The sequence below is a fragment of the Humulus lupulus genome, chromosome 6 (genome assembly GCF_963169125.1).
Source record: "Humulus lupulus chromosome 6, drHumLupu1.1, whole genome shotgun sequence".
In the NCBI taxonomy this organism is placed as follows: domain Eukaryota; kingdom Viridiplantae; phylum Streptophyta; class Magnoliopsida; order Rosales; family Cannabaceae; genus Humulus; species Humulus lupulus.
In genome coordinates this window covers 207,270,911-207,342,999 of record NC_084798.1, presented here as the reverse complement: position 1 = coordinate 207,342,999, position 72,089 = coordinate 207,270,911, and the positions used below count along the sequence as shown (strand labels likewise).

The window sequence follows — 72,089 nt, the reverse complement described above, 5'->3', positions numbered from 1 at the left end:
GAATGGTTCGAGCTCCTCATCAGAATCCTTATCCCGACTTCGACCCCGCTCATTCTGCAGGACCCTAAATGCCTTTTCCAACTGATCAATTCTTTCTTAAATCGGGTCCGCTGGGGGTCTTGCCTCAAATTGGCTATCATTGATCACAATTCCAGGCTCGCATCTCCGCAGGGGATCTTTACGCCCATTTAGTCGATCTCTCAGATCTGGGTTCGATGGATTACCACTACCCCAATTCTAATTCAGGTGCTCCCGTAGGTCTGAGTGATTCCTATGGTTTCTAGTGTTTCTCCGTCCTTGATCATACATGCTGACTGATCTGGTGTCCCCTAAGTCGTCGCTAGCGAGGCTCATCGTATGATTGTTCAAAGATGGATTTCTATCATGCTGCCTCGTCTCTACAGTGCGAGACCGAGACAGTTGGCTTCTCGTAGGCTGGGCGCCTCTCCGCTCCCTGATAGCTTCTCTATTTCCTTGTTTCTGTCCTACTCGCCTTTCCTCATCACCTCGAGCTGGTTGAGTGTTCCTGCGAGGTGGTGAGGGGTATCTTATAGGCGACAGAGGGAATCGTATGGGTGGCGGTGGCTGCCACCCATTTCTGGGTCTGGACGGTCCTGAGTTCGCTCGTGCTGACTCGGTAACATTCTGAGTATAACCAGGAATCTGAGTCCGAGCCTCTGCAGGGGCTCAGCTATTCCCAATTTCTGCTGGTAACTCTGCAGTTGAGTCAACCAGAGCCCTAGCCCGAGTACTTCTTCGAAATTTCGAGGGAGCAGGTTGTTTTGCCGGTGGCAGAGGTCGTTCCGTTCTCGTGGTAGCATTTTTCCGAGGCCATCCACGAGGTCTGCGGGGAGGAACATGAACACCCCGCGGAGGTGGATCTTGGTTCTCCTGTGGAGGTTGAGGCTGAGCCGCCTGTGCCTCCGCAGTTATCCTAGACAACTCTTTGTTTCGCTTCTTGGCCTCAGCCAACTGTTTCCTTAACTATCGGTTTTCAAGTTCTACAATGGGGACGTACCGCTCGAGATTATAGTACATATCCTCATCGTCCCTGGGCGCTGGAGGTCCTCAAGAATCGGAGGATTCACTTCTCTCTTCGAGTTCAGGATTTGTCCTTGGCTCCTTCCTAGGGCGCCGTGGATAGTTTTCTTCATAAATTTTCTGATCACTCGCGGCCATAGCTAATCGGGGATGGTATTGCTTGAGTTCAGCTCTCAATGAAATCACCAAACTGTTGACGCCGTTTTTCGTCAACTTAAAATGTAGAGCGAATAAACAATAGGAACTATGGCACAGATGAATAATATAGTCAAACAACAAGAATTTTACGTGGTTCAGCAGTTAACTCTGCCTAGTCCACGAGTCAATTTTATTTAGACTTGGGAGCTTTCTGATTACTTGTCAAAGAATAATTACTCAAACATTATTTCCAGAAAAAAAATCTTTCAATCCTCTACAAATGATGCTTTCTTCTCTATTTATAGAGGAGATCTCAGAACCCAGTCCCACACGTTTCGAAAATTTATTCTATAAATTAATAAATTTAATTACATTAAATTTTGTAACTCCTATGTACAAGGAAACCCCCTGAAGGTCAGGAAACGGATAACGGCATCCCTTTAATGTGGAGGAGTAAGTAACAACAATAAATATCTTTAATTGCAGGAGACACGTTACTTCAGATGACTCATCAAGCCTTCGAGGTCATCAACCAGCATTCTATCAACCCAGGTCTACAGGCAAGTTGTGAAGTGGCCTTCTTACTCCGAGACTTGTTTGGAGCAAACAAATTCCATCGAGGCTGTAACATTTCGAGCTCATAACCCTTTAAGCTCGGGTCGCCCAGTCTGAAGGCACTCGACAACAGATGTATCCCGATGCTATGTTCCTTCGAACTTAAAAACAATTTCGAACTTACGTGTCTTCGAGCTTGCTGTCTTACCTCGAGGGTTTTACAATCGGACCTTGAATACACTTTTATATGCCGAGCTCACACTTGACGAGATCAGATTTCGAGGTCATAATCTCACATCTCAAAATTTGGGAGTAACAGTCTTAATTTTGTAATTTAAAAAATTAATATGGGATTATAAAGTGGTAGAACCATAACTTGTCTCCTTATAAAAATCTATGAATTTTTTTATATATATATATATATATGTTAATTATAGAGTATTTGATCTTCTTGAAATAAAATTATATGGAAATTAGTGACTAAAGTCTTCGTTCCTTCAAAATTGAAGCATTTAAGTCCCTGCTATTTTATTTTTTAGCGGCAATAGTTATAACATTCATGTTTAGTTTCCATTTTAACGGAGGGATAACGTCTGGGGAAAATTAATGTGCAACAATTATGTAACGTTGAGGACTTTTGTCAACAGAAAAAAAAAAGATAAGAGACTTAAATGATATACTTGTAAAAGAACAGGACTTTAGCCGCTAATTAATAACCTCATATGTATATATATATATATACTAGGTAGAGGTAACGTGCAATGCACATTTACTTAGTTTTAAAGTTGTAAACATTGTCTATAATTTTAATAAAAACTGATTCACTATTTTTAATATATATATATAATAGAAAGAATTATAGTTCTGTAATATATATATATATATATATATTTATATCAATAATCTCTACATATATGACATCTAAACACAACATTAGCATAAATATATATTTACATGGCTACATGATATATATATAAAATACAATAATATTTAAAAAGAAATTAATAATTGAAATAAAATAAGAAAGTCATAGTTAGACAATAGTATATATGCATCAATTATTTTTAGTTTGTAATATATCTCGCAATGTCCTTTGGTGATTTTGATGAAAAAAAAGAGCTTCAATCACTTGATAAAAAACAAACTATCACACAAATTTATAAGATAAAAAATGATATGTATGCATTTATTATTTTTAAATAAATATGATTTAATTATTTAAATTATCATAAAATATCTTAAGAATATCTTATTTTAATTAATTTATTTATTTATTTTTGTTTAAGTTTATGTTTGTTCTAGTTTTAGAATTGTACAGTGACAACAAAAGATTATATATTAAAGGATAAATACTATTTTGAATTATGTATTTTGCAAAAGTTACCAATCAGATCCCGTGTTTTGTTAAATGATAATTTGGACCCTGCATTTTGCTAAATGGAACAAAAGAGTACTCTAGACCAGATTTTAGTAAATTTTTTTAAATATGACCAAAATGCTCTCATATTTTATTAATTAATGATTTAAATAAATAAGAAAAAATATTTTAAAATAAAATAGTTTAATTATTATTATTTAAAATAAATTATTTAATTATATTTTATTTAAAAACAATTTAATTTAATTTAATTTTTTATTTTAATATATAATTTTCATTATTTATTTAATTCATTAATTAATAAAATATATGGGCATTTTTTTCATATTTAAAATAAGTTTTATAAAAATATGTTCGAGGGTATTCTTTTGTTCCATTTTGTAAAGCATAGGATCCAAATTATCATTTAACAAAACAAATGGTCCGATCGGTAACTTTTGTAAAACACAGGGTCCAAAATGATATTTATCATATATATTATATGTTTAATTTAATATTAAGTTTAATTAAATTTTATTTAAGATATAAATTGTATGGTTTTATTATTTTTAAATAATTATCATTATAAAACATGTCAAAAATATTTTATTTTAATTTGTTTAATTATTTATTCATTTAATTTTATTTAAGTTTAAGTCATGTTTAAAATCTACTGTTAAATATAAGAATATTATGTTAAATAAAATACCATTAAAACTAAGAATTTCGGTTATCTACACAAATTTTATATAGAAGAGATATAGCATAATTTTTCAACTATAATTTATTATTATACATAATGTTAACAATATCGCCCTAAACTTATTTATCTCGACCTCATTTACACTCAAAATAAAATTACATAGGTTATTTTCTAAAATTATTGAGGGATAATGATTATTAGACTAAAACATAACCAAATTAACAACTAAAATGACAAACTAATTAGCAAGAACACAATCGAATGCAAGATTAAAAAATTGAGAATTAAACAATGCAGAAAACAATAAACAACACCAAGGATTATACTGGTTCAAGACCAATAGATCGATGTGATCTATGGCTCTAATCCAGTTCTGGAACACCACCAACTTCCTCTTTTTTGATAAGAACAACTTCTTGGTATAATACAGTCAAGTAGATTCAACTCTCTTGGATCCTCTCAAAGTCTTTATCTTTCTCTCTTAACACTCGGTCCCGAGCTTGCATATTCATCAACATATGCAGCTCCATATAAAACCCAAAACCCCCAATCTTACTCTTTACTCTGTACCCTCTTTCTCTCTCTATTTCTCTCAATCTGTGATCTGTAAATGAGGTGATTGAATCAATATTTATAGGCAGCTGGGATGACAACACGAGTGGCCTTGATTGAATATTCAGCTGAGTAGTTAAGTTAATTACAAACTAGAAACTAACTGTCATAACTTATTTTCTAGTGCTTACAATTTATAGGAACTATTCCACAAATTCCAGCTAGTTCCTTTAAATCATAAGTTGTAGAGAAGATGAATAATGGCAGCCATCATAGGTGGTTTTCCAAGGATCACAGATACTTAGTTTATGAGATTGAGTAAGTTTAGACAATGCATAAACTTACTAACAGTCAAGACTTTAGTCCCAACATCAGCTGGGTTATCTTCTAATTTGACCTTCTCTAGTTCAACCACTCCTTCCTCTATCTTTTCTCTAATCCAATAGAGCCTGATATCTATGTGCTTGCTCTTTTCATGATGCACAGGATTCTTGCATAGATGAATAGAAGATTGGCTGTTTGAGTACACTGTTACTCTGTCTTTCATCTGTTTCAGTTCCTGTAGAATGCCTTGGAGCCACAATGCTTCCTTAAAAGCTTCAGTGGTAGCCATAAATTCTGCCTTTGTATTTGAAAGAGCAACTACAGATTGTAATTAAGCCTTCCAAGATATACAGTTTTGATTTGTCATAAACATATAGGCTGTGGTTGATCTTCTTGTGTCTCTATTAGATGCATAATTTGCATGTACAACCCTTTCAGCTCAAGATCACCTTTGGCTTTCTCATAGGTCAGACCATAATCCCAGGTGCCCTTCAAGTATCTTAATAACCACTTGAGAGCCTTCCAATGTTCAATGCCAGGGTTGGACATGAACCTGCTTAGGATGCTGAGAGCATGTGCAAGATCAGGTCTTGTACTCACCATCACATACATTAGGCATCCTAACACCATAGCATACGGTACTTCCCTCATTTCTTCCAATTCTTCTGCACTGGTGGGGCATTGTTCTTTTGAAAACATGAACTGTCCTCCTAGAGGGATGGATGTGCTCTTAGCTTCTTCCATGTTGAACTTCTGAATTATCTTCTTGATGTAGCTAGATTGCTTCAAACTAAGTTTTCCTTCCTTTTTATTTCTGGGTACTTCAATACCGAGGATCTTCTTAACTGGTCCAAGTTCTTTCATTTCAAATTCTCTCTTGAGTTTGGCTTTAATGCTTTTGATCACTGCTTGATCTTTACCCATAATGAGCATGTCATCCACATAGAGTAGTAGAAAAACTGATGTGGATAACTCGAGGTTCTTGTAGTATAAGCAGTGATCATAAGCTGATCTTTTGAACCCAATTTGTTGCATGTATGTGTCAAACCTCTTGTTCCATTTCCTTGGGGACTGTTTCAGTCCATATAAGGACATGTTTAGCTTACATACTAGCTCAACTCCCTTCTGTTCCACCTGAAAACCAGGTGGTTGCTTCATGTAGATTTCTTCATCCAAGAATCCATTCAGAAAGGCTGTTTTCACATCAAGTTTTTCAACCTCACATTCTAGTTGGGCTCCCAGGGCTAGCATCAACCTTATAGTCTTGTATTTCACCACAGGTGAGAAGGATTCAGTGTAGTCAACACCTTCCACCTGAGTGAAACCCTTAGCCACTAATCTGGCTTTGAACCTCACTGGTTCCTTTCCATTGATTCCCTCTTTCACCTTGAGAATCCATTTGCACTCTATGACCTTCTTGTTGTCTGGTTTTGGCACTACCACCCAAGTCTTATTCTTCCTAAGAGAATCCATCTCCTCATCCATGGCCTGCAACCATTGAGACTTGTGTCCACCTGAAATTGCCTCTTCATAGCTATCTAGTTCTGCAATTTCAGTCTGCTGTACCATCGTCAGGGCAAATGCTATCAGATCTGCTTCAACAAACCTTGCTGGAGGATGAATTTCTCTCCTTGTTCTATCTCTTGCAAGTTGGTAATCTGCTAGATCTTCCTGACCATGTTCATCTGGTGCATCTGTTTGATTAGCAGCATCTGTTTGCTGTTCTGTTGCATCTCCATCTGTCAGCTCCTTGTCTATCTCAATACTTGTAGTATTCTTGGTTTCTGATGGACCTGTATCATCAGTAAAGCAACTACCTTTCTTGGCTGTTAATTGGGGAATTTCATGCTCATTAAAAACAACATTCCTAGCAATTACTACTTTTGGCATACCCTTCTACAAAGCACGTCTTATGGCTAAAGAGTACACTTGACAACAAGGAGTGGATTATTTAGAAACTTTTTCACCAGTGGCCAAATTTACAACACTTTAGCTCCTACTTGCCCTTGGTGCCATAAAAACTGGACCCTCCATCAAATGGACATCAACAACGCTTTTCTCCATGGTGACCTCCATGAATATGTTTACATAAAGTTGCCTTGAGGCTATACAACTCAAGGGATCCTTCCTCCTAATGCAGTTTGCAAACTACAAAAGAGTCTTTATGGCCTTAAACAAGCTTCATGACGATGGTTTCAAAAATTAAGCTCCACTATTCTTGTTGATGGGTTCATCCAATCTTCTTCCGATCACTCATTGTTTATCAAAAACAAATTAGGTGTTTTCTTAGCCATACTTGTCTATTTGTTGATATAGTCATCACTAGTAATAATGAAAGTATTGTCTGTAACTTTAAGAGAAATTTAGATAATCGTTTTAAACTAAAAGACCTAGGACAATTGAGATTCTTCTTAGGATTAGAAATATCTAGATCTGCAAAAGGTATTTATGTTTCTCAACGACCATTTACCTTAAAACTTTTGTTTGATATAGGATACCTTGGTGCAAAGTTTGCTTCCTCTCCAATGGAGCCAAACATCAAACTCAACCTTGATGAACAAGAGCTTCTTCTAGATCCTACTATCTACCAAATCATGATTGGGAATCTCATCTACCTCACCATTACTTGCCCCGACATATGTTATGTTATCAATAGGCTCAGCCAATTCCTTAGTACCCCACGACAACCATACTTACAAGTTGCCTAACGCATCCTCCAATTCCTTAAAGGAGCTCTGGGACAGGGACTTTTCTTTACCTCAAAATATGTCACACATATTCAAGAATATGTAGAAACAAGTCTCTCCAACATGGATGTTCAGCTCAAAATATTTGCTGACGCTAATTGGGAAAGTTGTGTTTACACAAGACACTTAATATCTGGTTATTTTGTTTTTCTCAGAGACAACCTCATCTCTTAGAAGTCCAAGAAACAACCTATTGTTTCAAAATATTCCGTAGAAGTCGAATATCAATCTATGACAAATGCAGCATGTGAAATCACTTAGTTGCATAATCTTCTCAAATATTTTGGTGTCTCTCACAGTCGGCCAGCCATTTTCTACTGTGATAACAATGTTGCAATCCACATCTCCAAAAATAAAATCTTCCATAAGCGCACAAAGAATATTTAAATAGATTGTCACTTAGTTTGTGACAAAGTCACCAGCAGATATCTCAAACTCATCCATGTTGGATCCATAAATAATATAGTTGATGCACTTACAAAGGTTTTATTTCACACACTTTAATGACCTTATCACCAAGAAGGGTGTATTAAATCTCTACACTCTTGAGGGGGTCTATTAGATTTAGCTTAAGTTTAGTCAACCATCACCTAACTAATTTTGTCTTTACTGTGTAACAGAATGGATTAGCTTAACTATATAACCTTCATTTTCTATCTCAGCCTACACATCAAGAGAAAAGGTTATTTGCGGCCAATTTATTTGTGGCGATATATATTTTCCGCAAATAATCCTATTATTTGCGACAAATAATGCTTTTCGCCGCAAATAAAAACAATATGAGTTAAGGGTAATATTAGAGGCCATATGATTTTATCTGCAGCGAATATTTTCACCGCAAATAATGAAAAAAAAAGGTAAATAAAATTGGAGGGAAAATCTCGCGGTCATTTATTCAGCAAATATTTGCGGCGATATTGATATTATTATTATCTGCAACAAATTATTTCGCCGAAAATAGTTTAGGGTTTCTAAATGAGATAATGAAACGATGACGTGTGACTTATTTGCGGTGATTTTCCTTGGTTATTTGCGGTGAATAGGTTCGCCGCAAATAATGGGCCGCATAAACAGAACCGCCCCCTTCTTCTTCCTCATTTCTGCAACTTCCCTTTCTCTCTAATATTTCTCTCTCTCTCTCTCCCTCTCTCTCTCTCCGATTGCCTCACGACCACCCCAGCCACCCACCCCACCACTGCCCCAGCCACCCACCCCACTTCTCTCTATATATATACTATTTCTCTCTCTCTCTCTCTCTCTCTCTCTCTCTCTCTCTCTCTCTCTCTCCGAGTGCCCCACGACCGCCCCCAGCAGATATTTGGTATATATTTTTAGTTTTTTAGTTTTTAATTTTTGTTTGGTATTTTTTTCTCTAACTCTCCATTTTCTCTATATTGGCATAATCGGCACCACCCACCATCACCAGCGACTCTGCCTACTGGACAGAGGTATATTTTTTAAAAAAATTCTTGTGTTTTTTTTGTTATTTTTTATTTGCTAATTGTTAATTAAAATAAATAATATTAGTTATATTGTAATTAGGTTGTGAGAAATTTTTGTGGCAATAATATTTTAATGTTGTTAAATAATAAATATAATTAGAGTTGCAAAATGAAATAATGAATTAGATTATAAATTTTTGTTGTTGTTAAAGTTAGAACACATGTATAAGTTTTATTTGTTTATTGTTGATTTGAATGTTTTATATGTTAATTCGGTTTTTGTTAGTGTATGTTAGATTATTTTTTGGTTTTTATATATGGTATGTAATATTATTGGCAAATGTATATTGTGATTATATCCTTGGACTGTTCTGTGACTGTTATTAACTGGTTTTAAATTTTTTGATAGGTTAGAATATAGTCGTTATGCTGCCGAAATTTTGGTAGGTTTAGAAAATTTAAAAATATATCACTACAACAAAATAGGAGTTTTATGACTTTATTTGTGAGACATTGAAAGTCTACAATGTCTCCCAATTGGGAAGACGTTGTAGGCGGGGTCATTGTAGGTATAGGTCTCATGTCTTTCATTGGGAGAGGTGGGAGACTTCCCACGTCTCCTAGTAGGAGACATTGAAAGTCTCTCAGATTTAAAAAAAATTAAATAAATTTATAATTAATATTATTTAAATTTGATTTAATAATTAATTAAATTGAAATGATTTTAATTTAAATTTAAATTGATTTAATAATTAATTAAATTGAAATTATTTTAATATTAATTTAATAATTAATTAAACTGAAATTAATTTAATATTAATTTAAATTAAAATTGACATAATTAATAAAATAAATATATGCAAGAAAAACAAAATTTGTGAGACATATATTTGTTAGACATATACAAGAAATACAATATTTGTTAGAGATATTCAAAATTAACAAATATTGCATTATGTATGAAGAAAGAGGGAAAAAATAAAAAAAAACTTATCAACGAGGTCGGTAACTTTGGATTATCGGTAACATATATGTCTCCCATTCTTGTCGCAGCTCATCAATTTGTGTCTCTGCATATGACGTACTTGTTAGCTGCAAAAAATATAAAGTAAAATATATTAATTAATTAATTAATTGCATTTATATATATGGTTTCAAAAATAATTTGTAAATTTTAATTAATAATACTGTTCTCAAGTAATGTATGGGACTCACATGTTCAATCAAATCCTTCAACATCCTCATTATGTAGTATCCACATACCACATTCCGCATATAACCTCATTATGTAGTAAAATTTTGGTCTTTCACATTTTCCGAACAAAACCTTAAGAACAAATCGACCTCATTCCTATATTCCACAGATAACCTATTCGCTGGCATCCACTGTTTATCCATATATTCTCCTATGTCTATGAAAAAGAAAAGAAACGACACTAAATAAGCACGTGATAAAGTTGGATATCTATATAAAACTAATCGTTTATTATCCTAAATAAAATCGGACAGCATTTCCCCTATAATAGTGACCTAACCATCTGCATGTGAATAGCAAAACAAACAATTCAAACAACATATAATAAGTTTCTTCCTTATAGGATGTCTATATAAAACTAATTGTTTATTATCCTAGATAAAATTGGGCAGTATTTCCCATATAATAGTGACCTAAACATATGCATGTGAATAGCAAAACAAACAATTCAAACAACATACAATAGGTTTCTTCCTTATAGCTTCGCAGCACACAACCAAATTTCTCATAACCTACTTCACTAAAACACATAAGTTCTCAACCTTCCGTTATCACCGCAGCACACAATTTTAATCTCAGAACCTACTTCACTATGGATGAATATTTAAGATATTCAAACTCCTCTAACATTTGTTTAATGATATTAAAAGTAGAAGTAAGAGAATATATATATATGTACATCTTGCAATTAATAATCCAAAAGCTAGCAAAATTACTTCACTTAGTAATCGAATTTGCTATTAAATCCACAAACCAATAAAATAAAATTAATAAATAATAAATAAAATATTACTAAATATCTAGCAATATATATAACTTATTATTGTAATTTTAGAAACTTAATCACCTCAAATGTGTGATTGATATAGAAATTTTGATGCAAAATACTTTCTAAAATCTCACCACCAAAATCATAACCTACGAAATTAAATTAATTAATATGTTAAACATTACTAAACAAATATCACTAAATATCTAATAAGTAAATTATTGGTAAAAAAATTTTAAAAAACTCCAATGAGCCACTAATTATAACCTAAACAAAAAATCAATAAAAAAATTCATAACCTAAATAATCAACTAAAACATAAAATTTTTCATATATTTATATTTTAAAATTATTTAATAAATTTATTTTAAAATAATTATATATATATAACAAAATAGTTAGAATTTAAAAAAAAATTAAAGATATATACAAAAATATATCTAAATTTTGAAATAAATAATGATAAAAAAATTTTAAAAAATCATGAACATATATACTCTAATGAAATCTATACAATGTGATAGGTTAAATTAAAAAAAAACTAAAAAAATCATAAATCTATAAAAAAAACTTCCATGGAAAAACTAATAAATCCTACAATGTATAGAAAAAAAATGCATAAAAATGTAAAACTAACGCAAAATCATGTATATTACTCATCCTAATGCTAAACCTATGATTTATTTTCAAACTAATTCACTAAAATTCATGAAAATTTTAAAAAAAAAACTAACCTTAAAACCCTAAAATCGCAGCACCCTTTCGTGCTCCTCGTGCTCTTTGTTTGTTGTCTCGAGAATAGAGGAGGAAGAAGAAGGAAAATGGCTAAATATGCCAGGGGGACATCCAACGTCTCCCACTGGGAGACGTGCCACGTGTCCGACGTCTCCCAGTGGGAGACGTTGGATGTCCCATTGGCCACGTATCCAGCCTATTTTTAACGTCTTCCACCATTTTTAATGTCTTCTAATTGTAGCCATTAATAAAAACTTTCAATGTCTTCCACCATCAGACATTTAAAATCCCTAATAAGTTTTAATGTCTTACACCAATGGTATAAGACATTGTAGGGAGTCATTGTATACCAATTTTGTTGTAGTGTATATTAATTACTTTAATTTATAATTAATAAAATTGTAACAAAAAAATAATAATAAGATTAAATTGTAGGTAATAAAAATCTGACTAAAAAAATAATATCTTATATATATTATTAGTTAAATTATACATTAAAAAAATATAATTAATTTTTTTGAATTCATAATTAATAAAATTTAACATTAACAAATAAAATTATAACTAAACATTTTTATGAAGAAAACTATTATTAAAGATTAATACAATGTCACATCAATTAATAAAATACATAATAGTATCTTATTTATATTTTTAGTTAAATTATGCATTAAAAAAATATAATTAATTCTTTTAATTCATAATTAATAAAATTTAACATTAACAAATAAAATTATCACTAAAAAAATTTATTAAGAAAACTATTATTGAAGATTAATACAATGTCACATCAATTAATAAAAGAACTAATATAGTTTATAATCAATATATAATTAAACTTTAACAAATAAAATAAGTAACAAAATTAAACTATAGGTAGTTGTTATCCCAAAAATCAGACATGGATGACATGGCAGACATTAACTATACGTGGCTGACATCTGGCAGAATTCGTGCTCGACTATCAACCAGGAATATATCTATTGACGCAACGATCAATCACTACATACGACCAGTCTGGTCGTATACACGCTATACACGGAGGAAATCTTAGGCAGTTATGATTGAATCCGAAATTATCTCCCATAATTTCCTGAGTATCCGATTATTTAGAAGAGAATATTTGTAACAAATTAATGGAAATCTTCCCTGAGCTTATAAATAGAGGAAGAGAGCTCAAGGGAGGGGGACTTTTCTTTTGGCTAGCGAATTATTTGAGATTAGAGAGATTACATTAGAATAATTGTATTTTGTTCTTCAAAGGTTAGTGAAACTCATTGAACCCTAGTTCTTTGATCACTCCTTGGAATCTCACATCAATAACAATTCAAGTGGGCGTAGGTCATTACCATACTTTGGGGCCGAACCACTATAAATATCTGTGTTTTTATTGTATTCGTCATCACATTCAATTCAATATATTTGTCCAAATCAAGCGTATTTGACTCCGTGTCAGTTGACAAAAATCAGGGTCAACATTCTGGTGCTTTCATTGAGAGTTTAATTCAAGATTGTTGAAATATCAATGGCGAAAACAACCATGAAGACTGGACAGACGGCTAGCGCTGCACCATCTCAACCGCCTCCTCCTCCTCCCAACGTGCCAGAGAATGAGCCACATATGGACTTAGATGAGGAAGAACTGGACTCTGAGATGCTGAGGAGTACCCTGGGGGTATTGCAGGATGAGTTAGCCAATCTGAGGGCCAGCCAAGAAAACGCTGCTGAGATCATGGCGCGGCAGCAACAAGAAATCGAGCTGCAGCACCTGGAGCTAAGTGAGAGGCAAGTGGAGATGGACCGCCATCAGAGGGAGGCCATGGCAGCCCTCGAAGCTGCTCTACAGTTGGCTAGGAGTCAGGCTGTACCTGCTTCGTAGCCTGATCAGGCTACAAATGGACCGCCCCAAAGAGGTCCTAATCCTAGCCCCCCTATCGAGCCCTCGAGCCCACAAAGGCCCGAGCAGCCTACAATGCCTCAGGATGATCTCCCACCAAGGGATCCTGAAGCACAGCCTATTTCCCATGCTGGTCGCGACAATCCCCCGCGGCCAAGGCAGAATAGGACCGGGCAGCAGCCGCGCAGTCCTAGACCCCATAGGGGCGAAGAGCCGAATCCACCGAGCAGAGGGCAGCGTCCTTCTGGAAATAGAAGGAACTCAGAGACAGGCTCTGCGGTCCGGGGCCCCCCACGGCATGATAATGCACGGGGACCTACCGACCAGCGCAGGCCACCCTCTAACGCTCAGGAGATACCAACCCGGGAAGGAAACCGAGGGAACAGTCAATCCCATCGTGGCTAGTCGAGGTTCAGGGATGGTCACTATTATAACGAAGCCGACTCAGGCAGAGGTAATGCCGGTCGAAGGAATGAAGAAAGAGGAGGGGGTAGAAGCCCACCACTTAGGGACGACTACCTTGAAAGACGCGATGCTGGGGGGCAGCCCAGACATAACAACGTCTTTGATCGGCTCGGAGCTAGCGAGCAGAGAAGAAGAGACGAAGATTTGCGAGATGTACTCAACGATGAGTACATTCCCCTAGCAAAAGCAGAGGCCCCAGTGGTTCCTAGTGCCGTGCAGGCCTAGATAGATGCCCTCAACCAAGTGGTGCAGCAGCTGGTCGGGGGAAGAACATCTAATATTGACCATGATAGGAGAAAAGGCACTCCTTTCATCCAGAGGATAGCCATGGCGGAAACTCCTAGCAAGGTCAAAATGCCTATGCTTCCGAACTTTGACGGGTATGGTGACCCGGTATCTCATGTCAACAAGTTTGAGATACAAATGGACATTCAGAAAGTGTCCGAAGACGCTCGATGCAGGATCTTCCCTGCAACACTTTCTGACGCTGCACAGGAGTGGTTTTTCAAATTCCCTCCTGCAAGTATAATTTCCTGGGAAATGTTCGTGAAGGAATTTTACGGATGGTTCTATGCGGGTTGTGTGCACCCTACTGAGGCGAATCAGCTGGTCGAAATACGCCAGCAAGATGGAGAATCGCTGAAAGACTATGTTCAGCGTTTCATGCGAGCAGCTGCTGGAGCGAAAAAGGTGGGAGACGAAGGCAAGATGATGGCCATAACAGCAGGAGTTAAGCGTCGTACGCCTCTCTGGGAAAGCCTTAGAAAGCATGGGCTGAGAACAACCCAGGAGTTTTTAGATCGAGCTGATCGCTATATCAAGCTCGAGGATGCCATTACCAATGAGGGAAAACCCCCAGGCAAAGATAAGGGGATAGCCGAGCCCACCAAAGCCGCCAATGGGTCAAAACCCAACGGCAAAGGCAACGGGAACGGCCATGGCAATGGCAAGAATGGTGGGAAACGGCCACACAATGAGCCTTCCACCTCTGACAATAAAAGAACCAAGGGTAATCGTTATGAACCTCGGTTCACTAACTATATTGCCCTTATTGAGTCTCGGGGAGAGGTATATCAGGCCACGAGTTCCAGTGTGCCTTATAAGAAACCTGCCCCTATTCAGAAGGATATTTGAAGAAGAGACACTACCAAGTTTTGTCGTTATCATAACGACTACGGACATGATACCAATGAATGCAACCAGTTGAAGGATGAGATCGAGTTCCTTATTAGACAAGGACACTTAAGAAGATATATACGGGCCTCAAGAAATTCCCAACGAGAAGCTCCAGGTGGCAACGAGCAAGCGCCCACGCGCCAACGCTCGCCACCTTTGCAGCCTGATCCCGTAACTGGCACCTTATTAACCATCTATGGAGGCCCACACCTCGCGGGAAATAGTGGAAAGGCCAGGGAACGATACGCTCGGACTCTGCGCCACGACCAGGACATCGAGATGATGACTGTGGAGGTCTGTGCACCGAAAAAGGCTCAATCAGAGGAGGGCGAAATAACCTTCTCTGATGGCGACGCTCAGCATGTCCGATTCCCACACTCCGATCCGCTGGTCGTGGATATCCAAATGGTCAATATGATGGTGAAAAGAGTGCTAGTCGATACAGGAAGTTCAGTGAACATCCTGTATAAATCTTCTCTGGAACGCATGAAGTTGTCCATTAAGGACTTGGAGCCCTGCAACCAAACAATATACGGCTTCTCTGGTGAGGGACTCGCCCCTGCAGGGTCAATCAGACTTCCAGTGACAGCTGGTACAGCGCCTGCTACCAGGACATTACTCGCTACTTTCATAGTAGTCGATTGTCCCTCAGCGTACAATGCGGTCATTGGAAGGCCTATACTGGTTAATCTACGGGCCGTCACCTCTATATGGTACTTAGCCATGAAATTCCCGACAGACGTAGGGGTAGGATGCGTGTTGGGAAACCAGAAGGAGGACAGGGAGTGCTACAACGTCTCAATCGCGAAGGCGAAGAAGGGAACGTCAAAAATCACTCCCCCTGATAGGTTGCAGATGGCTATTGATACACAAGCCCAATCCGGTGATGAAGTCACCAAAGAGGGTGTTGCCTAAAGTGAGGATAGAGATTTAGATCCTCGCTTTGAGGATTTTGAGGAAAATTTTGGACCCGTCAAGGACCTGGAAGAGGTCCAACTTGACGAGAAAGACCCGACTAGAGTTGTAAAGGTCGGAAAAAATTTAGAACCAACCACAAAGTATGCACTGGTGGAGTTCTTGAGGAGGAACCAGGAAGTCTTTGCCTAGTCGCACAAAGACATGGCTGGGATAGATCCTGCAGTAATCAGCCATGTCCTGAACATAGACAAGAGTTTTCCTCCCGTGCAACAAAAAAGAAGGCTGCTCGATAAGGATCGGTTGAGGGCCTTAAAAGAAGAAGTTGAAAGACTAAAGGAGAATGGGTTCATCAGGGTGGCGTTTTATCCATCATGGGTTTCTAATCCAGTGCTGGTTCCCAAGCCTAATGGAAAATGGCCAACCTGTGTGGATTTCACAGACCTGAACAAAGCCTGCCCAAAGGATTGCTTCCCACTCCAAGGATCGACCAGCTGGTCGATGCAACTGCAGGATATGAGATCCTCTCCTTCATGGATGCATACTTAGGTTACAATCAGATCAGCATGCATCCTCCTGACGAGGATCACACCAGCTTTTGGACCGATACGGGATTATACTGTTATAAAGTAATGCCCTTCAGACTGAAAAACGCAGGTGCGACTTACCAGCGATTGGTTAACCACATGTTTAAAAAGTTAATCGGAGTAAACATAGAGGTGTACGTGGACGACATGCTGGTAAAGTTGAAAAAAGCAGAAGTACATGTGAAGGATTTACAAGAGTGTTTCGATGTATTGAACAAATACCAGATGAAACTAAATCCTCTCAAATGTTCATTCGGAGTTGGATCAGGGAAATTTTTGGGGTTCATTGTTAATTCAAGAGGAATCGAAGCCAACCCTGACAAGATAAAAGCCCTGATCGACATGAAATCGCCAGAGAAGATTAAGGATGTACAAAGTTTAACTGGGAGAATTGCAGTCCTAAGTATATTTATTTCCAAGTCAACGGATAAATGCGTCCCTTTCTTTAATCTACTTAGAGGCAACAAGAAGTTTGAATGGACAGGAGACTGCGAGCAAGCTTTTCAGGCCTTGAAAGCCCATATGGCACAACCTCCTATTTTATCAAAGTCCATCGAAGGAGAAACTTTGTTCATTTACCTGGCAATCACTGAAGTTGCTGCTAGTGCGGTGCTAGTATGAGAAGAAGAAGGCGTACAAAAATTGGTTTACTATGTAAGAAAGTAGCTAATTGGAGCAGAACTGAGGTATCCTCCCATCGAGAGGTTAGCATATTGTTTAATCTTGGCCTCAAGGAAGCTACGACCTTACTTCCAAGCCCATCCCATTACAGTCTTAACTGACCAGCCCCTTCAGTAAGTCCTCCAAAAACCAGAGGCGGCTGGGCGCTTATTAAAATGGGAAGTCGAACTAGGGCAGTTCGATATCACATATTCACCGCGAGCAGCGGTGAAGGGACAAGTCTTAGCCGATCTTGTAGCGGAATTCAATGAGCTCCCAAACGACGATCAATGCGAAAAGCCTAGTGCGCCAGAGCCCCAAGATGAAGCTCCTTCATGGAAATTATTCATGGATGGATCGTCTAACTAGTCTCACGCTGGAGCGGGAGTAATTTTGATAATGCCAGAAGGGCATCGATTTCACTGTGCCATTAGGTTTGACTTCGTAACATCGAATAATGAAGCAGAATATGAAGCCCTCCTCGCTGGATTGAGATTGGCAAAAGACATGAATATAAAGGTGCTCGATATTTACAGTTATTCACAGTTAGTAATGAATCAAGTTCTAGGGGAATATCAAGCACGGGGCCTTAAAATGGGGGCCTACTTGAACAAAACTAGAGATTTGTTGGCTTAGTTCCAGAAGTATACCCTCCAGCAAATTCCTCGGGATCATAATCCGAACGCAGATGCCTTAGCCAAACTCGCAAGCGCAAAGGATGCTGACACTTTGAATATTGTGCCAGTAGAAAGATTGAGTGAGCCGAGCATACAAGCAAATGAAACCAGCATGGAAATCCGGATGGAAGACACATGGATGGCGCCTTACTTGGAGTATCTAGCAAGTGGTATACTGCCGGCAGACAGAAACAAAGGTAGAACTCTTCAAAGGAAGGTTGCTAGGTATATACTGGTCGATGGTGTTCTGTACCGAAGGGGATATTCCATGCCACTACTCAGATGTGTTACACCAGAGAAAGCGAAGGAGCTGATGAAGGAGGTACATGAAGGCTTCTGCGGGGACCATGCTGGGGGGAAAAGTTTGGCGAAAAAGATTCTAAGGCAAGGATATTTCTGGCCAACTATGAACGAAGACTCAATGGAGTTTGTGCGAAAGTGCGATAAGTGTCAGAGATTTTCCAAAATCCCACACGCAGCTCCAAACGAGTTAAAACAGATGCAGAGTCTGTGGCCTTTTGTAGTATGGGGTATAGACTTGATTGGATCCCTGCCAACGGGAAAGGGCGGAGTGAAGTACACAGTTGTAGCAGTCGACTACTTCACCAAATGGGCCGAAGCTGAACCACTCGCTACCATAACGACCAAGAAAGTTCTTGAATTTGTCATCAAGAACATTGTTTGCCGATATGGTTTACCTCAAAATATTGTCTCAGACAACGGAACCCAATTTGACAGTGACTTATTCACAGACTTTTGAGAAAGGCAAGGGATTATTAAAAGCTTTTCTTCAATCACGCATCCACAAGCAAACGGGCAGGTCGAAGCAGTGAATAAAACGCTTAAGGACACCCTGAAGAAAACACTTGAAGATGCTAAAGGAGCATGGCCAGAACAGCTGCCTGAAGTCCTCTGGTCGTATAGAACTTCTCATCGGACAGCGATAGGTCACACCCCGTTTTCCTTGGCATACGGGTATGAAGTTATGTTACCTGTCGAATTAGATCCCCCCTCACACTGACGCATTACATGCGACCAGAGCGAGAATAGCCAACTGATGATAGATTCCCTAGACTCAATTGAAGAAATACGAGAAAGGGCCCAACTCCGAGTTGCTACGTACCAGCAAAAGGTCGCCCGGTATTTTAAATCAAAGGTGAAAGAAAGGAAATTCAACGTCGGCGACCTAGTGCTACGACGAGTTTTCTTGAATACCACGACCCCACTGCTGGAGTACTCGGACCAAACTAGGAAGGACCTTACCAGATTGAAGAATTCCTTCATCCGGGCACCTACAAACTTGTACGCTTAAATGGAGATCTCGTTCCACGCTATTGGAACGGTGAACACCTACGCAAGTACTACCAATGAACAGTCCTTTTTAAAGGACTGGCTTGTATTAATTTTTACTTTTTACAAGTTTCGAAAAAGGGTTAGCCACGTTGTATGGCTAATCGCTTATAAGTGTAAGATCTTTTTTAAGATCACTCGTACAGACATGTTTAGTCCATTTTAATACGAGATTATAAGGGGCTGTGCGCAGCCAGTCATTCTTGCCAACCTTTGTAAATTTATTTTTACAAGTATTTGTTCATTACGTGTGTTGTTTTGCTGTATTATAAGTGTTACGTTTCCTACCGAGCAGCAATGTTCGCACAGGTCGTGGTCAAGGCAAGTGACCAAGGACCTAAAGCTCCTCGATCACTTGGGGGGCATATAAGACACATCGATAGTAAAGCATACCAAAGGGTATGTAAACACATGAACAAAATGAGTGAAAGCATGCTACGGTACTTAGAGTATTTTTCAAAATTTATGTTTTGTTAAATCAAACCAAAGTACTATGCTAAGTTCGATCATGCGAACAGATATTATAATAAAAAGAAACATTACAATATCAATAAGGAAATCTTTTACACCGCGAGCAGTATTGCTCGGATGTAATTGTTTAATTAAAAGTAAAAAGCTTTTACACCGCGAGCAGTATTGCTCGGATGTAATTGTTCAGTTATAAGTAAAAAAAGCTGCCCTTGCAGCAATAAAAGTAAATTGTCTTTACAAGCAGACCCGTGGGCCATAAAAACAAAATAAAAAAAAGAGATAACTACTGAGGAGCAGGAGGGTCTTCAGGATTAGGAGGAGTGCTTTGATCGGCCGGGGGACCAGCTTCAGCATCAGCAGCAGGAGCCTTAGCATTAGCCTTCTCCTCTGCCTACAACCGGATGGCGCACTGCGCCATCAGAGTCCTCTTCAACCGCTCGGAAAGATAGTTGAAGTTAGCCTCCCGGTTGTGCTTCCAGAAGTCGTAAAATCAGAGGTGAGTGGCCTCCCTATACTTCTTCAAGTTCTTGGCCCCTTCCTCCTCGAGCTCCTGCACTCGCCCCTCGAGCTCCTGCACCCGCTCTTCAAGTTTCTTCATCTCTTCCCTGCTGGCGGTCAGATCAAGTCCAAGCTACTTACACTCTTGGGTGACAAGTACAGAACTCTCCCTCCATTTCTTCCGTTCCTCGTTGGCTTTCTTCAAAGCATCTTGGGCGTCCTGAAGCTCCTTGGTGAGAGTGGCTTGGTCCTCACACAATTATTCATTCAGCTTGGACAGCTCCTTGTTCTCCTCGAGGAGCTTGTTGTTCTCAGCCTCAAGTGCTTGCTTAGCCTGGGCAAGCCTGGAGTCGAAGTTCTTTCCCCGAGAAACCAACGCCCCAGCACGGCGCCAGCTAGCAGTTAAAGATAGCAGCCCCTGAAGACAAAGAATGAGATAAAGTTAGGAAAAGAAGTCAGACATAAATGATGAAGTAGCAGGAGATGACTTACACTGACTATCTCATTCAACCCTCTGTTGATGATTTGGTCGACCTCCATTGAGGCAGTTTCAGTGATGGCGGCCTGGCTGCGTCTGTGCTTCAAGAGCTTATATATCCTCTCCCTGGCCGAGCCAACCACGAGGCTGGGCAGGGAGCCTTCGGGCAAGTTGTCCAAAGTCTCCTTGTCGGCAGCCTTAGAAGAAGACTGGGGATTAACAGGTGTGGGAGTCGTGTGCTCGGAAGGAGGCGGAGGTGGTGAGTTCTCCTTGGAGGGGGCGGTGGCAGGAGCATCTTCTGTTCCAGCCTTCTTCGAGGGAGTCTTGCTGCTTTCCCCTCGAGCCCTCTTGCTATCCTTCTTCGGGATAGAAGAGGCAGCGGCAGCCTGATAGTGCATAAATACGTCCTTAGAGTCCATACCTGCACCAAAGGAAGCAACACAAGCAGTAAGACTAAATGGTCATGCAGGAGACAAGGATAAAAGTAAAAGGATTACAAGTAAAGTACCCGGGCTACAACTACTGGCATTAGCATTATTTACTGAACTACCTAGTTCCTGGAAGAAATCTGAGTTTAAAGAGGGAGCATTCCTAAAGTTGCCATCCCCGTCAAATAGATGAGAGGGAATTGGCAGATGATTTAAAAGCGAAAATATTATACCATTTACATCCGACGAATCGTCAGAAAGTTCGGTAGGCTCGGCAGCCTTTTGTTTTCCTTTGCCCTCGGGGACCGAGGTTTTCTCCGCTCGGTGGGGGACGACAGGTTCCCTGATCCTAACCCCAGTTGGCCTCCTCCGTAGAGGGGGTGCCTAGGGTTGCTGCTCGGGTTGCTGCTCAGATTTCACGTCGGCTTGGACACTGCCCGCCGAGGGTTCATTCGTCGCAGAACGGGATCCCCAAAGGCCGACCAGCCGAAGGTTAGCCTCGTTGACTAAGTTTTTGACACTCTTATCAGCATTTGGCATGCTGGCTAAGAGTGTTGCCCTTGACTCCATTCCTGGAGTAGGGGTTGGGCGTAACCATGGGCCTAGAACACAGTGGAATGTCGAGACATTATGACAAGAAAACATTAAAGTGTAGAAGCTACTGGCGTAGGAATTTTTACCTCCTCGAGCGAAGGCCAGGTTGTCTGCAGCTATGTCAGGCGTGAGGAAGTATTCGTGATGATATCTCCCCACGTTAGAGATATAAGTAGTGTCGGACAAAAAAGTGCGCCCGGTTTCTTGGTGGCAAAGATGAAAAAACCCCGTCCCATCTTGGTTGGGGTCGACTTAAGGCCGAAAAGGAAATTGACCTCGTGTGGAGAAGGTACTGGCCATTTTTTGAGTTTGTAAAGGATATAGAGTGCGGCCAGCATTCTATACCCGTTTGGAGTAATTTGGAAAGGGACAACGCCGAAGTAATTGACCACCCCTTGAAAAAAATGAGTGAAAAGGCAGGGTGGCACCTGCCTCAATGTGGAACCTCGACCAGGCGCGGTAAGCCCCGCCTGGCAGGTTGGCTCACTGGTCGATAGAAGGTCTGACCAGGGTCACCCCCGTCAGATTGTATCTGTTTAAATAGTTGGCAATCATCCGCAGCGTCACCGAACTTTGAGGAACGATGTGCCACTCAACAGCTGGCTGGTCAGCATGGCGAGGACGGGTACACCTCTAGACATTGGTCTCAGGAGCGAATTCGCCTCGACCACTGGTCGAGGGGGCATCATCAGAAGGCTGGCCTGAGGAGATAGGGTTTTTTCTTTTTCGAGCTTTTGTTTTCGTTCGAGCCATTCTCTGATTGGGGACTGGAGGACGATTTGAGCTAGGGCGAGAAAAAGGGATTTCTGGTATCAAAGTAGATGGGTTCTCTTCGTCTTCAAGTAGTTGGGCCAAGAGGTCATCTTCAATAGGTCTTTCTCCTCCCCAAGGGTCTTGCATATGAACTGCAAGCAGACGATGGAGGAGATAAGACAGTCTGCGAAGTAGTGTGGAAGATGGGGATAACGTTGCTCGCGTCTAAATAACCAGCAGCATCCTAATCCTACACTAAGTTCGACATTAATGGTTTGAAAAACGGATCATAAAGGAAGAAAAACTGTTTTCTGAAAGAGAACTTTTTCGACTCTTGAAGGGCGGGAAAAAACTCAGTTTTTTCACCTAGCTTAAAGGTTGAATTTTTCGTCGACCTTACGCCCCAAGCCTATGATCCTAACTATCAAACTAAGTCCTAACCTATACAAAGCATAAAGACGCTTTCTTACCAAGCAATGGAAGGTTTATACAAAAAGATCCTCATAAAACCCTACTAAAGAACACAGAAATCACAGAGCATAGAAACGGCGTGCATGGCATAATGAAAAGTTTAAAGAACGGAGTGATTACCTGGGCGAAGGTGAAGATTTAGAAGAGAGCAGAAATTTCGAGTCGGAAGACCTTCGGCTAGACGATTAACTGGTTTCGAAGTTCTGTATTCTGAAGGTAAAGTTCTTGAAGCTCTTGACAAAGATGGTAAGAAAAAAATTTATAAAGAAGAAAAAGAAGGTATTTATGGGGACCGAGGTATGGCCAAAAAGTAGTAATCATTACTTCCCATTTTCGAAACGTGGGGAAGTGTATAAGCCGTCAAATTTCCTTTATGGAAACTGGAAAGGCTTGATTAGACATAATTATGTCACGGCTTTCAAAAATGCACGGGGATCCTGACAGACATCGTGGGGATATGAACAGTTGTTTCCTTAAAGTTTCTTTATTGCTGGTCGCACTAAACAAACTTGGGGGGCAAATGTTATCCCAAAAATCAGACATGGATGACATGGCAGACATTAAATACACGTGGCTGACATCTGGCAGAATTCGTGCTCGACTATCGACCAGGAATATATCTATTGACGCAACGATCAATCACTACATACGACCAGTCTGGTCATATACACGCTATACACGGAGGAAATCTTAGGCAGATATGATTGAATCCGAAATTATCTCCCATGATTTCCTGAGTATCCGATTATTTAGGAAAAAATATTTGTAACAAATTAATGGAAATCTTCCCTGAGCTTATAAATAGAGGAAGAGAGCTCAAGGGAGGGGGACTTTTCTTTTGGCTAGCGAATTATTTGAGATTAGAGAGATTACATTAGAATAATTGTATTTTGTTCTTCAAAGGTTAGTGAAACTCATTGAACCCTAGTTCTTTGATCACTCCTTGGAATCTCACATCAATAACAATTCAAGTGGACGTAGGTCATTACCATACTTTGGGGCTGAACCACTATAAATTCCTGTGTTTTTATTGTATTCGTCATCACATTCAATTCAATATATTTGTCCAAATCAAGCGTATTTGACTCCGTGTCAGTTGACCAAAATCAGGGTCAACAGTAATAAAATTGGACTATCAAAATAATAATAAATTTGTTTTGCTTTTCTTTGATGAGAAGACTTTTTTTTTATAACTAATTCATAAATGTCATAAAACTTAATAAATCATAAGACATAATAAGACCATTGTTGACCATGATTTTGGCCAACGACGAATAGATGTCAAAACTACATTAAACCTTCAAGAGAATATACGACACTGATAATTTTATAGTGGTTTACCCCCAATATATTGGTAATAACCTAATCCACTTAGAGTTGTGATATATAGATCTACACTTAAGATCAGATGAACCTGTATCAACTAAATTTCTTAAGTGTAAATGAAAAAAGTACAAGATTTTTCTTTCCCAGGAATACAAATGCTCTCTCAGGAAAATCATAATTCCCCCCCCCCCTCCCATAATGATTCCATGAGCTATTTATTTTTAGGCTCATGGATCGTACAGATTAAAGTCCCTCAATAATCAGGATAATTCGGTTATTCTCCCCCATATTTAATTAATAATCAAATTTAAAATACAACCATATGCGATTTTTTCGGCATATCTGAGAGTTTCTCGCTGTAGCTACGGAAGATCCTAACTGAAGTCGTTACCGAAACTTTGAAGAGTCACTGGGTTGAGTTTCTGATCTGTCCGGTTGGCCAACTCTGCTCTCTGGAGTGATTTTGGTCGGCCAAAACACTCTTCTGGTTAGGCAAAACATTTGACTGGTCGGCCAAAATACTTTACTATTCGGCCAAAACTAATGACTGGTCGGGCAAACTACTTCAATGGTCGGTCAAAACTAATAACTGGTCTGGCAATATACTTCACTGGTCAGTCAAAAATCCTTACCGGTCGGACAGAAATTCTACCGGGTCGGTCAAATCACTTCCAAACCAGATAATTAATTTTCATGTTCAGTAATATCACAACTCCGAAGATTAATCTCAAACCTTTGCCCTGCCATTCATTGCCATTGCACTTTTGATTATCACGTCATCATATTCAAATTTTGGGGATAACAACCATTTTTTATTTGTCTTGATTTTCTTTGGTTGTAAAATTTTATTACCAAAGATAGAATAGAACGACTATTATCACATAGTGATCATTTTTTTAATTATTTGTATTCACTAAATACCTTAGACCCGTTCGGAGAGGCTGAGTCAATATACCTTTCCAACTTATCCATGACTTTTAAATCCACATGGATAGTTTGGGTATGTACTCTTAATATGAAACAATATTAATTATGATTTATTCATGTATCGTAGATGTCGATCGATAAGAGTTGGACGTTTTTGAGAAATCGTAATAGTGATGAGTATTGGAACGGTCTCCAAGTCTTTATGAATTTGGCGAAGCAACACAAAGACTGTGACGAAAATATTAGATGTCCATGTCTGAAATGCCTAAACTCGAGGTTCCATCGCCTGGATACGGTAGAGGGACATATCTTTCGATGGGTTTTTCAAGAAAGTTATCAACAGTGGATTTTCCATGGAGAGTTGGACGAAGTTGTTGTCGATGAGGTAGTCGAGGATAATGAAGATGCAGATGAGATGATCGACGTCATTGGCAATTTCATCTTACCGGCAAATACAGAGGAAGTAGATTAGGCGAATGGTAGTCGAATGGGTCAGTATTATGATGATTTGTTCGATGAAATTGAAGCCGAGTTGTAACCGGGTTGCGATTGGATATCATCCCTTAACTTTTTGGCAAAGTTGATGCACTTGAAAGTTAAGGGGAAATTTCCAAACAATTCCTTCAATGAATTGTTGAAGTTACTAAAGTTTGCATTTCCGAAAGATAATAAAATTCCTCCAACACACTATGATGCCAAAAAGAAATTGAGTCAGTTAGGTTTGGGATACCAATCAATTCATGTGTGTAAGTATGATTGCTACTTATTTTATAATAAGGATGCAACTAAAGATTCATGTCTGATATGCGGGAATAGCAGATGGAAAAATGAAAGGACGAAAGGGAAAAAAGTTCTACATAAAGTGATGCGTTACTTTCCATTAACCCCCAGATTAAAACGAATGTATAGCTCAAGGCATACAGCAAAGGAGATGGTATGGCATTATACGGGGAGATCGAAAGAAGATGGGGTGATGCATCATCCTGTTGATGGGGCTGCTTGGAAGGACTTCGACGTCAGACATCCAGAGTTTGCAATAGGTGCTAGAAATGTTCGTTTAGTATGTGGCAGTCGATGGGTTTAATCCATTTGGCAACATGAGTCTATCATACAGTATGTGGCTAGTGGTTTTGACCAATTATAATCTACCACCATGGTTGTGCATGAAGGAGGAGTATTCATGTTGACTCTTCTGATTCCTGGGCCAAAATCACCTGGTAGGACATTGATGTATTTCTATGGGCGTTGGTGGACGAGTTGAAGGAGTTATGGACTAACAGAGTTAACACAAGAGATGGCAGAAATAATGAATTGTTTAAGATGAGAGCGGCACTTTTGTGGACGATTAATGATTTTCCTGCTCGCAATAGTTTTTCTAGATGGAGTGGGCAGGGATACAAAGCTTGTCCAACATGTAATGAAGAAATCAATACGGATCCCAGCAGGAAAAAATCAATCACTAAAAGTAATATTACTAGTATAAATTTCACTGGTGAATGGTATAAAGATGACCAATATATACTTGCTACCCAAGTGAAGCAAGTTTTCTATCTTGACGATCTGTTGAAAGGTCGAGGTTGGAAGGTGGTACAAGATGTGAATCATAGACATGTTTGGGATATTTCGGAGGCAAACCAATTCCAATAACTTTTGACCCAGATACTTATAAGCCATTGGGTAAGCATGGAACATGGTTCACACGTTTAGTCGGGAACACCGTGACCAACAAATTACCACCATATTTTCCGAATTGGAAATCAGTGTCTGATCAATACAAACAGTTGCTTTATACCATTATAAAGGTGAATAATTCAAACATATTTCTAAATAATATATATTTTGGAGGTACGCCGTTTTACTAATATTTTTTTATTTTCAAAATGTAGCATTATTTTGATATAGCAGGGAAGTCAGACTAAGATCATATTATTGAGGCTATAGATGATGATGCTGGTGTCAAATATCGTGATAGGAAAACACGTAGGAAGGCACACTTCAAGAAAGTTTATGGTAATGATAAGAACTTAGAGTGGGCCCTCAACAACCTCCACAGTGGTGTTAATGCTCAAGATTGGAGACAATGCATTGACTTATGGTTGGATGAGAAATCAAATAAACAGGCAAAAAAGAATCAGGCCAATAGGGAACTGATGAAGTATTCTTCTACTCAAGGATCGAAGTTGTTCGTGGCAGCCCGTCATGATAGAGTAAGTAACAAAAAAAATAAAAAAATTCTTCATTAATAAATTATTTATCTAATAATTTGTTTCTTTATTTTCAAGTAAACCCGGAATCTGGGAATGTATCGGGTTACATTGAAAGCTGGAAGCAATTCCACGCCCGCAAGGATAAAGAAGAATTCGTTAATGAGCAAGCGAAAACAGACTATGTAAGACTTATCTTATTGTTTGACCTTAAAATCACTATGATTTGGATGTATTACTGATATTTTTCTGTAAAAATAGGAAATGATGTACAAAGATTTTGAAGCGCAGAGCTAGCAAGTCTCGTCTTCTATTTCTGATGAAGGAAGTTCGGTTGACGAAAATATGATCATGAAAAAAGTGTTGGGTGAACGTCCCGGGCATGAACGAGGAGTTGGTCGCACATTAAAGGGAAAAAGGCCTCCAGTAGTCAATCTCGGACTCGGGCACACTTGTCATCATACACCCAGCTCACTCAATCCAATGATAATAATAGCATGATGGGACAGGCAATGGCTAACTTGCTGAAACAATACAAAGCAGACATTGAGTTCCTATCTCAGCGCCTTCCTCCTGAATCCCGCCCACCACCTCAAACAATGAGATCGAATGAAGTAACTCAATGGTAGGAGATGTATGCGGCTGCACCTTCACAAGCTCCACCACCACCTCCACATATGTTCGGAGATGACACACCTACATATGTTCCCCCGCCAATCCCATCTCAATCTACATTTAGAAATGGCGCGTCTTCGTCAGCACCTCCACCACGATCTCCACCGCCCCCCAGTCATTCAGTTTCAAGATGACTTAGACGATGATGATGCGACCAACTTAGGATAGATTATATAGTTATATAAATAGTAGTGTTTATTTGTTTTAATACTATTAAGATAATTATTAATATTAGATTGTATGGATTATTTTCAATTAATGGAGACTACAATTCTGATTATATATTAAAATTTTAATTTTTTTTATTTCTGTTACACTATTTGCGGCGAAAATATATTGTATTTGTGGCGAATTATTCGTCGCAAATAAAAGCCAGACAACAAAAATCACCCATTTGTTGCGGCGAATTATAAGACTATTTGCGGCGAATTATTTTACATTTTCGCCGCAAATAAGGGTCAATTACGACCAAATGCAGAATTATTTGTAGCGGATTTTAATTATTTGCGGCGGTATGTTCGCTGCAAATAATGAGGCTATTTGCGACGAAAATTTTATTCACCACAAATAATTGTTTTTGCGCCGACCTTTTTGCGGCGACTTATTTGCAGTGAATATTCGGCGCAACTAACATTTGCGGCGAATTTGATCACCGCAAAAACCTCAATATCTTGTCGTGCTATATATAACATATTAGGCCTCATTATGTACTCACTTGATTTACTTACTGATTCAATAAAAAAAAAGAGTTATTTTGCTTTCACTAATACAATGTTAAACATGATCATAATGCCTTTATGTATGCTTTTAATTTATATATTCATATATATATATATATACTTAATTATGCAAAGTAGATTTTTTTTTTTCTTTTTTTTTTCCTGTCGTACGTAGTGTGCCTCCTTCTTTCTTCATTAAGTGTTATCATTTGTAATATTTTTTTGCAAGTTTTTAACCGTACAAAAAAATGAGTTGCTTGGAAAAAATCATCCCCAACTAAAAGGTAACTAATTAATTATTTGATGACACATATTGATGCACGTAAGAGATATATCATAATTTGTTATATATAATTTATTGTAATACATCTAATGTTAGCAATATTGCCCAAAACCTATCTCAACCTCAGTTACACCCAAACTAAAAAAAAAACACATGATGCACCAACAATATGAATATTACCTAAGGTATTTTAAAATTATTATTAGAATATCTTTAATTAAAATATATAGGTGAGATTGAAAATCTTGTAAGATTTCTAATAATTTCATTATTTTCTCTCGTTCAGCATCTTAAGCCCAACATAACTGCATGAAAACAAGAAGCAAAGTATTAGTACAAAATTAAATTAAAAAAATTCACTAAAGATGTATAGTTTGGTCGAGCTGAATTTTGTTCAATAAAGATATTTAATTAAACTAATCACTGCATATTGTGTTGGGCACCATCCCATACTAATATTCAATTACATAAAACTAAGTTTTAAATCCATAATTATATATAAATATATAGTATTATAACTTATTACCGTCCAATCATCATAATTGTGGCTTGAGGATTGGTCCCTGGAGAGGCATTAAAAGTTGAACTATCTACAACACGAAGGGAATCAATCCCAATGACCTTAAAATCACCATCCACAACCTTCCCCACGAGACACCCACCATGGTAATGCCAAAAGGTAGTAACCGAGCTTCGACAAAAGGCTTCCATCGATGAATCATCAGTGTGGTTGGTCGGAATAGGAGGCCCCAAGAACATGAAACCCCTTGCGCCATTGTAGTCTGTGTACTTAAATCGATCCAAGGATTGAGTCTTCAGCAAATCGGCCATCTTTCTCGTCGCACTAACGCAGCGAGAGAGATCGATCGGATCAGAAAGATAGTTGAACCGGACATATGGTGTGATTTCCACTTCTGTTGGTGAAGCCAACCGGAGTGAACCGTGGGACAAGGGTCCCACGATTTTCTCGACGATGCTTGCTAGACTAAGTTGTGGTGGAGAGAGTGGAGTGGAGTAGAAGCTGAAAGGTAACGAAGTTGGAGAAAATGGCAAGCTATAAGAGACTGTCTCTATGTAATAATCACTAGTGATTCCAACGACTTGTGCTGTAGATGTATCAAATGGGAATGGGATTATGAGATTAATGGTGCTACGTGGATTATCAGCCATGAATTTTCCAACATTGGGTTGGGGTAAGACTGTGGGGATAAATTGTGATGAGAGGTCTGAATGGGGACCAATTCCACTAAGTAGAAGAAGTTGAGGGCTTCCAAGTGGACCAGCACTCAGTATTACTTCTCCTTTATTACGTATTATTGCCTTGTGAAACGACCCTCTTGCATCACTGTATACAACTCCCACAGCAGCCGGTTCTGTTCAGGATATTCTCTTATTAAAATTAAATAATCTATCAGAAAATTAGCTACATGCATGTACATTTTACAATAGAATTTTTTATCTCACAAAACATTTATAACTTATTCGTTTTGAATATCTATATATATGACACATATACAGCAAATATATTAGATTGTTGAGCCAGCTTTAATTTTCTAACCAAAAACTATTCTTGTTATATATATAAAATCTGTAAACTGAAGTTAACATACTTGACATTATTGTGGCGGAGAACATAATCTTCTTGACAGTGGCATGAACAGCAATTCGCAAGTTGTTGAGGTCTCCTTTATTGAGCAACTCCACAGCCCCATGTCTTCGCCCCATATCGTCAAAAATCGAACCAGATTGCTTAGCTCCAAGTTTATGGTCTAAAGTGACTCCATTGTCAAAACCAACTCCAGCTTCCAAAAAAGCTTCTTTCATCACACTTTGCCATACTGACAAATTCGAAGTCGACACTATCTTCTCTTCCACCCACTCGTACGCTTTCTCAACCTCTCCCAAATCCCATTCCACACCAGACTTGGCGAGGAATTCACTATCAACTCTCGAGAAGAAACCGGCGTTTATCATGCTTGTCCCTCCCAAAACCCTACCTCTGACATTCGCAACGCCGTCTTCTGACGTGAACCTCTGCGCCGGTGTATCGCCATTATTGTCTTGTTCTTGGAGATTAGCCAGAAACCCAGATGCATTCAGTACATTGGGATGAGCTGTAGGGACGTTGCCTCTTTCAAGGACAAGAACTGAGTATTTTTCTGATAGAGTCGCCGCCAAAGGACATCCCGCCGTACCACCTCCGATCACGATGTAGTCATATTCTTCCACTAACGGCAGATCAGTTGCGTTGTATACAGATTTCATGTAACTAAAGTCTGCTTAAAACAATCAAAGGTAAGACATAATTTATATATGTATATATAAATATATGCATTGAATAACAATATATATATATAGGGAAATATATTAACGTACCATAATCAGATGCATGTACATACAATCGGTCATGAAATATTGTGAAAAGGATTAGAATAAGAAAAGATAGTGGAGCTAGCGTCATTCTTATGTTCTCTTTTTTTCTCTCTCTCTATATCTATATTTATCTTGGAAACCACACACAAAAATAAGGGTTTGCTCACTTTGAGTACTTATAGTAATGTGTTTGGATCTGATTATTATTTATTTATTTGGATTAATCGTTAAGTCAGTCTCTTAAGCATTACGTTTCATTTTCTTGTTTTGACTACACCGGAGAATTTAAAGTCGTGTGTTAATCTTTCATTCGTGCTTTCTGATAAACTTCTTTGTTTTATTAGTGAACTTTGTTTAGCTGAGGTAGCTTAACAGTTTTATTAGTTGCCTAACTATCTGACTTAGCAGCCTAATAACATTATTATATATTACATAATTATTATTTGAACATACTTTTTCTTTTCAGAAAATTAAAATTACATTTAAATCCAACCCCTGGTCTATTTTTATTTGAACTGCCCAAGTACAATTTGGCAGTACAATGAGATCATTTGGAATAGTGCAAAATAATAACAATAGTACCTCAATAGAAGAATTATCTATCTCTAATTAGACTATATAGGTAGTACACGTGTACTATCCTAATTGGTGAGTAATTGAACAAACTAATTAACTGACTGATTTGTGAATTACCAACTACCAAGCCGCAATTAAAATTGAAAATACTGAGACTTATTCCACCAGCCAACAAGAGCCACCTGCATCCACTTTAACCAACCAACTGAACTTTAACCAACCAACTGAACTCGAAGAATGTCTGAACTTAAATGTGGTTACTGACTTTGGGTTCATACCAGGAAAAAAAATCTGCTATCTCCAATTTCCTATCCCCTCTATGTCCCACCAATTATTTTAAGACACGTCATATATTTATAATGTTAATATAATTGGAAAGATAGAAAGTTGTAAGGAATTTAAATATATATTAAATAAATAAATGAGGTGTCTTAAACTAATTGGTGGGACATGAAGGGGATAGGAAATTGAAGACAGCAGATTTATTTTCACATACGAGCATATGGTTTTCTTCTAACATTGGTATCTTCATTCTCAACTACCACAACTCTCCACCAGCTACAACTAGTCTGTGCCTCTAATCACACTATTGAATTTTCATATCAATGTGATTAATTAGTGTATATATATACTTTGGTTTGGTTGCCACAAAATTAGCATTGTGATTTTCTTTTGCCTTTACTCCTAAGCCCTTTAACCACAAGTCCACCTTATATATAGATTGCTTCAGTCCCTAGTTACATTATAGTCAGCTTCAATTTTTATATCCTTTCAAAATATTAATTATATAACATATCCAACTTCATTTTTTTTATTTAAAACCTTCAAAGGGCTGTAAGTTTAACTTTCTATATTTTTAAGAGGGTGTGTCATCATTAAAAAATAATCAATAATTGATTGAAAATAAGATAAAATAAACATAGGGATCTCTATCAACTGTTTAGAGTCAATATGGTGTTGGGTTATATAGGGAAAAGGCACAAAACTTGTTGGAGATTATACGTGACTTGCCTTCTCTTTAAAGTTTACTTTAAGCTAAAACTTTCGTATACAAAAATACATATATATATATATAATTATTTTGTGTATTGTTTCCTACATTTTTAATTTCTGTTTGCTTCTAATATACACACGGAAGATTGAAATTTTTCAACTTCAGTGATCATGCTTCTTCGAATTGAAGATTAGAAAATTTCCACACATCAAATTTAAAATCAATGACAGATTGCAAATTCATCATGTGCATATATATGACCAAAAACCAACATTAATTTGACACTTTTCAAGTATTTCTTTTATTTTTTATTTTGGAAAATAGTCCCAATTTTTTTTATTTTTATATGTTGATTTTTAGCCTTCATATTCTCAGCTTTTATATGTTCCTTATAAATGTTTGTCATTGTATGTTTTACAAATCCTTCGTGTTGGCTTATCTATATATATTTTTACAATTGAGTAACTTTTTAAATGAATAGACTGGAGCTTGGACGTATGTCATTACTAATGCCACAAGTATAATCTAGACGATAAATCTAGATATAAGACTATATATTTTACTTTAGTAACAATAAAATCTATGATTACAACGATGGGATCTTTGGAGTTGGAGGCCAAAAACATAAAATGCAAACATGAATTTGTACCTCAAATATGCAAACATTTTCATATTTGAGGTACAAATTTGAGCCTTTTCTTCTATTTTCGTGCAAATTTGTTGTAAAATCGGGTGGTGGGCTGGACTGAAATTGATAATGCTAGCTAGCCCATTTGTTCTGTCTCTGTGAAGCCCACAGTTCGACTCCGGGTCACAGCCTCCTCTCTCACTTGGTAGTGCGTTACCCAGACATGGCCGACAATTCCACTCAATATACTACCTCTTTCATATCTTAAAATATTATTATTAATTTTTTTTTTGGAATTTTCGTATAAATATATATTGACTTGTTATGTATATATATACATGGACTGAGAGTTTCTTCTGTTTTGGAACTGTAATAGTTTTGTTTTTTAATTTGATAATGAATATACACAGTAATGTTATTAAGTTGGGATCAAAGCAATTGAATTTTTAAGGGATGTATCACAATCACTTCCTATATATATATATATATACAATGAAGATCCCCACATCACTTTTGGGTGCATGTTGTACAAGTACATTATTTTTAAGGGATGTATCACAATCACTTCCTATATATATACATGGTTTCTAGCATAAATATTGCTATTTGGAAATCTAGTTCTTAAGAATTGTATTTGGCAATTATGTTCTTGAGTTCAAAAAATAATAGTAATTAAGTATTTGTATATTTTTTCCCCAAAATTTTAAATGTTTCTATTCTCCATGATGTTTTAAAATATATAGAGATGTATAATAATATAACCAAAAATAAAATGTCCATAAAATTTTATTTAAAATTTGACAATAAGAACTTAATGGCTAATTTTTAAACTTATTAAGCACTTGTTTCCAATAAAAAAATTATACAGGGAACTAAATTGCCAAAACCCTATACGGATATAATAAATTAGTAGATCTCGGTCTGGCTCTCTACTAAATTGTAATATGGTTCTCTTCTTTCGCTTAGCATCTTAAGACCAATATACCTGCTCATCAAACCAAACACAAACAACTCAAATCAAAACACAATACCAAACAAAACATCAAACATCGAAACTAACATTAATTAATATAACATAAAGACTTACCGGCCAAGCATCATAAGAGTGGCCTGAGGGTTTGTCCCTGGAGACATTCTAAAGGTTGAACCATCCAAAACACGAAGTGCATTAGTTCCCATAACTCTAAAATCACCATCAACCACCTTCCCCACGAGGCATCCACCATGGTAGTGCCAAAAGGTGGTCACCGAGCTTTTACAGAAGGCTTCCATGGCCGAATCATCAGACTGGTTTGCAGGCAAAGCAGGCCCCGCGAACAAGAAACCTCTCGAACCCTTCAAGTCCTTGTACTTAAACTGATCCATAGACTTAGTCTCTAACATCTCGCCCATCTTTCTCACCGCGCCAACACACATAGCAAGATCAGCCGGGTTTTCGAAGTAGTTGAACCGGACGAGCGGACTGGTTTTCACGTCGACCGGGGAAGCCAGGCGCAGTGTGCCGTGGGACAAGGGTCTGGAGAGCTTATCGGCAATGGTGGCAACACTCACCGCGGAAGAAGATGAAGGCGTGAGAAGAGAAAAGGGTGATGGAGTTGGAGTGAATGGTAAGGTATAAGAGACGGTTTCTATGTAGTAATCGGCTGCGATTCCGGCCACTTGTGGTGGGGAGGGGTCGAGAGGGAATGGGATCATGAGATTGATGTTGTTGCGTGGGTTGTCGGCCATGAATTTTCCTACATTGGGTTGGGAATGGATTATGGGAATGTTGAGCGATGAGAGGTAGTCATGTGGACCAATTCCGCTGAGTAGCAGAAGTTGTGGGGTCCCTAGTGTGCCTGCGCTGAGAATAACTTCTCCACAGGGGCGCCGTACTAGTGCCGTGTGAGACTTTCCTTTTGAATCCGTGTATACCACACCGCTTGCAGACGGATCTGTTCATTGAATAAATTCAAACTATATGTTCAAGTATAGCTAGAGAAAGAATATATATTTAGACCTCAGTTGATGTGTTAAAACTAAATGATGTGTCAATATTTAATTGGTGGGACAGCAGATTTTTATTCATTATGGAGGCCTTGTCCTTTTTGTCTAAGCCTAGTTTGGATGATTCAAGACATTATTATTTTTAAATAATGTACCTCTTTACCAATAATAGAAGGTTCAGAAAAGTTTTGGTTGAGTCTAGCTAGTTGTCAATTTGCTGACAATTTGGTCCCGACAGCGATGTATACATATTTGTCGTTTACTTAGATAATTTGCCCTTATTTTTTATATTTCATAATTAGAGATATATTAAAAATAAAATAAAATAAAACGAGCAACGGAGATGAGAGTTTTGAGCTATTTTAATTTCATAAAAAAAAATTAAATAAAAAAACTAACTAATACATTAATGATTTTATATTGAGGGTTACTTATTTTTGTTTATAATAATAAGGCATCTAGAGGCCTTTCAGGCCTAAGATTAAGGAACATAAGAGATTGAACCGGCTGTTGACTAATGAAGAGATCTTATTTTGTGACTCTAAAACTAGAACTTTGATGATTCAACCTTTTGAGTTCACACAAACATATATCTAAAATTGAGAATTGCTAAAGGAACAATTATAAAGTATCACCAAGTATTGAACACCATCAAATATCATTATTCTATAAAATTGAAATAATATTTTAAATAACCATAAAATGTAAAACGTACTTGAATTTTTGGATGTTTGATCACGAGAGAAAATAACTCTTTCCACAGTAGCACGAACAGCAATTCTCAGGTTGTTAAGGTCACCTCTGTTGAGAAGCTCCACAGCACCATGTCTTCTCCCCATATCATCAAACGTAGAGCCAGAAGCCTTAGTCCCAACCACATGATCTAGAGTAAAACCATTGTCAGGACCAACACCAGCTTCGACCAAAGCATCTTTAAACGCAGATTGCCAAACTGCCAAACTTGCTGGACGCGACACAACTGTCTCCTCCACCCACTCATACGCCTTCACAACCGAATCCATATCCAAATCCAAGCCCAACTCGGATAGAAATAGATCGCTGTCGGCTCGGGAGAAGAAGCCGGCGTTCAGCATGCTCGTGCCACCCAAAACCCTACCTCTCACGTTCTCAACGCCGTCTTCTGACGTGAACCTCTGCGCCGGAGTATTGCCATCGTCTTCTTGCATGAGATTAGCGAAAAACCCTGCCACGCTCAACACATTGGGATGAGATTCAGGAACATCTCCTCTTTCGAGGACGAGAACTGAGTATTTTTCTGACAAAGTTGCAGCCAAAGGACACCCTGCCGTGCCTCCTCCTATCACTATGTAGTCGTATTCTTCTTCTAATGGCAATTCGGTAGCGTTTTGGACCGATTTCATGTAGCTAAAATCTGCAAAAATACACACAAAATATGTTCATTGACATAATATTTTTACTCCCATGTATTATATAAATGTATATACATATATAATTACGTACCGTGATCAAATGATGATGATAGAACCTTGCCATGAAAGCTAGTTAACACTATAAGCAGAAGTAGGGAAAAAGAAGCTGCCACCATTTTTTTTTCCTTTTTTGGTTGCTTTGAAATATTTCTGTGATTTGTTTTTCGATATTAGTTCACTTTCTGTGAATATTTATAGTAAAATTTGTGATGTATATAACTTATCTAAAAGGCCATTTCACAGGATCATATTTTGATATATTTTTTTTGTCTTCACTTAATAATTAGCTTAACCTTTATTGATTGAATGTTGCTATTTGACACCAAAAGTTTCCAACACTACATAAAGTGTCGCGTCATAATTTGTTAGCGATACCTCATAATTCTTATTAAATTTAAATAAGTAGTACTCGATATTGAATTATACCAATAACATAACCTGCTTATGCTTATAGTGATGGAGACCAATAACAATACCGTTAGCAATTCTCTTACTGAATAGTGTAGTCAAACACACAACTTCTAAAATCAACGGTCTTTTGTGGTTGGCTATTATTTGTCTAACACTACATATACCTTATCCTATTTCTTGGGCAATAATTGTTTTATTTCATTTCTCTTGTCTCACTTTGTTCTTTTTTTAAGCTTATAAACTATTCAGAGAACTTTTATGTTATTCAACAAAATAATATTATGTAATTAACTAAAGTAAAATTTTTGTCAATCTCTTTAATGGATGAAATAATAAATAGAACATCAATTTGAGAAAATTTCAATATTGTCCGTTCCTAGTAATATCAGTCTATTTAAAATAACTTTATTGATTAATAAATCCTTAATAATTATATTTTGAGCACTCATTGGTTATGTTTCAAATTTTAGTATATTAGAGATCAGAAAATGATCTCCATTTTCGTAACGTTATTACTTTTTATTAGTATTGTTGTTTAGTATTTAAAAGTTGACATCTGTTATCATAATTAATTTGCCCATCTAATAAAAGTGGGCGTGTGTGGTCCAAAATTAGAATGATTTGTTCCATTGGTAATGTCGTGTCGCTGCAATATAATCCTGTAAGATTTTAAAATGTGATATTCAGCGGATTATGAACTATTTGTAACTATTCTTATTACTTGTAATATTAAACTTCTTATATAATACAAGATCTAATAATTAAAAAAAAAACAAATACTATAAGCATGTTCTGTGCCTAGCCGACATGTAAAAATAATATATATATATATATATATCTCTTTTATATAATAAGTGTGTGAATAAAGGAAATTTTTAGTTTTAACAATTTTTTATTTTTTTTAATGTTAATTTTAATGGAATATTCTTATATTTAACCACATATTCTTATATTTAATGGTAGTTTGTAAATACTTAAATTTAAATAAAATAAAATAAATAATTAAGAAGATTAAAATGGGATATTTTTGAGATATTTTATAATGATAATTATTTAAAAATAATAAAATCATATGTTTTATAACTTAAACTCACTTGTTGGAATAATATCATATTAAACATATAATATAATCTATTGTGAATTAACAACAAATTGTTTTTTTTTAAAACTAGCAAGAAACTAAAATTTAAAATCCACGTATAATTTTTAATATTATATTAAACATATAATATATAATCTCTTGTTATCTCTCTCAAATTCAAAAATTAGAACAAATATAAATTTAAAAAAAATTATTTATTTAAATGAGATATTTATTTGTAATTTATATGACATTAAAATAATTTTAATAAAAATAATTTATATATTCTATAAAGGGTGAGTTAATAAATAGTATAGAACATCAATTTGAGATCATTTTAATAATATTCAGTCCGTTTCCTAGTAATATCACTGTATTTAAAATAACTATGTTGATAAATATTTTGAGTACATATTAATTAATTGGAAATGTTTCAATTTTTTGTTTTGGCCATAATAGATCAGATCGTCATCTCCATTATTTCATATATTTTAATATAAATGTTTGGTATTTTAAAGTTGACATGTTAGAAAAATAATTATCATAATTTGACCATCTAAAAGTCGGTGGTCCAAATTGAATTAAAATAATATGTTCACATCTTGGCAATTAATACCGTCGCCACAATATAATATTGTAAGATTTTAAGGTTTTAAGGTTTTTCGATAGTTATTTATGGAAAATGTTCTTCAGCGGATTAATTAATTATGCAATCCAAGTTAATTAAGTGTGCAATATATATTAATTACAGGTTAGTTTACACTTATATACCTAGAATTCAAAATATTTATATAAATACCTTTATACAAATATTAGTGCCAGTTCTATATATCCAAATCCAAAAAAATAACTATCAAAATTGGAAAAAGTGGGAAAATTAGATGATGTTTGGCACCATAACTAAAAAATTGTTTTTTATTTTTGAAAACAAGTTGGAGTGTTTAGCATTGTTTTCATAAAACAATTTTTAAAAATAAAGTTACAAAAAACAGAAATTTTGAAAACAATAAAAAGTTATTTTCTATTGTTCTCAAATTTTCTTTCCTAACTTTCTCACTTCTTATTTTTCATTATTTTTTCTTTCAAATTATTTTATCTCATTATTTATTACAAACTTTTAACATATTTTTCTCTTTGTAAATATATTTGTTAATTTTTTATTTAAGATTTAAAAAAAATAAAACTAAAAAAATTATGTTTTAAAACATTAACCAAACACCTCTTGTTTTTTGAAAACTACAAAAATAGTTTTCTGTTCTCATTTCTAAAAACAAAATTTTGAAAACAAAAAACAAAATATAATGCAAAACAGGCCCTTAGGCTTTCCGAAATTTTCCAGAGTTTAAAAAAACTATATTTTAGTATTTTATGATGCTAATAAGATATCAAATTGGTTATCTCTTCATATAAAGTTTTTTTTATGAACTAAAAATCTTTACTTACAGATAATATTATCTCATTTGTATTTTGGTTATCTAATTTGATTAGTCATCTTTAAAACCATGATTTTATTTTTTAAGTTATATTGTATAATCTTGTTGTTTAAGAATTTTTTATGTATTTTTTTAACAACATTTATGCTACCTTCAAACATATATAAGAAAGTAATAAGTTACAATAAAATATAATAATATAAAATATAGCTTATTAGTAAAGTTAGTGTAATTAATTTTGTTGGTAATGTAACTGACTCTATGATGTTTAAGATACCATTTGGTTTATTTGTAAGTTTTTTTTTAGAATAACATATCTAAACTGCTCTATAAAATAAGCTTATATTAGAATATTGAGGGTTACTTTATTAACCTATGAAGTTAATTATTATATTAAATTTAGTTTTTTTATTTGTTGACAAACTATAAAAGAAATTAAAATGTAGTTTTTTATTAAGTTATTTTCTTCGGTGATGAAAAAAAATATATATTTTTCATATATTAAAATGACTATTTTAAAAAATAAGTCACGATGATACCACTTTTGAGTTTAACTGACTATCGTTGTGGCCAGAAAAAAAATTTGAAGTTAAAAAAAATAAAAGAGAAGAGAAAGAATGAAAAAACGTTTAAAAAAAGAAAAAGAAGAGAAAGAGAGATTAAAATTAGATCAAAAAGTTTTATACGGAATAAATTGGTACACGGAATAATAAATGCGTTTACCGAATAAAAATATATAGGGAAATCTACAAAAATACACTAAAAGTTAAAAAAAAATCTGAAAAATACGGTGCATTACAAAAATACGGAATTTTTGGATAAAAACACGGAATGGCAAAATTGTAATACGGAGTGGCAAAATCATAAATAAAAGCTGTAAAATACAATTTTTTGTAATCAACGTTTATAAACTAGCAAATATATGTTACGAACTTGTAAATATCTGTTACGTGTTTGTAAATAACATTTACAAAATTAGTTATAGAATTGTAGATTTTTTTGTTTTTGTTTTTTGTAGATAAAACTTACAAACAATTCGTAACTAAATTTTTTATTTTTGTAACAATAGTTTACAAATCTAGTTTTACAACTAAGAAATATATTTTTGTAACTAATATTTACGAAAATATTTTATAGTTAAGAAATCATAAACAAAATATACAGAAAAATATTGTACTTTTCCATATTGTTACAATTTTGTACCAAAAAATTACATAAACCATCATATTTATGCTATACAACTTAAAAATATAAATTTATGATATTCATTATTGATAAAACACTTTATTGAATATAGTGGTGAAATACAATATTTTTTTTAAACAAGTTTTACATTTTTGTAACAACAATTTACAAAACTAATTTCACAACTAAAAAGTTTATTTTTGTTACTCACATTTACATAAATATTTATAAATTTATTTAACATGATTATTACAAAGATTTACAAAAACTAATTTTTTAACTTTAAATATATTTTTGTAACAAAACTTGAAACTTGGATTAGATTATGATTTTGGTTTAATATTGAGTGTTGAGACTTGACTAGCTATGATTTAAAAAATATATAATATTTTTATAAAAAATAATAATATTGTGATTATCTTTAATTATATATTGTAACATATAGTTATCAATATTAATTTTAATTAACAGTATATTGTAATTTGTATAAATATTAATTTATTTTTTGAGTAATTGTATTAATATTAATTTTAATATTAATAAATATATTTATTTTAAATAAAAATAAATTAATCTACTTTATTTTATTGATGATAGTAACTATAATTATTATTACTTTTATTATTATATTATTTGATATGCCTAAATTCTAATTAAAAATTAAGACAAAAAAAAATAAAACAAAGGATCAATAAATAAATATATATATATATATATATATACACGGGTTGGGGAGAGCGGTATTTTTATAATTTATTAAAGATATCGTATAAAACGAATCTTTTTTTATATTACAGTGAGATATGTAAGGCTTCACTTTAAGTCTTATTGGTAGGACTCTTAATATTTCTCGATCCGTAAATAGTTTTCGGTGTGATTTTTTTTATGACCGTGTATATTATAGCTATTTAGAGCATCCTGCAAATTTTCAAAAAATTCCTAATAGTTTTACAGTACCGAAAACTAGATTCAATTATATTGATATCCATGCGCAACAATATGTTTGAACCTAATTTTTAGTACTGTAAATTATTCAGAATTTTCTGAAAATTTGTAAAATGCTCTAAATAGTTACAATATACACAATCATAAAAAAATGGCATCGAAAACTATTCACGGGTCGAGAACACTGATAGTTTCACCGATATAACTTAAAGTGAAGTTTTATAGTAAAATTCTCCTATAATGTTATATGTGTAAATAAAACATTAGCGACATTTATGTAAATAAAATGGGTACTCCCAGTCTAATTTTTCCTTAGTTATTTATATATGTATTAACTATATATATTGATTACTTGTAATCAACTTTTTAATACAAGTTCTAATAAAAACAAATACTACATGATCTGTGCTGAACTACCCATTATTATTTATTATAATACATAAATAAACAAATATTTAGCCTAACTAATAATGTTTTAATTTATTAAGATAAATAATTAAGTTTGTTTTCTTTCATATGTAAACACCCGGGAGTTTTTTTCGTAGTTTTTTTTAATTAAAAAATTATTCTACCTAACTTTTCATTATTGAGGAGGCTTATCACATGGAGACAAGGATTTTCATCATTCCGTTGCATTTTTTTCTTTTACTTTCTATTTCACTTTCGTTTAATATTAATATGTCTCCATTGCATTATTTAAACTACTACCCGATATTTGGATTAGCAACTTTATATTCATACACTACTACAAAAAATAATTTTTAAGACCATTTAAAAGGAACATTAAATATTTTTTATGACCTAACTAAATGGGTCATGAAATCTATAGTTATTAAAAGCATTACTTTTTATGTGGACCACATTTCATGATTCATATTAAGGGTCATGAATCATTTTTCATGACCCTTTAAATGGGTCTTAAAATGATGTGTGAGATCACACTTATGTTGAATTGTTATTTTTCAGGACTTTTTAAATTGGTCATAAAATTTGCATAAGATCACATTTCATGTCCTTTTAAAAAATACGTGAATTTTTTTATTATTTTTTTTACATATTTCGAATTTACCATGATATTGTTGTATTTTTTTTTTTTTTTGCCATTTACATTTTCTAATAAATTTTTAATTAATATATAAATAAATAAATTATTAATTAATTAATATAAATAAATGATTTTTTAAATTAAAATTTTTCATTGATATAAAAGAATATTCAATATTTGTTAGAAATTTTCTAAAAAGAAATATTTGTTAGAAATAAAACTAATACAAACAATGATTTTAGATTAATGGTAGCTTATCCCGTGCCCATTCTTGTTTCATCTCATCGTGTTGTTCTTCGGTATATCTGTGTTTGTTGAGCTACAAAAATAAAATAAAAATATATATTAATAAAAGTAATTATTAATTTTATAGTTTTAATATAATTATAATCTTTGAACATTTTACATATCCCCTTTCAAATAATTTTTACAGTTTGGAGCTTGAATCAAATCATTCATCATCCGCATTATGTAATATCCACATTCAACGTTGTCCTTTTGTTGTGGACACTAATAATAATAATAAAAATTAAATAATTTCATAAAATTAAAAAACTCAAACTATTGAAATTGAAATTAAATTTTCTAGCACATACTTCGGGTTGTTGAATAGTTGGTTTAGACAGGATTTGTAAGTTCTTAGACCTTAAGTAGCGACCATAAGCATTGAAGATTGTATCTTGAATTTGTGAGCGTTTCTTAAGAGGTGCATTAACTGGATCCATAAAAAAATGTAATAGGCTCTAGGCACCAACAATACCAACATCCAATGCTCACTATACATACGAAAAACAAGATTAATTAGATCAAATATTATATCACAATCATACTTTAATAAAATTGAGCTGACATATGGATCCAAGGAACAACCATTTACTGATTTTCTGAAACCAATGCATTCATTCGCTTGCACAAATATGCAACACGGTCTTCAAACTTAGTTGTTGCAATGGCTACAACATTAGGATTGACAGATAGAAACAAATGTTGGCGAGGATGTTCTAGGAGCCAATTGTACATTAACCTAACATAAAAAAAAATTGTAATATTGTTAGCTAACTTTGTATGTCAAAGAAACAAACTTAACTAAAGTTAAAAAAAATGAATGTTGATACCTTTGGTAGCACATGATAACACCTTGTCCAATATTATTGCCTCTAATAAACTGAAGTATGTCATCCTTACATATAAAGCAGTGTGACATATCTTCAGCGAATATTTCATCTCGTACAGATGTATTTACACACTCATAATGAGCCACTTCGCTATTATATCATAAATCTCTCCCAAATGACCTCATATCTGTGTGTCTTGGTTGACTTCTGTGTTCCCGTGGTTGTTGGGTCAAAGATGTTGTTGGTCGATGTGCTTCGCTCCTACTTTTTGAACCAGTCTGTACAAAACATTTACCAATCAATTAATGAAATATACACAATAGAAAAAATATAAGTAAAGATAATTGTAGCATCACATCACCTGTTCTTGCCACTCAGTAAATATAACCAAATGCTTAGGCCACACTATAGCTGTCCCAATAGCTTAAGCAACTGTGCATAGCTCCAAGTCAATGATAGGGTTAAAACATGGAGCAACTCCTTGAAGCAAGTATTTGATGATGACACGATAATCATTGTCTCCCAATGGTGTGTTGTGAAGTTGTACGTCTTAAGTGTCAATAACGTGTCTTTATGCAACAATATTCTCAATCGTCCCAACTGCCAAATGACATTTACGTTCCTGCTCCAAAGTGTGTAAGTTAGACATATTTAAAATCATATATGAAAATTGACAAATAATATTTAAAATGTGGTTGTGGTTGTGGTTGTGGTTGTAGTGCATAAAATGTCATTGGATCTTCTGCTTGTGGTGGTTCTGGTACATGGTAAGATTTTGGAGGTTCTGGTACATAGTAAGATCCGGATACCCCATGCATATAAGACCGAGGCTGAGGATGCGGTACCTCAGGCATATGAGGCTAAGACTGAGGATGTGGTACTCCAAAGCCTGATCCAAAAGGACCAGCACAAGATCCATGCCAACTCGGTTGGGCTCTATTTGCGTCGACAAGGGATTTCAAGAGTTCTTCTTGTTTACGAAATTGTTCTTCTTGTTCACGATTGATGCGTGTCGTATGGCGTACCAAATTTAATAAAGATTTTGATTACACTATCACCAATTAATTTGGTACAATGGAAAATAGAGGTCGAACCCAAGGGAACTATATTCAATTTATTATTCACAAAGTTTAACAAAGTTAAAAGGAAAAGGGGATTTTGAAATTTAAAACTAATAAGACGATTAACAAATAAGGATTTATAACGATTTTTAAAGAACAGTTAAGAATTATTCTCCACCTCAAACAATCATGCATGAATATCAATATTGAATATTATTCTGATTCCCAATTAAACTATTAACCCCGCAGATAAAGCTTAAGCAGTCAATTATCCCAATCTCCCTATTACAATCAATCACGGCGAAGCGCTCAATAATTAACTCTTTTTACCAAATAACAAACCTATGAAGCATATGATTCATTTAATTTAGTAAAAGCATTAAGAACAATGGAGATAGGTTAATCTAGGCAATAAATTAATTTAGCATATAATTCATTTAACCTAGGTTCTATCCTTCATCACAATCAACAACATATTTGACCATATCATCAATTGCAATTTATCACCAATACTTAGAACCCTAAACTATTAGGTGAATCGAAATTCTAAGATGATAATGAAATAATGTAAACCCTAATTAGTTGTACACCCTAACAAGGAATCACAAAATTCATAAGATAAGCATAGAAGAATAGAATCAATTTAATATGAAGGAAATCAAGAAATAATACTCATAACTGAAGTCAAACAATCATGTCTGGGTTTTGAATAACCCTTAACCTAAAAGAAACTAGCCAATAATCTTCATCATGATTAAAAACATAAACATAGATAAAGAATAATAGAGTAGGTGAAGAAGAAAACTATTGAGATATTGATTGCGATCTTCCTTCTCCTCCAAAGCTCTCTCTGAGTTTCTCTCTCTAAAAACGTAAAAATAAAAACCTAATTTTCGAATCTAACCCTAATCCTCTTTTATATCTCCCCTCAAATAATCAGAAAAATTGAATTTAAGATAAAATTTAAACGCGTGCTGTAACGACCCAATTTCGCTAATAAGGCTTAAGGGCCTTGATTAGCGTGCCAGGAGGGCAGGTTGAGATTTATGTGTGATTTTATGAGTTAAATGCATGGTTATGATTTAAAGAATGTTATTTGGCTATTTGTTTAAACTGAGATGCATGGCTGTGTTTATTAGTATGCATGTAGGCCCGGATTGTGTTAGAAGGGCATAATTGTAATTTTGGCCATGTTGGGCATAACTGTATTAATATGTGATGATTGTTGAGACCACAGTGGTATGTGGGTATATCCGTGATTTGTAACTTTCGGCACGAGGCGATCCTAGAGCTGGATAGCGGGGAAAAGTCACAACGGGGCATTATGTTTGACTTTGGGCAAGTCAAGGAGTATTGTTGGTATTGGGTTATGAAAATAAATAATTGGAGATATATTTGAGGTTAGGATGTCTAGGCGGGAATACTGGGGGATTTTACCATTTTTGCTTCGGGGACATTTTGGTACCCGAACCTTGAGGTAACCAGCTTAAGTTATAAAAACAAAACAAATAAACCATTTGGAGACTTAGAGAAACCGACCCAGCCTCCACCCTCTCCTCTTCTTCTTTCTCTCCTCCTTCTTTCATGAAATCCATAGAAATCTTAGGGGAAATCAAGCTTGAATTTCTGAATATTGATGGTGGGATTTGGAGGTTTAGCTCAAGAGTTAATCAAGAACAAATCAGAGTAAAGGTAAGCAATTAATCCTTTTTCTCAAGTTAAATTTCTGAGATTTTTGTTGGGTTGTGAATGTTTATGGATTTTTGATATTCAAGGTGGAGTTTGAGGCTTGAAACTTTGAAGATAGGTCATGGGATCCTTTGGGAAATGATTCTACAACCGAGGTAAGGTTTAAATTAAAGTTTGATGGTTGAAATTGAGAATTTCCATGGTTGGTTTTGAGTTTTAGGTTTGAAATTTCAGAAATTTGGAATTTGGGATTTGGTGAGTGTTAAGGTGGATTTTTGGTGGAATTGTGTTGTTTAAACCATCCTAATGTTGTGTTTATTAATTGGTTTCGAATTGGGAGCTTTGGGATGGCTTAAGGTGAGGTTTTAAGCTTGAAAATGGTGGGTTTTTCTGGGTTCGAAGGGTCGGGCCGCGGCATGGTTCTTGGAAGGCCGCGGTCCTTGAAGGCTAAGTTGTGCTGAGGATGGAGGGCGAGCCGCGGCATGGTCCTTGTAGGGCCGCGGCCCTTACCTGTTTCTGGGCATTTTGTGGCCCTGTTTAGGGGCCATGCCGCGACATGGTTGGGCCATGCCGCGGCGCTTAAGGAATTTTGGGATTTTGAGAATTTAAGCTTGGGAATTTAACCACGGGTGCTCGGGATTGAATCTTTTTATATTTTTGGTGAAGTTCAATGTTCCGGGGACTAGAACTTGGTTTAGAAACTCATTTGAGATTAATCTTATTGGTATCCATTATCTTGGTTGTGACTAGGTGTTAAGCTAGTGCTCGGGAAGTGGATCGTGCTCGGGGGCCGTCATTTTTCTATTTAAAGCATTTGGAATTAAGGTAAGAAAACCGTAACACCCGAGAATAGGGCATGGTCCCACTGTGTGATTGTAGGGCATGGCCCCGGATTGTACTATGTGTAAATGTTTAACCTTAAATGAACCGTGATGTGTGTAAATGTTTATTTCGAATGTACTATATGTGTGATTATGATGAAATGAACGGCAAGGGCCGAGTACGGCGTAGGCCGGGGCGGCCGTGGGGCCGAGTACGGCGTAGGCCGGGGCGGCCGTGGGGCCGAAAGTAACACCTAGCACATGGGATGCTATAGTCAGGGCGGGGCCCGGTGGATACATGTGTTATGCTATATTCAGGGTGGGACCCAAGGGATACATGAGTTATCCTCGCGGTGAGAACCGATACCCCAGGGCTTTGGTAAGGTCTCTGGGGCGGCATGGCCGTGTTTGCTTAGTCTAATGGTTGACTTGTTTATTGGTGGATTATTTGTTATGATAAACTGTATACATTGCATATGTTATGTTCTACATGAGTTTTCTTGCTGGGCTTCGGCTCACGGGTGCTCTGTATTGCAGGTAAGGGCAATGACTGAGTCAACCAACCATGAGTACGGAGAGCGTGAAGCGACGCGTACATGTTTGGCCTGCCCGACTGCTTTGGTTGGGGGTTTATTCGAAAATGGCTGTAATAATCTATGATTTTATGATTAAACAACTGTAAACTTATTTCAATATGTAAATAGTTTTCAAACCTTATTTTGGGATCCCAAGTGTTTAATACTAGAAGTTTTTTTTTTGTGAAACGTCGCATTTTCAAAGATTACAGCCCTAACTTTTAATTAGTCACACTTTTGTTTCAACACCTCGGTTAGCGAGTTCATTGCACACTGTTTTGTCTTAAAACTCACTTAGTAACGGCTCTAAGGAAGTAGGGCGTTACACGTGCCGCGGCAGGAACTTTCCCTTGCCGCGGCAAGGAACTTCGAAAAAGGCGTGGTGGGCTGTCGTGCCGCGGCATGGATTTTCCCTTGCCGCGGCAAGGAACTTTCTGACTTGCCTCGTAGCGGCAAGGAATTTTCCTTGTAGCGGCGAGCACTTTGCTGACTTGTCTCGTAGCGGCAAGGACTTTTCCTTGTAGCGGCGAGCTCTCTGCTTGATCACACTTTGATTCTTTTTCGATTTTTTTTTTCTTCTTCTTTGACTTCACTCCTCTGATTAGAATCCTACAACATTATCATTTAACCAAAAACTCATCAAAAATATAGACATTATCCTCAAAAATGACGATTTAGTTTAAATGAAACAAATTAGCAAAACCATTCTAACCATCCCCAAACACACTACTTATGAACATAAAACCCTGATGAATACGAAGTAAACTTTATACAAAAATGTACTTATCAAATTCCCCCACACTTGAACTTTGCTAGTCCCTTAGCAAACCCCTAAACTCTAAACAAAATTAAAAACTAACACAACAGGCGGTCTCATTGAATACGATGATTGTCTCAGAGAATTACACTAAAACATTATGCTATAATGACTTTGAATTTCATAACCATCAGATTTTCAACTCCTAAATTGATGAGCTACTTGAAATTTATCTTAAACCACGAGTTATAACAATCATACTTACCAGCTCACTTGAATCAAGATTAATCAATACATGTCGTTTTATTCATTCATCATCATTTTTTTTCTTTTCTTTCAAACTTGCCCCTCATCAGAAAAAGAGTATATATATATATGTATCAACCACTCCATAGACATTAACTAATTACTCTCCACTAATATAAACACACAGAATCAAGAATCAAAAGGTCTTTATAAGCTTATAATGTATGGCTAAGGTGCAGGGTAGATGAGAAGGATACATTTAGGCTCATATTGCACCATAGCATACCCAATATATACTTTTTCTCTATTTCTACTTTGGATCTTCCTCAACAATTCCCACATACTTTTCATACATTATTGATCTCTCTATTTTCCCCCACACTTATTTTTATGCAAAAAAAAAATTCTTTTTCTTTCTTTTTCTTTTTAAGATATTCCTCGGGGATAAATAGGAGATCTTTACACTTATCAGTACATCATGTACAAAAACTCTTACTACACTTCTCTTTCTTCTTTTTTTTTTTTTACATATAACCTCTCATCCCATAGTAGAAAATTAACTAGCTAAGCCATGGTGCAATGGGTTATCAACATAGATAAAGAAAAATAAAGAAGTTTAGGGTTAAGTAATGAGTTTTCAACGAAAAAAAAAATGTGGTCAATAAGGCTCAAAAACGGGAAACTAAGGATACATTATTATCATGGTAGGCTTGAACGGCTCAAACGATCCAAAGAAAATTGCCTTTATCATTTTCTTAATTCTGTGCACTTATGATTTCGCCTCAAGCAATCAACCAATGTGTTCTAGAGTGGTGGGGACTAAATTTGTATATATCTAAATATTTTTCTTCTTTTTTTTTCTTTTTTTCGACATGCATAAATTATTTCTCAAATAGTAAGTAGCAAATCTAACTGTAATAAATCGTTAAGATTTAAAGCACAAATTCAAGTAGTCATCAAAACAAGAGTTAAGCACACGAATCACAATCCATCCATCATCATCTAGCATTCAAGTTTAGTATCATTCAGATACTCATCATCGACCATTGCATTCAATAAGACCAGCACAAGACACAAGACCGACATCAACAACACAAACAATTATAAACAAACAAAGACAATTAGACAGACAAAACAAACAATTTGTTACCCATCCCCCACACTTGAATTAAACATTGTCCTCAGTGGTGATAAGTACAAATTGACACAAGAAAAGAAAATAAAAGAAATAAAAAAAACAAAAGAAAATAAAAAAAACAAATGACAAGAAAAATAGGAAAATAAGAAAACTCCCTCATTAATTGCGACTAAAGGTGTCATCCGCATCATATTGGAACTCTTCTGTGTTACCCGCTCCATCGTCATCATTATAGTCATTGGTATGGCTAGGCGGCACCGGAACAGATGAAGGGTAAGGTGGCAACCACATTGGGGCCGGTGGATATCCATACATATCCGCCCCTAAATTGGTTTGCTGCATCCTGAAGCACAAGTCTTGATAGCTAGCAAACTCCATCATTCTTTGATTTTGAGCCACCATCTCTTCATGATATGTTCGAATGTCAAGATGAGCATGATAGAGTTCATTCTCCATAGTGGCAACCTGATCAGTAAGTGTCCTGTTACGGCCAGTGTGAGGCTGAACAGGTGCATGTGAAGAAGATGCAGGTTGCGCAGAAGATGTGGCTGTGGGTTTGTCAAACCGCTGAATAGTATTCCTGTCAATGATATGCATTGGGTTTATTACTTCCTCATTATCATTCCATCATACACCGGCCTTCTTGCATAGGTCTGTGATTAATGAAGGATGGTAGAACCCATTCTGTGTACTGGACATACTCTTCAGGATTGATGCATGAATGATCTTGCCAACATCTATAGACTTGTTTGTTACGATGGCATACAACAAGTTCCCACAAGCCAAGTCCACTGTTCCAAAATGTTTTGTGGGGAATAATTTTGCCCCAACAAAACAGTGCCAAGCCTTAAGTTCATAGTCCATATATTTGGACTCAAGATTATGAGCGGTGTCATGCTCGGACGTCCTCCACCTAGCCTCTCTAATGCCAATAGCTTGGATAATAGCATTGGGATCCATGTTTGACTCAGAGGCATTAAACTCATCATTCGGAATGTCTGGCAGGCCATAATAGTGATTAATAGCAGAGGCTGAATAGGTGACGGGAACACCCCTAACCGTTACCTGTAAATTACTGCGGTTGATGGCATTGGCATAGAATTCTCGAACAATAGAAACAACCGCTGGCTGTGGTTGGGCACATAGCCGTTGCCAACCCCTCTGCTCAATAATACTCATCAACCTCAGATAAGGATGATGCATGTCCAGATCAAAACCTCTTTCGGCCACCCATGCCTTTTTCTTGTCAATGGCGTCCTTGTAACTTTCAAAGGCTTCTTTAGATGTGAATTTCCTGGCATCATATTTTACCTTAGCGGTGGTAGAAGGGCCGGCATGTTCAGTGCGTGATCTCTTGCTAGCCATTGTATCGATGGAAATAATTGATGATAGACTCCTTCAAAGTGGTTCTGAGAATAACTAATGTCACAGCACAAAGTAAAAGATTCTACACTCTCAATTCTGGATATTCAACTCAATGTGACATTTTATCAAACACATAGAGTGCAGAGTGTAAAACAAAGAGATCAAAAACTTGTAGATTTTTCTATTACCCCCAATATGCAGATATAATCAGTAGACAAGCACATGCACCACAGAAATCAAAATCAAAGAAGGAGATCCAACAAAACCCGTCCACTCTCAGAGGAATTAGAAGTTGATAAACATCAATCAAAGCTTGCAAATAGAGAAAAATACCTTGAATCCAACCCAAAGATGATGCAAATGTGCTTGGTGATGCTTGATCCCGAGCAAAGCCTACCCAATGAGCATTAGTCGGTAATGAAAGTAATGGGTGGCTAATGATGCTGATTTTGAGGAATGGGTATAATGGGTGATGGAATAGGCAAGGTCTTTGGATTAATGAGGGTGAGAAGGGTATTTAAGATTGAGGAAAGTGAGAGAGAATGAGAGAATGATGAGGGTATTTAGGATTGATAATGGTGTGTAGGGCTTAAGAGAAGAAGAAGAACAATGGAGAATGGGAGACTCGGTTTGTATTTAGGAGAAGGGTGAGTGAGTGGTGAAAAGGGAAAGAAAAAGGTTATAAGGCAGTTTCTGGGTCTCGTGCCGCGGCAGGCATTTTTATGTGCCGCGGCAGGGGGTCTCGGGCGTGTGGGGATCGATCACTTGTCGGGGCAAGCCCTTTTCTGTGCCGCGGCAGACTCCTCTCGGCCTGTGGGATTTCCTCTCGTGCCGCGGCAGACATTTATTATTGCCGCGGCAAGATGCTCTCGGCTCGAATTCTGGGGGCGTAGGCCGCAGCAGGAACTTTTCTTTGCCGCGGCAAGATGCATTTTCCTGCTTTTTCTCTCTTTTTTTTTTCACGGTTTTCACGGTTCAAAGAGAGAATCAGAGTAAAAAAAATTGAAATAACTAAATGTTAAACTTAAAAATAAAAATAAAGAAAATAACTAAAACTGAAAACAATAAAGATGGCTACGTTTAACGTCGCTAGCTCGACTTAGAACTTCAATCTTCATCGACATAAACTGGGTCTTCAAGGTACATCACATGAACTTGCTCATCCTCCGCCATTGACTGATAGTATGGCTTCAGTCTCTGGCCATTCACCTTGAAAGACTTTCCGGTACTTGGACTTACAACTTTGACCGCTCCATGAGGAAAAACCTTGGTAATAATGAACGGACCTAACCAGTGAGACTTCAACTTCCCAGGAAAGAGTTTAAGGCGAGAGTGATACATGAGAACTTTCTGACCTTCCACAAAGCTCTTCCGAAGAATATGTTTGTCATGAAAAGCTTTGATTTTCTCCTTGTAGATTTTCGAACTCTCATATGCTTCATTGCGTATTTCTTCTAACTCATGCAATTGAAGCATTCTTTGTTGTCCTACAGCAACCATGTCCATGTTACACTTCTTTACAGCCCACCACGCCTTATGCTCTAGCTCCACTGGTAGATGGCAAGGTTTCCCATACACCAACCGATAAGGTGACATACCGATAGGTGTTTTATATGCCGTTCGATACGCCCACAAGGAATCATCAAGCCTTGTACTCCAATCTTTCCGGTTTGGATTTACAGTTTTCTCAAGAATCAATTTAATTTCACGATTAGAAACCTCCGCTTGCCCGTTGGCTTGTGGATGATAAGCAACTGTCACCTTGTGAGTTACACTATAGCATCGAAACAATGCTTCTATACTCTTGTTACAAAAATGAGTGCCTCGATCACTAAGTATAGCCTTAGGTGTACCAAAACGCACAAAAATGTTAGAGCGAATGAAGTCCACTACTGTTTTTGAATTATCCGTTCTAGTTGCAATCGCTTCCACCCATTTAGACACGTAGTCTACCACCAATAAAATATATTCATAGCCGAAAGAGGATGGGAATGGTCCCATGAAATCCATACCCCAAACATCAAAGATCTCAAGAATTAAAATAGGAGTTTGAGGCATTTGATCCTTGGCCGTTATGTTACCAACTCGTTGACAACGATCACATGCCTTACAATAAGCATAAGCATCTTTGAAAATTGTGGGCCAATAGAAACCGCTATCAAATATCTTACGAGCTGTCCTCTTAGGTCCAAAGTGTCCACCACAAGCATAAGCATGATAAAAAGCAAGGATGGAACGAAATTCAGATTCCGGTACACACCTACGAATGATTTGATCAGTACAATGCTTCCAAAGATAAGGTTCATCCCATATATAGTGGCGAGCATCATGCTTAATCTTGTTCCGTTGTGCTTGTGTGAGATCACTTGGTAACTCCTTTGAAGCAAGGTAGTTTACAATGTCGGCATACCAAGGAATAACTTCTTGCATGGCGAGGAGTTGCTCATCCGGAAATTTTTCTTCTATGGGAAAATTATCTTCATCCCGAATAAGGCGACTCAAGTGATCCGCCACCCTATTTTCAGAACCCTTTTTATCTTTTATCTCTAAATCGAACTCTTAAAGAAGTAGAATCCATCGGATCAGCCGAGGCTTGGCTTCTTTCTTTGCCAATAAATAGCGAAGGGCAGCATGGTCGGTATACACAATCACTTTAGTTCCAATCAAGTATGACTGAAACTTTTCCAATGCAAAAATGACCGCCAAGAGCTCTTTTTCAGTGGTGGAATAATTAAGTTGAGCATCATTAAGAGTGCGAGAAGCATAATATATAACATGAGGAAGCTTGTCAACTCGCTGCCCAAGAACAGCGCCCACGGCATAGTCACTTGCATCACACATGAGTTCAAATGGTAACTCCCAATTCGGTGGCTGAATTATAGGAGCTGTAGTTAGAGACTCTTTTAATAGGTTGAAAGCCATGAAACACTTGTCATCAAATTCGAACTTTACATCTTTTTGGAGAAGGTTGCATAGAGGTGTGGAAATTCTAGAGAAATCCTTTATAAATCTCCGATAAAACCCTGCATGCCCGAGGAATGATCTTACTTCTTTAACACTAGTCGGAGATGGTAGAGAACGAATTAAATCAATCTTTGCCTTATCAACCTCTATTCCCTTGACTGAAATCACATGACCCAAAACTATACCTTGGCTTACCATAAAATGGCATTTTTCCCAGTTGAGCACAAGGTTAGTTTCAATACACCGCTAGAGTACCAAAGTGAGATTATGAAGGCAACGATCAAATGAGTCACCATAAACACTAAAATCATCCATAAAAACCTCGATGATGTTTTCAATATAATCTGAAAAAATGCTCATCATACATCGCTGAAATGTGGCAGGAGCATTACATAACCCAAACGGCATTCGTCAGAAAGCAAATGTACCAAAAGGGCATGTAAAGGTTGTCTTCTCTTGATCTTCAGGAGCTATAACAATCTGATTATATCCCGAATAACCGTCAAGAAAACAATAATAAGGATGACCCGCTAACCTCTCAAGCATCTGATCAATGAACGGTAATGGAAAGTGATCCTTACGGGTTGCCGCATTCAACTTTCGGTAGTCTATACAAACTCGCCACCCGGTTTGCATTCTTTTTGGTACCAGCTAGTTTTCATCATTCTTTACCACTGTGATTCCTGACTTCTTTGGCACTACCTGAACAGGACTCACCCATTGACTGTCTGAAATTGGGTAAATAATACCCACACTAAGGAGCTTCAGTATCTCCTTTTTCACAACCTCCATCATAGGTGGATTCAATCTCCGTTGCGCCTCACGTGTTGGTTTAGACCCTTCTTCAAGTAAAATTCGGTGCATGCACATGGAAGGGCTAATCCCCTTAATATCCGCAATAGACCAACCAATGGCTGTTTTACACTCTCGGAGTACTCTCATTAATTTTTCTTCTTGACCTTGGTTAAGATTTATTGCAATTATAACAGGGAGTGTCTCGTTCTTCCCCAAGTAAACATATTTGAGATGCTCCGGAAGAGGCTTCAATTCAAGTGTAGGAGCTTGAATAATTGATGGCTGCAATTTCTCATTAGAAATCGGCAAATTAAGGAATGCAACCTTCTTAAAAGTCTTGTCAAAACCACTATTGAGTGTGGTTATGACATCCATGATCTCATGAGACAAATCTTCATCAGTCAATACAAGATGCTCTCTCAACGCAACCTCCAAATCATCTTTACTATGCAAATCTAAAACTCTTTGAGAAAGAATATCCAACACATCAAGAGAGTAAATAGCATGTACATCACTTGGATACCTCATAGCCTCAAAAATATTAAATCGAATTGTCTCCCCATCAAATTCCATAGTCAACGTACCGTCATGCACATCAATCTTAGTTCTCGCAGTCTTCACGAATGGTCTCCCCAACAAAATTGGAGTGGAGCATGGAATAGATTCATCTTCCATATCAAGAACATAAAAATCAGCTGGAAACACCAATTCATTTACTTGAACTAAAACATCTTCTATTACACCCCTGGGATAAGCATTCGACCGATCAGCAAGTTGAATAATCACCCCTGTCTCTTCAAGTGGACCGAGATTCAATGAAGCATAAATGGAGAATGGCATGACATTGATAGAGGCTCCCAAATCCAACATACACCGCTCAATTCTTTTATTACCAATAGTGCAAGGGATAGTAAAAGTACCAGGATCCTTACACTTTGGTGGAAGCTTCTTTTGTAGAACTGCGGAAACATTCTTCCCCACACTAACTTTTTCATTACCCCTCAACTTACGCTTATTAGTGCACAACTCTTTCAGAAACTTGGCATAGCGCGGCACTTGTTTAATAGCGTCAAGAAGAGGGATATTCACTTCTACCTTTCGGAATGTATCAAGAATTTCCTTGTCAACCTCTTCCTTTTTAGTCTTTTTCAGTCTGCTTGGGAATGGAGGTGGAATGACAATAGTAGGCTTAGGGCTGAGTTGTGTAGGGGTGGTTGGCTTTGGAGGAACATCTTCATTAACTGAGCAATCAACTTGTGGCTTGGATGACAATTTACTGGGCAATTGAGGACTAGGTGGATCATATTGCGTCCCACTGCGCAAAGTTACTGCACTAGCATTCTCCTTGGGATTCATCTCAGGTTGTGAAGGCAATTTATTTGACAGACGAGCCTCCAACCGGTTATATGATGCTGCTAATTGTCCCACCTGATTCTCCAAACTTTTGATGGACGCTTGGGTGGTTTGCTGAAATTGAAGAGTATTTGTAGCAAGTGCATTGATTAAATCCTCAGTAGAAGTTTTGGCACTTGGTTGTGGAGTAGCCTGCGGTGGTTGTGATGGTCTAGGTACATAATTATTTTGAGACCTCTGTTGTGTAGTGAAACCAGGTGGTCTTGCTGTTGTTGGTTGTTGAGCTATTTGTTGATGATTCCCATATCGAAGGTTTGGATGATCACGCCAGCCAGGATTATAAGTTTGTGAAAATGGTTCATAATACATCTGACGTAATTGACCAGGAAAATTTCCCACAGCATTAACACCCTCAGTTTCTCCCTCTACTAGAGTGGGGCACGTATCAGTAGGGTGCCCCACTACTTGACAGATTCCACATGGCCGCACCTGTTGGCCCAAAGCTAGTTGTTGTACCACTGCAGTTAATTGAGCCAATTGTTGACCCAGCTGATTAGCATTAGAGGTGCTCACTTCATTAGCTGATTTGGGCGGTGGAACAGGATCTTGACGAATGCCAAACTGTTGTGAGTTAGCAGCCATATTAGAAATCAAGCTCCTGGCTGTAGCAGGAGTATTATCAACTAGTGCACCCCCACTGGCTGCATCAATCATACTCCTATCCAGTGATTGTAATCCTTCATAAAAGTACTGAATGAGGAGCTGTTCACTTATCTGATGATGAGGGCATCTAGCACACAATCTCTTAAATCTCTCCCAATACTCATACAAAGACTCTCCTGTATACTGCCTTATACCACAGATCTCCTTCCTGATGCTTCCAACTTTAGATGCCGGAAAGTATCGTTCTAGGAACATAGTCTTCATACCATTCCAAGTTTCAACAGTACCAGGTGGAAGATAGTACAACCACTCTTTAGCTGCATCCTTTAGAGAGAAAGGAAAAACTCGCAGCTTAATCTGTTCCTCAGTCATTGCAGCAGGTTTCATACTAGAACAGACAATATGAAACTCCTTCAAATGTTTATTCGGATCCTCACCAGGCAGCCCATGGAAAGAAGGCAATAAGTGGATGAGGCCCGACTTCAGCTCAAAGTTTACATCCAACGGTGGATATTGGATGCATAGTGGTTGTTGGTCAAGATTTGGCGCTGCCAACTCTTTCAATGTCCTTTGCTGAGCCATTGTTCTATAAGATCGAACTGAATCGTCAGAATCAGATTCGTTGTCAGACGGTAATGGCACTTTAACAGGATTTTCTTGCGGAGCAAGACGTTGAAAGAGCGGATTATTAGTAATAATTCTTGAAGACCGAGAGGCTGACGATGACTCAAGATACTGCTTGATTGCTTCCAACCTGCTCTGAGTGTCTTCGCCAGACATATAACTCTGAGATACCAAGAGAAATCAAGTTAGTAAAAGTAAACCAATATGAATAATAAAAAGAATTAAATAGTTCCCCGGCAACGGCGCCAAAAATTTGATGCGTGTCGTATGGCGTACCAAATTTAATAAAGATTTTGATTACACTATCACCAATTAATTTAGTACAATGGAAAATAGAGGTCGAACCCAAGGGAACTATATTCAATTTATTATTCACAAAGTTTAACAAAGTTAAAAGGAAAAGGGGATTTTGAAATTTAAAACTAATAAGACGATTAACAAATAAGGATTTATAACGATTTTTAAAGAACAGTTAAGAATTATTCTCCACCTCAAACAATCATGCATGAATATCAATATTGAATATTATTTCAATTCCCAATTAAACTATTAACCCCGCAGATAAAGCTTAAGCAGTCAATTATCCCAATCTCCCTATTACAATCAATCACGGCGAAGCGCTCAATAATTAACTCTTTTTACCGAATAACAAACCTATGAAGCATATGATTCATTTAATTTAGTAAAAGCATTAAGAACAATGGAGATAGGTTAATCTAGGCAATAAATTAATTTAGTATATAATTCATTTAACCTAGGTTCTATCCTTCATCACAATCAACAACATATTTGACCATATCATCAATTGCAATTTATCACCAATACTTAGAACCCTAAACTATTAGGTGAATCGAAATTCTAAGATGATAATGAAATAATGTAAACCCTAATTAGTTGTACACCCTAACAAGGAATCACAAAATTCATAAGATAAGCATAGAAGAATAGAATCAATTTAATATGAAGGAAATCAAGAAATAATACTCATAACTGAAGTCAAACAATCATGTCTGGGTTTTGAATAACCCTTAACCTAAAAGAAACTAGCCAATAATCTTCATCATGATTAAAAACATAAACATAGATAAAGAATAATAGAGTAGGGGAAGAAGAAAACTATTGAGATGTTGATTGGGATCTTCCTTCTCCTCCAAAGCTCTCTCTGAGTTTCTCTCTCTAAAAACGTAAAAATAAAAACCTAATCTTCGAATCTAACCCTAATCCCCTTTTATATCTCCCCTCAAATAATCAGAAAAATTGAATTTAAGATAAAATTTAAATGCGTGCCGCGGCAGGAACTTTCCCTTGCCGCGGCAAGGAACTTCGAAAAAGGCGTGGTGGGCTGTCGTGCCGCGACATGGATTTTCCCTTGCCGCGGCAAGGAACTTTCTGACTTGCCTCGTAGCGGCAAGGACTTTTCCTTATAGCGGCGAGCACTCTGCTGACTTGTCTCGTAGCGGCAAGGACTTTTCCTTGTAGCGGCGAGCTCTCTGCTTGATCACACTTTGATTCTTTTTCGATTTTTTTTTTCTTCTTCTTTGACTTCACTCCTCTGATTAGAATCCTACAACATTATCATTTAACCAAAAACTCATCAAAAATATAGACATTATCCTCAAAAATGACGATTTAGTTTAAATGAAACAAATTAGCAAAACCATTCTAACCATCCCCAGACACACTACTTATGAACATAAAACCCTGATGAATACGAAGTAAACTTTATACAAAAATGTACTTATCAACGATATCGTTCTTCTTGTTGACGAATTCGTTCTTCTTGTTCATGAATTCGTTGATCGAACTTATAAGCCGATTTAGTATGTTTCCCTTTCACTTTCGTTGAACGAGGTGTGTTAAAAAATAGTGTTTGGGTCACACCTTGACCTACACCCCAAGCATTTCCTCCAGCTTTAGGGGTTCCCAATGCTATCATGAGCACATCCTTAGTGCATTCAGGCTCCCATTTACCATCTTCTTAGAGTTTTTGGTAGTAATCCTACGAAATAATACAAATATATTATAACGTCCCTAAGGTAGGGTACGTCTGCCACATACTCGTAATTCTAGGGTTTACGAGTATGTAAGTCACTTGACCAAAAGAATTAAATAAAATGATACGAAGAAATACAGAAAAATTTAAAACTTTTATATAAACTTATTAGAAGAAATTATTACACGTATGAATACTTTAAATTTAAGGCAGCCATATGAAAACTCTAAACCATTATTGCATTGCTACTGAGTCCGTGCTCCACAAGTTGCTCAACAGCTAAAGCCACACCTGGAAAAATGTTGGAAAATAACATAATGAGCTAACGCTCAGTAAGCAAATCTCATGCATACACATACACATGAATGTCGTGAGTTTGTAGTGCACATATACTAATATGCTGACTTATATACTTATGCATTTCATTTATTGCTCATGCACTTTCCAACTTTACTTTTATGCTCTTTCTTTTAGTTTCACATTTTTATGGGCCCAATATCACTTGTGCAAACTGTTTGATTCAGCCAATGCCTGCAGGGCTTGTTACACATATCATATAGAATCCCATGGGTTCTCCTCCGGCTAGCCATCATCTCAGCTAGGCTCATCATAACACTCATTTCATCGTCGCCATAGCTGCCATACTTATTACACATATGGAGGAGAAAGACGGGAACATGGCAAGCATGTCTGAATGGTCAACTCTGACCTAGCCCATACAAGTGGGCAGCCACTATTAGTCTTATAGACCTCCATCTTCTTTGCTGAACTTACTTAATTGCTTCATCAAAACAGTGGCACCCTTTTTAAACATATTATTATCACTTTGCTTAAGTCTTGTGTCATTAAAATGTTAAATTTTACATAAGACTTTTCAAGGCATTTCATAACTTTTCTCATATTCATACGCATGGTCTTATATCACATAATAATGTATCACATAACTGTACATGCCATGCATATATGCTGATGCTGAAATGCCAATGTTCATGTTCATGATTCATGTTGATGGTATTCAATCAAGGCATTGTATCACATCTCATATAACTCAAAACATCTTTAGTCATAATACATGAAGCTTTGGGTTGGTAGCGTTGTTATACCTTAACGTAGAGCTATGGCTCAGGTCTAAGGTTTCCAGCCTAAAAACTTAAACCCTTCATATATCATAACATATAACAAATCATGAACATAAAGTAATCCACATATCCATCAACATAAGAACACATACTTGCACATAATTCATATCATTCTTAACCAAGTAAGACATCTTTCACATATCACAGAATTCATCAATTACATATCACACAACACCCTTATGGTGTTCATATAACCATTCTTCACATACTTATCATATGCATCATCATCATACCATACTTAACTCATCAGATGTACACAATCAATGTAGTCATGCATCTTACACTTAAGCACAAAAGGTGAGATTTACTTACCTTAGGTCCTTAGCTTATTTTAAAATTGCTCAGCAAGAGTCAATCAATCAAATCCATACAAATCCTATTCAAGGCACATCATTTATTAAATTCTATCAAAATCGTAAATATACACTATTGATAGTGTATATTAACAATACCATAAACTATATGAATGATAATAATAATTATTATCAACGTAATACAAATAACTCTTCATATAAAACCATGCTTTAAACCTTGCTCATAAGATAATGTACTCTTATGATAATAATAATAATAATAATAATAATAATAATAATAATCACAACAACAATAATAATTATCGTCTATAAATAAACTTATTTCAATATTAATAACAAAATACTTCAATAGCAATACGTACATGAATGTATATATTCAAATAGTCATTTTATAAAAGAAATTATATATTTAACATAAAATTGTAATAATCGATATTGTGATAATAATATAATTATAAATATTTATATTATTACTATTTAGTCATAACATCAATTCAGTGATATAATAAATATACTTTTTCCAAAATTTACTGGTCTTACAAATATCAATAACTGTAAGAAACTAATATTTGATATTATTTTAAATATTCAAATATTAACAAAATATTAATATATAAGAATAATTGTTAAATAATAGGTTTACTATAAATCACACTTTTCATATATATATATATATATATGAAACTATATTCTTGATTTACTTAACAAAATAATAACAATAATAATTAAAATTACTTAATCATAAAAATTTCCATATTAATATAAAATCAATTAAATATGTATTTTTATACTTTATTTAATATCTAATATTTTCTAGAAAATTGGACAGCACAACGGCTATAAAGTGGACAATCCCAAAATCAAAACCTGTGTAAAAACACATATAATCCCAGACAGCTAGTAAATTACAGAAAATATTCCATATATCAATAATATATAATTATATACTATAAATACACATAATAACAATTACTCTAATCAATCACAATTAAATCACAATATAGGTCAAAGAAATTATACCACAATGATCGGGTTCCACAACAAGTCAAACGGTGATTTTCTGAAACTCAAAACGTACTTCAGAACCTCGAACACTAAGTTTCGACCGTCGGTCTACGGTGGATCGCGGTGGCTCGTGGTGGGCCCACCACCCAACTATGGTAGATGTAGGAACAGGTTATTGGGTTTTGAAGCCCACAACACGAGGAGCACGATGGTGGTGACGGATCGGCAAACGGATGCCCGAGGTGGCCGAATCGCAACTTTGAAGTCGCGGGGTGGCCGAACTTAAATCGAGTGGTTGAGGCATTTAATCGGCGAGTGAGCTCTAGATTCCCGCGTGGGACGATAGTTCGGAGGCCTCTGAATCCAACGGTCCAGCGCGTGGCTAAAAGTGGTGGCCGGAAAGTACTCCTGCGTCGTCGGCAACAGTAGCACGCAGAGAGAGAGAAAGAGAGAGAGAGAGAGAGAGTTTCTGAGGAGAGAGAGAGAGGGGCTCGGGTAAAAAGAAAGGCTGAAGCCTTTTCTTTTCTTTTCTTCTCTTTTTTTTTTTTAAAAAAAAAAATTACACTTGGACCCAAAATACTAAAATTCTTTTCAAATAAGCCCTTTAGCAAAACTTTCTTAATTTTATAAAAATCCCCAATTAAAATTATATGACATTTGGGTCCAATACTTGACTACTCAAGTTTCTCTCTCTTTAATCTCATTAAAACATAAAATGATATTTTAAACACTATTTTTCCATTACTATTTCTTAAATTTGTAAACTTGTACATTTTATGTATTAAAACTCTGATTTATAATAAAAAAATGTATAATGAAAATGTTGGATATTACATATATATATGTAAGTATCTAACATGTGACAATTTTAATGAATATTGTAATTTCATATATTTAACCAGTTACATTGTTTTTCCCTTACTCTGATGCCTTTCCAACAAGCTCTCATTTTTTGTTCTTCCAACCTAGTGTCCACAAATTAGCTCTATCCAAGTCAAACTATTGTTTTCCACACTTTTCCAGAAGAATCTCCTCAGCACACACATATCCTCCTCTTGAAAGGTTGTGATTGTATTCATTCATTGCTCGTTTCTCTTGCATCTTTTCTCGCAAAGTTCGCCATTCAGGTGCCAACCTTGAATTCACAAAGGCAAGCCAAGTTTTTGGATCTATGATATGCTCATATCCACTTGGTCTTTTAGGACGGAACTCATTTGGCCTTTTTTCAACCCCATCTCCACAAATTCTTTGTTTAGATAAGTCTTCCATTTTCTAAATCGTTTAGCTGCGTGAGTCATCATTTATTTTCTATGTTTTGGGTCTAACACAAATGCATTCTGCGAATTTAGAATATGAATCATATTATAAGATATTAATAGTAACAAAATAATTTCAAATCATGAACTTAAATGTAACATACCCTCATGGTATCCCATATTTCTCTTTTATTATGCCCATGGACTTCCTTCCAAGTGTTATCTTTGATTGACACAATCCTACGTACAAGAGTCCCTAGTGATGACGCTAAGTCTACCCGTCTAGTACCAGTTGCTTGACCATACATATTGTAATCAACATCTACAAGCTTTCATTCGATTCTCAATTTGGTGATTCTAGGCAACCATGATGGTCCCCTTACTCATTTGGGAGCATTGTCTTGATCCCCCTCCTGAACCCCAAAACCTTCTTCACCTTCATCCATATTATCTTATCCAACTCCATCCTCATCCATATCATCATCACCCAAGGGATCATACGACATCCATGGTAAAAAAAGATTATAAATATCACAACAACGAAATAATAACTAAAACATATATTTACATGATGCAAATTGTACAAGAAAAATATTGAATCAATAATAATAATAAATGGCATCATGAAAAGATTAAACAATTTTGATCATTCACCTAAAATCTTATGAATCAATCCATAAACCTTCACCATTTTCATGAAAACAAGGGTTATCATCGTCGACTTGATCATCATTTTCTGCTTCGGTGAATGTGGCATGTTCTTCTACAAGAGGTATATCGAGAAAATCAACCTCTTTAGCATTCCAACCTCTTCATTGCGTGCTAAGCGCACTAACCATTCGATGTCTATTGGATCATTCACGTAAAAAGCATGCGTGGCTTGTGTTGCCATTATGAATCAATTTTTTTTGTGCCATATTCGATTTAGATTCACTATCACGAAACCAAAGTTTTGTTTCTTCACACCATTGTCACTCATCACCCCAATCACAGAGGAAAACATGTATTAAAGTTATAATATAATCTAACTCCTAAATTTCCTTAATTACTCCGTAAAAAGACATCACATTCAACCAGATGCCTATCTCTCGAACCATTTATTTGAACAGTTCTAGCGATAAGGCTAACACCACTATTTCGTGTAATGCTTATACTATCCATCTCTATAGTGTAAAACTCAGTACCATTGACCATGTATGATGAAAACTTGGTGACATTAAAAGAAGGACCGCGAGAAATCCACTTAAAGATGTTTGACTCATTATATGGTATGTTTCTCATTTCATTCACATCCAATTAAAAGAAAACTAGTCATATAACATACAAAGCAAAATTCATATACAACATACTTAAAAACGTTTTCAAATAAATACCCTTTGCTTGACCCAACTATTAAAGGTATGATAATGTTCCTCTTGTAACTATTTTTGGTTCCTTGAAATAGCTGGAAAATTTGTCTTAATCCAATTGAAATGTTCCCTTCAAGAAGACATGTTGTTAAAACAGTAATTATGTATATTGTATCAAATATATGAAGGTATAAAGTTATTCAATATAAGGTTTAATCTCATTAATATTCTGCAATACAAGACAATGTGCTTCATCACGTTTGTCTCGACTAATTGTGCAGCTCACTATTGATTACCTTATCAATCCCAATGTTTCGTACATCCGACATGTATTCAGACCAAAATTATATTGCCTCTTTTGCAACATAGCATTCAACGATACATCTTTCTAGTCGACTTCTACTTCTAACATATCCCTTGAAAATCTTCATATATCTCGCAAATGGATACATCCATCTATGGTAAATTGGCCCATAATATTTCACTTCTCTAACCAAGTGAACTGTTAGATGGATCATTATATCAAAAAAGGCAGGTGGGAAGAATTGCTCATACTTACACAAAATATAAGTGATTTCATATTCTACCTTGCGTAACATAGACATGTCCACCACTTTAGAACATAGTGACTTGAAAAACGAACACAATCTTGTGATTGTCTCTCAGTAAGATAGATCGAATAGCCACTAGTAGTATATGTTGATTTAAAACATGACAATCATGAGACTTCATGCTAGTTGAATTATAAGTTTTCATGTCTACCAACGACCTTATATTTGAACAATACCCGTCTAGGACTTTGATATTTAACAAACAATTGCAAACTTCCCTTCTTTCATCCTTAGTCAGTGTGTAACAAGCAAGAGGCAAATATGTTTGTTTGTTGCATTTCTTTGGAGCTAAATTTGTTCGCATTTTCATTGCAATCAAGTATTCTCTAGCATTAATTTCATCTTTATTCTTACCAGGAATATTCAAAAGAATTCCAATCAAATTGTCACAAACATTCTTCTCTATGTGCATAACATCTAAATTATGACGTAGAATAAAATGTTCCCAATATTCAAGCTCAAAATTATTATCTTTTTTTGTAACGAATTTTGGGTTCCTCCACACCCTTACCCTTTCCACGACCCTTCTGCTTCCTAGATGTACGAACTTTTGCCTTCCCTTTCTTGAAAACAATCTTATACATCTTCTCAAGAACTTTGCTTCTGCAAACAAGTTGAGGGGCCTCCCCAAACTCTTATTCACCATTGAATGCATTCTTCTAAGTTCGAATTATATGATCACTGAGCATAAAATTTCTATGTCCCATGCAACAAACTTTCTGGGAATGTTTCAAGAATTGATAACATGTATTTTCTTCACAAATGGGACAAGTTTAATTGCCCTTTACACTAAAGCCAGATAAATTTCCATAAGCAGGAAAGTCATTGATTGTCCACAGTAATACTGCTCTTAGTTTAAACTCTTCTTACATATATGCATCGTAAACCTTAACCCATTTATTCCACAAAGTTTTCAAGTCATCAATAAGTGGAGCTAGATAAACGTTAATGTCATTACCAAGTTGTTTAGATCCTGATATCAACATGGTCAATAAGGTAAACTTCCTCTTCATGCACAACCATGGAGGTAGATTGTAGATAACAAGCATAACAGGCCAACAACTATAGTGGACAAAATCTGTATACTTGATAAATAATAGTCCAACAAGCAGTCAGTCAGCCCAATAAGCTATCTAACTAGCCAATAAGGCCCAAAGCCCATGTAAAATAGGCTCGCATATACAAAGTACCATCCAAATACCCAAAACCATACCCGGACCCGAATTCGGATACACTCAGTCAACCAGGGACCTTGAAACAGTCAAGGCTCCCATCACGTTCGCCAAGAATCTCAGAACGAAACCACTTGGAGCGAGTCAAATGAATCAGAAAGACGGAGGAGGACGGAACGAGAAGGAGGACAATAAATAAGACCATCAGATGTTGAGAAAAGGCATGAGATAATCACTGAACTTTCTTTACTCTCTAATTGAAACGAAGGCTACTCTATTTCTGAGCAATCCAGTCAAGCAAGACTAATTAGTCAGTCTGATTGGACCTGACCTTGTCGCTTGACCCCTCCGTCATCGCCATCGTCACTCTGACCATTTTACGACTCCTCCATCCATCATTATTTCGATTATTTATATCTTAATTTTATTGCTTTCTATTAGCTCTCATTACAACCCGACTGACTTGAGCGTCGGAGTCCCTTTGGCTGACACCCCACCGGTGCTCCCAATTGAACTCTCGTCTCTCCTCTCTTTGTTCTTGACAGGTTGCTGGTGCCCATCTAATCAATTGTAGGAAATCACCTCTACAATTTGGCGCCCACCGTGGGGCCCTAGCAATCAGACGATCGACAAAGAGATCAAGAAGTTCACTTGAGATCCATGTCAGACGTGACTGAGACACCCGATTTGTCTGCTCAACTCGCTGCTCTTACTGCCCAGATGAATGAAGAATGCGAGAAAATGAGGAGGCTCGAAGCTGAGAATGCTGACCTGCTCGTACGAGTGGAGGCCATGTCCTCTCAAGCCACCGAGGCTCAGCCATCTCGCTTCCGAGGCCAAGTCAGCCCTATGCAACCTCTGGGAGACCTCACTCCTATCTCTAACAGTGATGGACCGAATCAGACAGTTCCATCACCCTCGGTAAGGAATTATCAAACTCCACCCACCATGTCTAACATCCAAAATTATGTTGTCAATACAAGCGAACAGGTAACCATGACTGAACATGGACATTCATCTGCGCCCGGATCACAGCAGATCCCAGGAGCCAGTCAGCCAGGCACTAGACCCGGACAGCAACAGATTCCAGGAGCCAATCAGCCAGCCACTGGACCCGGACAACAACATATTCCAGGAGCCAGTCAGCCAGCCAGCCACTGGACCCGGACAGCAGCAGGTTCCAAGTGCTAGTTAGCCTACCATTGGAGCCAGCCAGATCATCATTGGAGCTGGTCAGAATATACTTGAGCAGCAGGCAATCGGATTAAATCACCCAGCCATGAGCGAGCCAATCCGCCAAGCAACCACAAGCTCATTTCCAATCCAAGATCCTGAGTTGGCTCGAAAGTTAGCTGAGATGGAGGCGCTCATTCAACGGATTCCTGGGATGCCGACTCCGATTAAGAAGAGTGCAGCAAGCTGTTATGCAGACTCTCCATTCGTAGACGACATTGCACTAGTGGAAATGCCAAAGAAGTTCAACTTCCCAAATATGAAGATGTTTGACGGGACGTCTGACCCGGATGATCACATCGCACAGTATAGGCAGAGGATGTTCACCTTTGCCATCCCACGCGATATGAGGGAAGCATGCATGTGTAAGGGGTTTGGTTATAGTCTGATTGGACCAACCCTCCAGTGGTATACTAATTTACCTAATAATTCTATTTTTACTTTTGCACAATTGACTGACACTTTTGTTGAGCAGTTTGCTAGTAACAGGAAACTTGAAAAGTTTGCAGAAGACCTATACATCATAGTTCAATGACGTGGTGAGCCTTTACGAGAGTACGTAGGCCGCTTCAACAAAGAAAATGTTTCTATAACCCATTGTAATCAGGACACAGCCATCTCAGCCTTCCGCAAGGGACACCGGTACGACTCAGACCTATACAAAGAACTTACCAAGTACCCTTGCAAGACGATCTCGCCAAAGCCTGGGCACAGATCAAGTGGGAGGAGGATGAAGCTAACTATTATCACTCTTCTCCAAGGAAAGACACTCGAAGAGACTCAAGGGTAGGCAGACGGCAGAGTGATAGACGATCTGAGCCATACCCATATCCCAACAGATCAGAGAACAGAAGGAGGGAGTACAACCGGTCGTCCGAGACACGTCTGCGAGATGGACCAAAGATACCAGAATACAATCTCTCAATTTCACCAGCCGAAGTCGTTGGCGTACTGAAAGGACTCGGAGACAAAGTGAAATGGCCAGAAAGGATGAGGACTCTGTCTGACCAGCGAGACAAAGCAAAATGGTGTGAATTCCACAATGACCACGGTCACCGAACGGATGAGTGCATTGCCTTAAAACTCGAAGTATCCAACCTGTTAAAACGTGGTCACCTGACTTACTTACTTACAGACAAAGGCAAAAGAACATTCCAGCAGGAGGCAAACAGGTCAGTCGTCCGAAGAGAAGTAACCCCGCCGAAGCCACCTACTCATGAACGGACGGTGAACGTAATAATTGGTGGCTCTGAGGTAAGCGGAGTCACCCATTCAGTCGCCCCTGATATTTTGATATTTTGCCACTTCTGGAAATTATTAGGGGCGACTATATGTCGCCCCTAATATTCTAGAATCAGGGGCGACACATCAGTAGTCGCCCCTGATATTGATCTCAGTCGCCCCTGATATTTTGAAATTTTTGCCACTTCCGGAAATTATTAGGGGCGACTATATGTCGCCCCTAATATTCTAGAATCAGGGGCGACACATCAGTAGTCGCCCCTGATATTGGTATGAGTCGCCCCTGATGTTTTGAAATTTTTGCCACTTGTTAAAATTATTATAGAATATCGCCCCTGATACATTTTATCATTCTCCTCCACTGCATAAAACCTAATTACACAGCCACAGACCCTCATTTTCCTCTTTGCCTTATAGTTTCGATTTATTTATTGTCGCAGACCTCACCCTCACTCTCACTCTCGAACTCAGCCGTCGCACCGCCACTGCACCCTCACCCTCACTCTCGATCTCAGCCTCATCGCCACCGTCGCCGCTGCACCCTCACCCTCACTCTCGATCTCAGCCAGCTGATTGTAGCCGCACCGCCACCGTCCCCGCACCCTCACCCTCACTCTCACTCACTACTACAAAACTGGGCTTTCCCGACACCCAACCATGACAGTCAACTTTGTTGACTGTCGTAGTTGCTTAGTGTGACTCTACGCCGACAGTTAAAAACTGTAGGCATAGAGACCAACGCCGACAGCTAATAACTGTCACCTTTGGTTTTGACTGTCGCTATTGACCCCAACGCCGACAGTTAATTCGAGACCAATGCCGACAGTTAAAATGTGTCGCTATTGACCCCAACGCCAACAGTTAATTCTAGACCAATGCTAATACTAGATTAAAATTAAAAAGGGGTTTTAGTTTTAATAGCTAAAAACATAAAATGAAATAAATATCAATGATTTAATAACTAAGGATTTAACGATATTAAAGAAATAGTCAAGAATTACTCTCCACCTTCAACAATCAATCTATCAACAATGATGAATAATATTCCCTATTCCCAATTAAACTATTAACATCGCAGATAACACTTAAGCAGTCAATTATCCCAATTTGCCTAATATAATTAATTAAAGCTAAGTGCTCTTAATTAACCCTTTTTACCCAGCAATAAACTCATTACACTTTGTGGAAACAGGTTAATCTAGGCAACAAATTCATTAAGCATGCAATTCATTTAACCTAGGTTCTATTTCTCATCACAATTTGAATACCCGTCACAATACCTTAATTGCAATTTATCACTTTACTTAGAATCCTAAACTATTAGGTGAATAGAAATCCTAAGATGATAGTAGAACAATGCAAAACCTTAATTAGTGGCCCTCTAAACAAGATTTTACAAGATCCATGACATTCAAATAGAAAATTAGAAGCAATTTAATATAAGGGAATAAAAAAAATAAAATTCATCAATGCATTCAAGATATCATGTCTAGGGTTTTGAAATAACCCTTAACTATAAAGAAAACTACTCCATAATCATATTTCATATTCATAAACATAAATATTAAATGAAAATAAAAGTGTTTTGAGAAGAATGAAAAACTAGATTGAAAAATATAGATGATGATGTTTTTTCCTCCTCCTCTGCTGCTCTAGCCTCTAAAAATCGCAATCCAAAGTTATGATAAAAGTTAACCCTAATCCCTTTTATAGCCCCCAATAATTACATTTAAAATTTAAATTTTAAAGAAAAATTTGTCGCATGGCCGCGGCCACGGGTCATATTCTGGGTCATGTTCGCGCGGAGGTCGCGGCCAGAAGATCATGTTGGCCGCGGCCAATCACTACTACAATCTAGACATCAGGCATCGGTCATGGTAGGTCAGTTCTGCAGAAACCGACTTAATATATGTTCATAAGTTGGTATTCAGGGAACCGACCTATCATGTTAGTCAAAGAGAAGCATGGCAGGTCGGTTTTTAAGGAACCGACCTACCATGCATAACATAAATTATCATTGATGATTTCTTGTCATAACATAAATTTTTTATGACTATATGTCGTTTTTAATCTTAACAAATAATTATTTGTGACTGAAAGTATTATACAGTAACAATTTGTCCTTGAGCAAAAATATATGTAGTCACAATAAATTATTATTTTTGTTGCTAATACTTTTAGCTACGGACTTTTAAATATATTTTTAGTCACAATTTTTATTGTAATTATGGAAACAATATTATTTATAGTGAAACTTACATATATGCCATCTTAAAATTTTAATTAAAGAGATAATTAATGTAATAATATAATTTCATATGTCATTCTA

The 72,089-nt window shown here is 36.6% G+C and overlaps 3 protein-coding genes and 1 non-coding gene across 4 annotated transcripts; 1 reads left to right on the top strand and 3 right to left on the bottom strand.

Annotated features, from left to right (window-relative positions):
• Nucleotides 1-29,202: 29,202 nt before the first annotated feature.
• On the bottom strand, nt 29,203-31,919 carry LOC133783051 ((R)-mandelonitrile lyase 1-like). The gene is made up of 4 exons (XM_062222580.1): nt 31,549-31,919; nt 30,783-31,448; nt 29,699-30,545; nt 29,203-29,477 (listed from the first exon to the last, which is right to left on the bottom strand). The coding sequence occupies exons 1-4, from the start codon at nt 31,631-31,633 to the stop codon at nt 29,441-29,443; spliced, it is 1,635 nt and encodes a 544-aa protein (XP_062078564.1). The 5' UTR covers nt 31,634-31,919; the 3' UTR covers nt 29,203-29,440.
• Nucleotides 31,920-34,501: 2,582 nt separating this feature from the next.
• LOC133783050 ((R)-mandelonitrile lyase 1-like) lies at nt 34,502-37,366 on the bottom strand. The gene is made up of 4 exons (XM_062222578.1): nt 37,212-37,366; nt 36,445-37,122; nt 34,831-35,677; nt 34,502-34,728 (listed from the first exon to the last, which is right to left on the bottom strand). The coding sequence occupies exons 1-4, from the start codon at nt 37,294-37,296 to the stop codon at nt 34,650-34,652; spliced, it is 1,689 nt and encodes a 562-aa protein (XP_062078562.1). The 5' UTR covers nt 37,297-37,366; the 3' UTR covers nt 34,502-34,649.
• Nucleotides 37,367-53,154: 15,788 nt separating this feature from the next.
• LOC133785908 (uncharacterized) lies at nt 53,155-54,477 on the bottom strand. Its single transcript, XM_062225123.1, has 3 exons — nt 54,159-54,477; nt 53,901-53,996; nt 53,155-53,783 (listed from the first exon to the last, which is right to left on the bottom strand). The coding sequence occupies exons 1-3, from the start codon at nt 54,475-54,477 to the stop codon at nt 53,155-53,157; spliced, it is 1,044 nt and encodes a 347-aa protein (XP_062081107.1).
• A 3,454-nt stretch (nt 54,478-57,931) lies between these two features.
• LOC133787512 (small nucleolar RNA R71) lies at nt 57,932-58,038 on the top strand. Its single transcript, XR_009872530.1, has one exon. It is a non-coding gene; the product is annotated as a small nucleolar RNA R71 (small nucleolar RNA).
• Nucleotides 58,039-72,089: the final 14,051 nt, after the last annotated feature.

What these genes read in the sequence shown, in the direction of transcription:
- LOC133785908 (XM_062225123.1), bottom strand. Translation starts at nt 54,477, where the DNA reads ATGCAAGAAGTTATTCCTTGGTATGCCGACATTGTAAACTACCTTGCT. An exon ending in CAAAGATGCTTATGCTTATT is followed by an intron (nt 53,997 to 54,158) that starts GTAAGGCATGTG and finishes TATTGGTGGTAG; the next exon opens with ACTACGTGTCTAAATGGGTG. An exon ending in TAACATTTTTGTGCGTTTTG is followed by an intron (nt 53,784 to 53,900) that starts GTACACCTAAGG and finishes ATCATCCACAAG; the next exon opens with CCAACGGGCAAGCGGAGGTT.
- LOC133783050 (XM_062222578.1), bottom strand. Translation starts at nt 37,296, where the DNA reads ATGGTGGCAGCTTCTTTTTCCCTACTTCTGCTTATAGTGTTAACTAGC. An exon ending in TCAAACATCCAAAAATTCAA is followed by an intron (nt 35,678 to 36,444) that starts GTACGTTTTACA and finishes TTCAATGAACAG; the next exon opens with ATCCGTCTGCAAGCGGTGTG. An exon ending in ACTCTTATGATGCTTGGCCG is followed by an intron (nt 34,729 to 34,830) that starts GTAAGTCTTTAT and finishes TTTGATGAGCAG; the next exon opens with GTATATTGGTCTTAAGATGC.
- LOC133783051 (XM_062222580.1), bottom strand. Translation starts at nt 31,633, where the DNA reads ATGACGCTAGCTCCACTATCTTTTCTTATTCTAATCCTTTTCACAATA. An exon ending in TGTACATGCATCTGATTATG is followed by an intron (nt 31,449 to 31,548) that starts GTACGTTAATAT and finishes TGTTTTAAGCAG; the next exon opens with ACTTTAGTTACATGAAATCT. An exon ending in CTCCGCCACAATAATGTCAA is followed by an intron (nt 30,546 to 30,782) that starts GTATGTTAACTT and finishes TATCCTGAACAG; the next exon opens with AACCGGCTGCTGTGGGAGTT.